This window comes from Equus asinus, chromosome 25, assembly GCF_041296235.1.
Source record: "Equus asinus isolate D_3611 breed Donkey chromosome 25, EquAss-T2T_v2, whole genome shotgun sequence".
Classification (NCBI taxonomy): Eukaryota; Metazoa; Chordata; class Mammalia; order Perissodactyla; family Equidae; genus Equus; species Equus asinus.
Genome location: NC_091814.1, coordinates 15,672,571 through 15,741,223, shown reverse-complemented (window position 1 = coordinate 15,741,223; position 68,653 = coordinate 15,672,571). Strand labels below are relative to the sequence as shown.

The 68,653-nt window shown below is 48.6% G+C and overlaps 5 protein-coding genes across 8 annotated transcripts in view; 2 read left to right on the top strand and 3 right to left on the bottom strand.

The window, feature by feature from the left end:
• The window catches only part of S100A12 (S100 calcium binding protein A12), a 1,637-nt gene extending 920 nt beyond the window's left edge, over window positions 1-717 (top strand). Inside the window, exon 3 of the mRNA XM_014864982.3 lies at window positions 461-717. Coding sequence (XP_014720468.1) covers window positions 461-601 — 141 coding nt within the window. The 3' untranslated portion in view covers window positions 602-717. The remainder of the gene's footprint in view (window positions 1-460) is intronic.
• A 10,060-nt stretch (window positions 718-10,777) lies between these two features.
• Window positions 10,778-13,757, bottom strand: S100A9 (S100 calcium binding protein A9). 2 transcript variants are annotated; one of them, XM_014864983.3, is made up of 3 exons: window positions 13,602-13,757; window positions 13,062-13,223; window positions 10,778-11,119 (listed from the first exon to the last, which is right to left on the bottom strand). In XM_014864983.3, exons 1-3 carry the CDS (start codon window positions 13,650-13,652, stop codon window positions 10,871-10,873), a joined length of 462 nt encoding a protein of 153 aa, XP_014720469.2. In that variant the 5' UTR covers window positions 13,653-13,757; the 3' UTR covers window positions 10,778-10,870. The 2 variants fall into 2 exon arrangements, with proteins under 2 accessions (XP_014720469.2, XP_044614010.2); XM_044758075.2 differs by having other exon boundaries at window positions 13,062-13,219; window positions 13,602-13,739.
• Window positions 13,758-30,858: 17,101 nt separating this feature from the next.
• Window positions 30,859-31,995, bottom strand: LOC106846208 (protein S100-A8-like). Its single transcript, XM_014864841.3, has 3 exons — window positions 31,865-31,995; window positions 31,209-31,371; window positions 30,859-31,058 (listed from the first exon to the last, which is right to left on the bottom strand). The coding sequence occupies exons 2-3, from the start codon at window positions 31,347-31,349 to the stop codon at window positions 30,930-30,932; spliced, it is 270 nt and encodes an 89-aa protein (XP_014720327.1). The 5' UTR covers window positions 31,350-31,371; window positions 31,865-31,995; the 3' UTR covers window positions 30,859-30,929.
• Window positions 31,996-40,604: 8,609 nt separating this feature from the next.
• LOC106846277 (protein S100-A9-like) lies at window positions 40,605-43,702 on the top strand. 3 transcript variants are annotated; one of them, XM_014864984.3, is made up of 3 exons: window positions 40,605-40,831; window positions 41,210-41,371; window positions 43,306-43,702. In XM_014864984.3, the coding sequence occupies exons 1-3, from the start codon at window positions 40,781-40,783 to the stop codon at window positions 43,603-43,605; spliced, it is 513 nt and encodes a 170-aa protein (XP_014720470.3). In that variant the 5' UTR covers window positions 40,605-40,780; the 3' UTR covers window positions 43,606-43,702. The 3 variants fall into 3 exon arrangements, with proteins under 3 accessions (XP_014720470.3, XP_070353690.1, XP_070353689.1); XM_070497589.1 differs by having other exon boundaries at window positions 40,675-40,831; window positions 41,214-41,371; XM_070497588.1 differs by having other exon boundaries at window positions 40,811-40,831; window positions 40,974-41,371.
• Window positions 43,703-55,795: 12,093 nt separating this feature from the next.
• Window positions 55,796-56,942, bottom strand: LOC123280814 (protein S100-A8-like). Its single transcript, XM_044758594.2, has 3 exons — window positions 56,816-56,942; window positions 56,147-56,309; window positions 55,796-55,996 (listed from the first exon to the last, which is right to left on the bottom strand). Exons 2-3 carry the CDS (start codon window positions 56,285-56,287, stop codon window positions 55,868-55,870), a joined length of 270 nt encoding a protein of 89 aa, XP_044614529.1. The 5' UTR covers window positions 56,288-56,309; window positions 56,816-56,942; the 3' UTR covers window positions 55,796-55,867.
• Between the last annotated feature and the right edge of the window lie 11,711 nt (window positions 56,943-68,653).

Below are 68,653 nucleotides of genomic sequence, written 5' to 3'. Positions count from 1 at the left end.
CCCCCTGCACCGAGATCAGTGTCAAGGCCTGAATGACGGTAGTGGGCCAAGGACTGGAGTGGGGCTATTCCCAGTTTGAGCTCCCAGGATGTTATCCCCCTGCTGTGGGACAGGGCCTCCGCCTCCCTCTCAACAACTCATTCTATCACCTTAGGCTCTGCTCACTTCCCCTCTTTGGAATTGCTCCCCATTTGTAGAGTGGCGAGAGGCGGGGCAGGGAGTTAAGGGACTGACCAGTGAGCTGTGGAGCACCTTCCGGGTCAAGACTTATATGATTCTAGGATGGCTCGTGACAGTTGCTTCTCTCCATCTTCTGTTTTGTCACATTGGATTCTCCAGCACAGTTTTGGATGAGTCAGTGTTCCTGGGCCCCCCTAAGCTGAGCTCTGAGGAATGAGAGCTCCAGAGAAAAGGGGAGGAAGAATCTGAGCTCACTGTCTGTGCTCTCCCCTTCTCCTAGAATACCAAAGATAAAGCTACCATTGACCAAATATTCCAAGATCTGGATGCAGATAAAGATGGCCAGGTCACCTTTAATGAATTCGTAGTCCTGGTGTGCAAGGTGCTGAAGACTGCCCACGAGGATATCCACAAGGAGTAAGAAGCTCTGAGAGGCTTTTTCCCAGAAATGTCCCCAAGAAGATGTTTCCTTCTCCTCATCAAAGCCCAGACTCACCTGAGGGACGTGAGCGTTAATAAATGTACTTTTGAAATGTTTTTTACAGGGTTTGTGCACTTTGTTCTTTCCATGCCCGTGGTCCCCAGCTTGATCGCACCTCCCTTGTGCTGTTCTGATGGGCCTCATTCAGACCCTTGGGACCCCCTGCTCTGTTTCTTCATTTGTTCACTAACTACTTATTAAATGTCCACTATTTGTTCATTTATTCATTCACTCAATAAATATTCACTGAGCATTGATGATAGCTGGAGACCAAAGACACAAAGTCCTTGTCCTTTGGGGCTTACGTTCTATTGGGGAGGGGATAGAAAATAAACAAATAGCAAACAAATAAAAATATATCATATGATACATGGTCGGTGACGATGAGTGATATGAAGACAGCTACAGTAGGGAATAAGGTTAGGGAAAGGGGAGGAGAAGGCTGCTGGTTTAAATGGGAGGAACATGGAATGCATTTGAGCAGAAATCTGAAAGAATTGAAGGAGAGCAGTTTGCAGAGCTCTAGGGACCAAGTTCCTGCAGAGAGAGGCTAAGGCCCTGTGGGGAGCACGTGTTTGACTTGCTCAAAGAGCAGCAGCAAAGGCCATGTTGGCAACTGAGATGCGGAGGGGTGGGAGCTGTGCGCCTGCAGGAAACAGGGGGCGGGGGGAGGGGCTTACAGACCTGGGGAGCACTTGGGACTTCATTCTAAATGTGCTAAGGAGCCACTGGGGGATTTTGAGCCAGGGAGCGAGATGATTTAATTTATGGTTCAAAAGGCTGTTTGTGGAGAAGAGATTGTAGGGGGCAGGGAAGAGAGGAAGCGAGGGGACTCCCCAGAGCAGTGCTGGCCAAGAGAAATACCACGTGGGCCACAGACATAATCTTACACTTACTTTCAGCCACATTAAAAAACATAAAATGAAGAGGAAATTATTTTTAACAATGTATTTTATAATCCCAATAGAAACAGCATCACTTCAACAATATAAAAATTATCATTGAGTTATTTTTTGCATTTCTTCTCCTTGTCCAAGCCTTTAAGAGCCAATGTGTATTTTACACTTACAGCATGCCTCACACTTATGGTCACATTCCCAGTGGCAATAGTCACAGGTGGCTCACAGTGATAGTACTCAAGTGTAGCCTGAGACCATCTGAGAGATGAGGGGGCTGTGCTAGCGTGGTCCTCATGGTGGTGGTGAGGGGCAGTCAGGCTCTGGATACATTTGAAGGTGGGAAATGAGAAATCAAGGATTATTCCAAAGGTTTTTCCTTAAGACACTGAGTTGGATGCTAAAGATACAGAAATGAAAAACCAAGTCCTTGCCTTAAGAAGATGCTCAGCTCCAGTGAGGAGAAGCTGGGTCAGCAGAAATCCCTGTACAGTGTCGTGCGTCTTTTGGCAGAAGTAAGCACAGGGTGTTGTGGAGAAGGGGAAAGTGGTCCAGCCTTGGGGGCTGGGGTCAGTTAGGTGTCTTGGAGGAGAAGACACTTGGTTATGAAATTTGGGTAGAACTTTGAAAGGGGGAAAATGATGCAGAATTTCCACTCCGTGGGCATGGGATGGTAAAGATTGCCTTTCTTTGGTTCTTTCAAGGTGGTGGGTGGGTAGGCACAGGAAGGAACTGGGAGGAACAGGGGAGACAGGAGGAGGGAGGAGAGTGCTGGCTCTGTGCAACACAGGTAAGGGGAGGGAAGACTTCTCTGGCCAGGCCTCCTCCCCACTCTGGTCTAGGCCAGGTTCTTTGGAAAACGTTCCCCTAGGACCACGCTGCTCTTCTTCCTGGCTCTTCTCTCCAGTTGTGAGTCTGTAGCCACTGATGTGATGTATGTGCAATGTCTCTCTCTGCCAGTGGACTAGGGAGTTCGAAAGCAGGTGCTGTGTCACTAGCATCAACACTGTGCTTGTCATGCGGTATGTTTTCGTAAATATCTGTTACATGAATGAACGTATGGAAATCAATATGGCTATTGGTTTGAGTTCCTGTAAATGGAGTGTGGCCTCCGAGGGTAGGAATAATCTTCCCAACGAACAGGTGTTGGGTCAGTGTGCCCTGGTGATGGGTGCATTCAGTCTGATTCAGCAGACGTCATCGGGGGCCTTCCTGCCCTCCAACCCCTGCCTGGTGCTGAGTCAGGTCTGGGATAGATGGGGTGACCATTTGGGGTCACACTCCATTTAGTTGGGATGTCAGTGTACCCATATGTTAAGGACTGAATGTTTGTGTTCCTCTCACTCATATGTTGAAGCCGTAGCCCCCTAATGTGGTGGTATTTGGAGATGAAGCCTTGGGAGATGATTACGTTTAGACTAGGTCATGAGAGTGGAACCCTTGTGATGGGATTAGTGCCCTTACAAGATGAAGAAGAAGAGAAAGATTTCTCCCTCTCCATGAACACACATTGAGAGAAGGACATGTGAGCACACAGCAAGAAGGTGCCATCCACAAGTCAGGAAGACCACCCTCACCAGAACCCTGACCGTGCTGGCGCCCTGATCTCACACTTACAGCCTCTAGAACAGTGAGAAATAAATGTCTGTTGTTTAAATCACCCAGTCTATGGCACTTTGTTATAGCAGCTGGAACCGACTAAGACACCGTGGAAGCAGCAGCCAGGGCACAACCCTCCAGTGGCTGCTCCCCCTGGCTCCTGTTCAGCTGGAAGAACAGGCCAGAAGGGCAGGTCTGTGACAAAATTTAAGAAAGATTAGGTAACTTGCTAGAGCCCAGGTATGACAGAAATGAGGAAAACTGAGAAGGGGAGCTCTATTTTGGGGAAGGGACTGGGTTTGTCTTTCATTTTATTGAGTGCAAAGCCCTATGGAGATGATGCGTGGGAGGCTGGAGTTCAGAACTGAGGACAGGATGTGACAAATCTTGAGCATGGAGGCCTGGGGAGGCAGGTCTGCTGGACCACCCACCCAAGGAAACTACTGCATCTGAGATGTGGATCCGAGACAAGGCCGAGGCAGGAGGGAAGTATGGAAAGTACAGGAGGAAGAGGAGCCTGTGGAGACCCCTCTCGTGGGGGTGGGGCCAGGTGGAAAGGCTGAAGATGTGGTGAAGTGGGATTGTTAGAAGATGAAGGAATTCAAGACCCAGAGAAGGTGATTTTGGAATAGCTCAAACCTGGAAGTGTTCCATCACCAAATGAGAATATGGTGGCATTCAGGGAAAGCCCTCACTTGCTGAGTGACTTTTGGCAAATCACTTTGCCTCTCTGGACCTCTGTCTTCTTCTTTTTTGAAGAGTTCAAAGGAATTCAAGAAATTCATTTTGAAGAGTTTAGAGTAGGTGAACACCCAGGTGTCATCAGTGTTAACATTCTTAGATACTTGGATGGGACACAGGAAAACTTTGAGTAGGATCTAGAAGGGTAGGAAGGAGGGTATTCCTGGGCTCTTAAAGAGTTGAGGCCAAGAGTATGAGGACAGAAGCTATATTTCTGGGTTCAGATCCTAGTTTTACCACTTTCTAATTGTGAGACCTTGATAAAGTTACTTAAATTCTCCAAGCCTCAGTTTCCCCATCAATAAAATGGGACAAGAGTAGCACCTCTCTCCTATAGTTGATGTGAAGATGAGATCATCTAACAGCACTTGGAAAGCACTTAGTACAGCACCTGATGCTGAATAAGCATTCGACAAGCATTAGCATTAAGAGGTAGACACTACTTTATGTAGGAGGCAATAGTGAGAGTGGGTCAGCTCTCTCTCTGCTGCAGCCACAACAGGGAAAAGTTATTTTAAACCAAAGCAAAGACTGAGGTTACTTTTAGGACTAACTTGGATGGTTAGAGCTGACCGGTGTTACACAAGTAACTCAGGGCCGTGAGCCTCTGTCGTCCTCTAAACACCTTTAAACTGGATCCAGTTGTTTCCTGCAAACTGGGTTCTTGCTTCATGCCTCACAGATATCTGTGACCCTGCTGATAGGTGTATAGTATTCCAGATGGTGAAAACCAACAACCAACCAACAAGAACAAGACCCAGAGTATTTGGGAAAACATTCACCAGCCACAATTTTGTTTCAAAATAGCCAAATGAACCACAAATTGAACTTAAATCATATTTAGAAAGATTGTAAGGGCCCCCAAACTTGGTCAAAATGTATCACTCAGAGGCACCTGAGGCCATGAAGAGAGTCCTCAGCTTGGAATCCACTGTGCTTGGCTAGACGCCCAGCTCACCTGCCTCACGGCTCAGAGAGCTGGAGCAGGTGCCCTCCCTGCTCTGCCCTCCTTCTCTCCATCTGTAAAGGGCATGTTTGGGCTATGTCACCTCTAGTCCCTCGGAGCCTTGTCCCTTGACCACGGCAGAACCATGAAACAAGGAGATGGACACAAGGACTGTAAGAAGCACAGGATCTCAGAGCCTGGACCTGTCCTCTCCAGCGTCTCCATCAGCCTCCTGTGCACCATGAGCCCTGGTCTCCAAGCATTCCAGAATGTGCTCCATTTTCCCCATGAAATTCCAGACTTCTCAGATGCTGCGCCTGCTGTCCCATTGTTCTCTTTGTCTGAAGTGCCCTCTCTTTCCTCATTCACGATCATTTCAGAAGTGTCTACTCTGCTGTAGCTGCCAGGCTGCTGGGCCCACCTTTAGCTCTAGGACTCCTGCTTGTCCACCAAGGCCCAACCCACAGGTCACATCCTCCAGGGATCTCACCCACCCACCATATTGCCACCTCCCATCCAGAGATTTCAACTTAAGGATGCTGGGGCTTACCTGCCCGTCACACTCTCGGGCTCCTGCAGGGACATTGGTCTGACAGAGCCCTCTGTGCAAGGGCATTATTCTGTGATAAGGGACAACAATGCCACTCTTGGCTGCTGTGTGTGCAACACCTTGCCCTTCAGGAAGACATTTTAGGCAGGCTGCTGGCAAGCTAAGATAACTTGCTTGTTGGGGCTTTGGAAGTCTGGTGAAGGATCTGGATTCAATGGGATGGCTACAAGAAGCCCCTGGGGCAAGAACGGCTAGGACTGGCCATTGTAACTTGGTCAACATAAGAAGCCTTCAAAGTTGAAGGAAAGCAACTGGACTGTGAAGGTCTGCAGGACAAGGCCCTGGTTTCCTCTGCTTCTCTGATTTCTCTCATTACCTACAACAGCGCTGGGCGTAGAGATGATCAACACTGGCCCTTTCAAAACTCAGTGCGGCATTAATCTGGGGACTTTCCTCAACCCTCCTTCCCTCCACCCCACCTCCACCCTAGCCATGAAGTAGGGGCAAAAGCACCCATCCTGCCCATGCTCCCAGGGCGTCTTGTGCTTGTCACCTACCACTGCCCACAACAAATTATAGAAAATATCTATTTAGCATCAGTTGTCCCTGTTAGACTGGTGGCTCCTTGAGGGCAGGGGACCTCGTGTTTGACATAAAGATCAGGCTCCATACATCCTGCAACAGCATCTTATTTGGTCCCCAAGCCTCTGCTCCAGATCCCCCAACTCCTGCTCCACACAGCAGCAGAATGATCCTCTCCAAACAGAAGTCATACCATTCTCACTTACTTGGCTAAAACGCCCCAGAAGTTTCCCAAGCTTCTTGTCCTCAACCTCATTTCCATTGGTACCTCCCGGGGAGGGCCTGTCTCGGTTCCCACCTCACCCAGCAGTCAGTCCACTTTCATTTTCTTAATGGAGCTCGTCACCATCTGAAATTATCTGTCTTGATTCCATGGCTTCTTTACTGCCCGACATTGCCCTAGATGTAAGCTCCCAGAGAGCAGGGAGTTGCCCTGTCTCGCTGGTCCAGCACCTGGGACAGTGCCCTGCGTGCACTTGGTCTTCCAGGAATATAAGCCGACTGAATGAGCACCTGCCCCATGTTGGTTTAATTGAACCGAGTTACTGTTTTCTCACTGAGGGAATGAACAGCTGATATAAAATGCAAGTGAGATGCTTGTGGGGTCGGGGGGGGGACCAGGCGGGAAGCAGATGAGCCCTCAGAGGGTTTGGGAGGCCCTGCTGTGGAGCAGACCCCTCTCCTCAGACCTCGGCAATATTTGAAGGCAGTTGTCATGACCTCCGGCCTCTGTTTTCCACACTTGATACCCTCGGCCCTTCTACTATTTTCCCCTTGGAATGTTCTCCTTCCATTGTGAACAGGTGCCTCGGAAGCTGAGCCAATTCTGATTTGGAAGAGGCATCTCTGGTCAGATGTGACCGGAGTTTCTTCTCAAAGGCATTTCCGTCCCTGGAAGGAGCCCAGCTACTTGGGACGGTGCCTCGCCACTGAGACCAGGAGGGCAGAAGGCAGCAAGTGAGGGAAAGGCTCAGAGAGAGAATGCAGGAAGGGCAGGGGAGAGAGGGGCGGATCATCAAGAAAAGGGAGAGAGCAGGGAGTGGAGAGGGAGGGAATACACTGCAACTGGGCTGGGCTGCCCCACGCCACGTGCCAGAGTCCTGCTACCCGACTGAGCCTGCTGCTGGGCCACCGTCCTCCTCGTCTCACCTCAGCTTGGCAACAACCCTTCCTCACTGTACAGTCAATTCTGGGCACATGGGCAAAAATGGGAGACCTCGCAGTAGAAAGGGACATCCTGGGGGTGCTCACAGAGAGAGGCCCCCCGGCCCACCCGGGTGCTCACTTTCCCCGTCTCTTGTGTGGTGGGATGTCTGAAGATGGGGGTTGGGTCCACACGGCCGTGGGGCTGACACGAGGCTTGGGGCAGAGAGGTTGGTTCAGGCCTGTTGTTTCAGGTCCAGAGGTAACAGGTTAAGCAACCAGTTGTTTCAGTCCCGTTGTCACTTTGGTAACTGAAATGTCAAAATCCATGACACAGAGCTTTCTAAAACATAAGTTTTCAACAACTTTTTAGGTGGAGGCAGCACATTGAGATTGGATTCTGAAGTTTACTTCAGAGCAGGCTTGTGTCAGGGTTGTGTAAGATTGCTTCACTGGGCTGGTGAAAGTTGAGGGCTTTCTTCCCGGCAAGGTCTTGTCAAATAACACAAATTCCCTCTCTCCTGTGGGGTTGCAGGACACGCCTGCCAGTTGAGATGGGCCTGGGGCACCTTGGGATCCGGCTGCATTCGGCTTCTCTGAGAAGCGCCGCCCCGGTCTCTCTCTGGCTCTCACTGGGACTGTGGTGGCAGCCCGCTGCAGGGCCTAGTGCCCGTGATCTCAGTCCCACCCTAAAGCCATCCCACAAACCACTGATGCAGAGACTTTCCTAAAATACAAGTGTGACTCTGTCATTGTCCTCCCTAAGAGCTCCAGTGCTCCTGCCCCCGTTCTCCTGTGGAAAGCGTAGGCTCTTGGCCTGGGGTCTGCCCTGCTCCCCTCTGTATCTCCCGCCTCCCCCTCAAACAGCCCCTGAGCTGCTCATCCTGCTCCAGCCCCACATCTGCCCCCCTCCAGGCCTTTACACACGTGCCCTCCTCTTTCTGAGGCGCCTGCATGTTGATGCTGTGGCACCAGCACCACCAGCCTTGATGGGGCTCGAATATTCGCCCCCTCAGGGAGGCAGCCCAACTCCAGGAGGGCCTTCCCACCTCACAGTCCCACCAAATGTGACCCCTCTCTGGCCTTTCACTTTCCACGTTGGAATCATCTGAGGAATGTGCTATCTACCCTGCAGGCCTGGGACTCCTTAATGACAGGGTGGGGCCTGACTTCTCCTGGGCACCCCTCACACGGCTCTGTGACACACCATATACAGTAAGTCCACAAGTAATGTCTGTTGAGTGAGTGGATGAGTGGACAAACAGGTGAATGACTAGAGAATTCCTCTCTCCCCCCAGTTCTGGAAGCATCTGGCAACACCCAGGCCCCAGAGCACAGTCAGAGCTTCGTGAGGTGTCTGGGCAGAGTCTGGCAGCTCTGGCTGCCGCTGTTCCTCCTCACCCCTCCCACAAAGGCATCCAGAGGTTCAGGCTCCACTGCCAAGCAGGACAACGCCCCTTAGAGGAACTGGGAAGCCGGCATGCACCACAGGCTCTCTGTCCCTTAGTCACCAGGATGCCGGGGAATCCCCCAAAGGTCTTCTTCCCAAAAGGACTCAAGAACCATAGGGGTGCTCAGCCATTCTCACCTGGAGTGAGAATCCGAACTGGACACCGACACTCTCCTTCCTCATCCCAGGGTGGAGCCGGCTCCCCTCTACTCAACAGAACCGGAGTTTTGGAATCAAAGGGGTTAATGGGATGGCAGTGGTTAAGTCAACTTGACCAGCTCTCTCGAACTATGTTTAAAGGGATCCCAGAGGCCCTGTGAGAGTGGCTTCTGGCCAGACCTTCCCCTGGGCTCTAGAACCACCTCCTACTCTGGGATTGAGCCAGCAGAGAGAGGAGGCAGATGGAGAGCTTGGCATCTCAGAAGCTCTGTGTCTGCCGTCCTGCTGCTCAGCTGCTCCACCCTCTCCCAGCCTCGAGGTGGCCAGGCTGAGGGCATCCTCCTAATGCCCAAACTGCCCCACCTCACACTCTCACCACACAGCCTCCAGCTCCATAGGCTCCTAGGACCACCCGACTTCACTTGCTCATCCAGAAAGCTCACTGAGAGCGTGTTCCACCCTGGCACCTGGGGATATGGGGCAGGTCAGCCACAATCCCTGCCTTCAGGGCCATCGTCAGACTTGCAGATAAGGGGTTACAATTCCACACTGGAAGTGCAATGGTAGGCGTGTCAGAGAGTTCTAGGGGCCTGGAGGAGGAGGATGACCCATGTACTTGAGGTGGTCAGGGCAGACTTCACGGAGGCAGTGCTGGGGAGAATCACTGAGTCATAGGGGTGGGACAGGCTGAGCTAAATCAAAGATATTCAAATGTTTTTCAAGACAAACCCTTTTCTTGGAATAGAAGCTTCTCTGTGCAACCGTGAAGGCCAGATGACTGAGTAAAGCCTGGGGGCTCTGGATTCCCAGCACCTCGCGGCCCCTCCTCCAGTTTGAGGTTCCGTGATGGTGCCCAGAAGCCTTCCATCTGCTGGTTTGAGCCCACCCTCTGCCTCCCTCCTTCTCCACACCTGCTCCTGACAATTGAGCATGGCGATGAGGGAGCTTCAGAACACCTGCACCAGCAATGCTGCTGAGAACCTGCCATTACCCGCCACTCCCCTAAGTGCTGGGAACAAAGCAAAGACAGATCCCACTTTGCCCTCATGGAGTTCCTGGTCTAGTGGGGAGGCAGAATCACGAACATTTAGGGCACGTTGTGATCAGTAGGCTGGCGGAGGCGGGGGGGGGAGGGGTGGGGACCTTCCCTCCCCACCCTACTGGAAGCATCTAGTCCTGGTGAGGCCACGGGAAGAACCCAGGCTCCCCTGTCTCTGGTCAGTTCTCTTTCCCCTGTACCAAGCTGCATTCAGAAGGGGTGACCACCCCGGGACATGAGGCTTGGGCACAGGGCTGTCAGAGTGAGTCTCTCCAGCGGTTGCATCCCCAAGTCAGACAGGGGAGGGCCCGGGGGCTTCTAAAGTCCGCTCCCCAAGCTCCCCACTTAGTGGTTCCTGGGAACACCCTCATGCCCTCGAGTCAGAGCCCTCAAATTGCTGCACCCCCAGCGGAGCCCTGCGCCCTCAGAACAGGGACCCCCTCGGTCCACGGTAGGCAGCCTGGGGCCCCGAATCGAGCCAGGCGGTGTGGGAGAGCCGAAATGGGCAGGCTGCTCCTTCCTTCACACTCAGCACTGGAGAAGGAGCTGGAGATCCAGCCCCAGGAGAAGGTGGATTCACGCCCTTTTCTCTCTGTGCCCTCTTGACCAGTTCTACCACTGTGGGCTCTCGACTAGTCACTTCTCCACTCCAGGCCTGCTTTCCTCATTTGGAACATAGGGGCTTGATGACTGGCAGTCTTTAGCTGCCCCAAACCGAGAGGAAAGGATACTCTCATTTTGCTTTCTATGATGACAGTGGGCATTTTGACAGGCTGGCCAGGTTGTCCTGAGCTGGGGCGGGGTGACTAGGACCTGAAGTCACAGCTGAGGAAACAGTCGGGGAGGTGAGCCCAAGGGGCTCAGGGCAGCCCCACATTGTCACTGCTCCTCATTTGTTATTACTGAAGGAAGGGCTTGAGCCCCAGTAAAGGGGCCGGGCTGTCTAAGTCCCAGACCTCTGCAGGGCCGGGTTGGGAAGGGGATGGTGGAAGAAGCCCACAGCACACTTGCTTGGAGGAAGACTTTATTTCATCCTTCAGCTAAGGTGTATGGCACGCAGCACTGTGCCCTAGTTGGGCAGGGCAGGGTGGCCTGGCCTCCAGATTAGTGGCTGTGGCCGTGGCCTCCGTGGCTGTGGCCATGGCCACCATGGCTGTGACCGTGGCCACTCTCCCCAAGGCCTGGCCCGTGGCAGTGGCCGTGGCCTTGGTCATGCTCGTGCATCTTCTCATGGGAGGCATGCGTCAGCCTGGCCACCAGGATGATGAACTCCTCGAAACTCAGCTGCTTGTCTTCATTGGTGTCCAGGTCCTCCATGATATGATTTATGGCTTTCTCATCCTTCTTCTTACTCTGTGGGAGGGGGAGACAGGACAGTCAGGGCACGATGTGGCCAGGGCTGGGGACAGGGAACACAAACGATGACCCAATGGCAAAGGCACAGGGACACCTGGCTCCTAGGCTTCAATGCCAAAGTTAAAACTGACCAGGGCTGAGCGCCCACAGCGTAGCAGACACTGAGCGTGTGCCAGACACTTTCCCGTTCATTTTGCAGACAACTCAGGCGCCGTGATTCTCTCTGTTTACAGAAGAGGAACTGAGGTCAAGCGCCTTGCCCGAGGTCACACAATCAGTAAGGATAGAAACGTCCCCTCATTTGGTCCTCATAACGACGTTAACAGAGACTTGGCATCTTCCTTAAGGAAGACGTGAGGAAACTGTCTTGGAAGGGTCATCAGCTTTTGCAGATTGACGAGGCTTGGGGGCAGAAGGTGGAAATGCACATTCTGATCCCACTCCGAGCCTGGTCAGGTCCCATTCCCCGCACTCCTGTCCACTTGGCTCCCTCCTCGTCCCCGCCCCTCCCTGCCCCCTTGGGGTCACTAATTAGTGACACATTTCAACCTTCACAGTGGGGAGCACCTGAGGAAAACAAGATGGTTCTGAACTTGTGTGGGGACAGAGAGCAGTGTGGGTGCTGCGTTGACCCCAAAGGCACTGATAAAGGATGCAAGGGGGCGCAAGTGAAGTGAAGGGTGCAGGCGTGGCAGAAGGGAGCTCCAGTTGGTTCCAAGTCTGCCACCTACTGGCAGGTAACACTCAGCTAAGGCCCCTCCCCAGAACCTGGGGTGCCAGCTCATCGCGCAGCCCTTCCCCCTCCTGCCGCGCTTCAACATGCTCTGCTTTCCTGCACTTTAGCCATGGCTGCAAGGAAGACTATCACTCCTAAGCCGCCCATGGGCCAGGTCCCAGCTTCCCCTCCGGGCCTGTCACTCTGCTTCTGGCAGAGGATGTCGGGGGATGGGGCGGGTGAAGGGGTCACAGGGCAGAAAGCCATGCCCACACAACCTCTTGGCTGTACCCTCTCTTGTCTGCCCTGAGCCAGTGTCCTGCTCTCTGAGCTCCCCCTCATAGGAGCTGTCAGCATCCCCAAGACCTCCTACTGCTGCATTCTCCACCTTTCCAAGGTGGGGAGGGGCTCCAGGGAAAGCTGGCCTGCTCCAGGATCTGAACTGAGCCTGGGACCCAATGTCCCATCCTTCTTAGTCCAGGCCTCAGTTTCCCCAAAGTGCCCACATTTATAAAGAAGACTACAAGATCCAGTGGAACTAATCCTCCTTTGTCCTACAACTGCTTAACCATTTTCAGACCAGGGAAATAAACTCACGTGGTACTGAGTGCTTTGTACATGCAGTGCTGGGCTGGGTCCTTCCCCCAGCGTGTGATTCCCACGAGACCCTTGGGATGAGAAAGCCCTCTCAGGTCTTCTCCTCAGGTCCCTACTGAGGCTTAGCATCTCCTCGGCTTCTGCCAAGGGTCGTCCTCAGCTGCTTCCCTCCTCAGCATTCCCCTCTCAGCTCAAATGTCGCCTCCTCAGCAGGGCCCTTCTTGTCCACCTAACGAGTCACCTCTCCCCATCCAGCCCCAATCACCCACAGCGCCCTCGCTTGTTTTCTTTCAGGCACTTGTGGGCACCGGGTTTATCTGTGCTCTGCATTGGTCATCATCTCTGCTGTGTGTCTCTCCCATCAGCACAGTGGTTTTCTGTTCGCCACTATGTGCCTCTGCCCAGGACAAGACCTAGCACTGAGCACATGCTCAGTCAGTCAGTCTTTCCTGACCCTCTCGGGAGTCTAACTTCCAGCATTTCCAGTGACAGGGCCCCCGCTGCCTCTGGAGGTGGGGTGGAAGGAGCTGGAATTTTCTCTTTGATAGTTGCAGATGCACCCCATCCTCCATGCTCAGCCCAGACTCTCGCCAGGCCGGGTCAGACCTGCCAGGAGTCCAGCCCTACCTTGAGGAAGTTTGCCAGCTCTTTTTGAACCAGCTGTTTGAATTCCTTCCGGTTCAGGGTGTCCGGGTGCCCCAGCCGCACAGAGTACTGGTGGAAGACATTGATGATGGTCTCTATGTCGCGCTCCATCTGGGACAGTTCCGCCATCTTTCTGCACTCTGTCTGAGGATGGACAAGCAAGGGTTCAGCTTCTTAGAAGAAAAGGCTGTCAAGCTTCCTGGACACCTCCTACTGGCTGCTCCAGGAAATGAAGGGGGAAACACAGAAAAAAAGAAAATGTGCGCCACAACTGAGCTTGGAGATGACCCTGTCCACACACGGAGAAACGGTGTTTAGAATATCTGGAGAATGCCAAGAAGCAGAGCATTTGAGGACAGAACGATTCAGCAGAACAGGACCTAAGAAAACGTGAAGGAGGCTTTAGAGTGTGCAGGTCAATCAAGGAGGGCTTCCTGGCAGAGGGTTTGAAAGGAAGATGGGGGAGGAGTAAGGAAAGTAGGCAGGCCGCCTCCTGCCCAAGGTCGCTGGCAGCTCACTTACCCAAGCCAAGAGCCACACAGAGGGTTGGACTGCGCGGTGCGGGCCCTGCATTTATAGGCCGCCCCTGGCTTGGATACTCAGCCCTCTTACAGGAAGATTGCTTCATAGGTGAGCAGTGTGGTAACCTTGAGCTCTCTGTCACTGGCAGGAAGAGGACTGGGTCAGGGCAGGAAATGTTCACATAGCTCCTTTTGCCTTTTTGTGAAATTCCTGGCCTGGCCTGGAGCTGGTTTGGGAGGAAGCTGGTTGGTTAGTTCACCTCCCCTCCACTAGAACCCTGCCCTCCCTGGGCAAGCCAGCCAGCTGCCTCTCCTCTGGCACCCGCTCTGCCTGCCTGCTTTGAGGTTGTGCCTTCCCACCTGTGGTCTCCTGGGGCTGGCGGTGGGTTGTGGACTCCTGGGGTGCCCGACCCACTCTGCCTCCCCCTTGGGCAGCCCGACAAGGATGGCTGAGCCTTTCTGAGCCTGCCTGGCTCCGTGATAAGTGCTCTTCAGAGGGCGAGGGGTTGGTTTGGGTTCTCAGATTCATAGGATATCAGTTGGGGTTAGAAGGGCCCTCGCAGGTGGTCGACCCCCTTGTATTGCAGATGTGAAACTGATGCCCAGAGAGGGACCTGAGCAAGGTTGATGATATAGCAGGAATAGGGCTGAGTATCCTGGTTCCTCGTTAAGGGCCATCCGGATTACCCCTCCCTCATGCATCTGGGCAGAGATCCCCAGGGCAAATGTGTTTCTAGAGGTTCTGAGTGTTACTGTTCTATATCCTGCTCCCAACACGGCACACATGCCCTTGAGGAAGGTACAACCTAAAAGACAACTCTCTTTCTGTAGCTTCTTGGTGAGCAAGACCTGGCCTTCTCCAGGGGAGAAACCTGAGGTGCTTTGCACAGTCTACAAGCCTCTGGGAATGCCCCTCTCCGCTCAGTTGGGCTCCCCTCCAGCCCTCCGTCCTGGGGGCACACAGGGCCACCTGCCACCGTGCATTTCCAGCTCTGTCTATGGTGCTCTCCCCCCAGGAGTGCCTTCCCCCACCCTAGGGTGCAGTCCTGCCCACCCTTTATGGCTCAGTTTGAATGTTACTTCTTCCAGGAAGCCTGCGGTGTTCTTCCCAATTGGAAACAATCTCTTCCTCCTGGACAATTGCTCCCGCACGACCACATCCCTTGGAGTGAAGTTATTGACCTATTTTGCTTTTGTCTGATAATTGCCTGTAGATCCTCAAGGGGAGTTCTTATTTACGTTCATATCCTCCCCAGCACACAGCCCTGGGCTTGGCCCATGGGAGACCTCACATTTGCTGGAGGATCAGCTCCTCACTGGCACCCTGCCCTCAACCCAGGAAGTGTGTATTAGGACCTACTATGGGCACCTTCCCTTAACCTCTTGCTTCCTCCTGCCTCTCCCCTTCCGTCAGGGAAGATGTTCTCCTCTTCCACCTCTACTGGTCTTTTTCTCCAAGTCTTCATGAAGCCTTTCCTCGCTGCCCCAGCGACTCCTGACTGCTCTGCCCTCTGGCAGCCCCTCTGTGTGCTACACCTTGGCCCTGAAAAAGTCCTGCCTTGCATTGTGAGATGGCACATGGAAGAGGTTAAGAGTCAGACTGCCTTTGTGACCTTAGGCAATTTACTTATCCTCTCCGTGCCTCACTTTCTTTATCAATAAAATAAAAGGACCTACCTTGAGAATTGAGACGTGTGAAGCTGGAAGAACTCAGTAAATAAGAGGTATTATTTTTAGTTATCTTTTCATTCGTTTACACAAGTCTCGGTGAGCAGCTTCCATGTGCCAGACACTCATGCCAGATGCTGGGGGAGCTTGGTGAGAGAGTCGCAATACATGGGGGAGACACAATCTTATAACCCGAATTTCAAATCCCACGTAAACTCTGGGGAGCTGAGGACGAGACCTGCACAGTGCCAACACACAGCAGGTATTGAAGAAATGCTTGCTGAAGCCATGCTGGAATGAAAGAGGGAATCATCTGTGAATGAATGAGCAGTGCAGGCACAGCCCAGGAATACCTGAAAGGAAACTTCAGGTGCATTCCCTGAGGGGTCAGCCCTCCATCATTTGAGCTAATTAATGGAGGAAGTGCGGACAAAGGCAAGCAGCTGATCCTGAGTGCCCCCTCCTCAGGCTGTTAGGAGATCTCTGTGGTTTTAGGCAGTCCTGGCAGATGCCTGGGGCGCCTCTCCTGGGTGCTCCCACAGTGCCCTCTGCTGCCTCTATCGAAGCGCGTTTCACTGTGGACCAAGGAACTCAGAGGCAACCGCGCAGGATTAAGGCGCCTGGAGAAAACTGGTGAAGCTGGCTGGGCCCGAGAACAAGGGCAGCACCAGGAGGGTGACTTGTGGCAACTGATGTGGGGCCTTGGGTTGGGGACACTAGGGAGTGGTGGAGGCTGTGGGGAGTGGGAGTGGTCCTAACTTGAAAGGACAGCCGACAGTCAGCCTCAAGAGAAGGTGGGAGCGCGTGAAAGTGGACCAGGAGCTGCCGGACCTCGTGAAGGTCCAGGAAATCTAAATTTTTAGGTGAAAAGTCCCACTTATAAATTTGTCAAGTAATTTTAAAGGAAAATCAAAACATTGACAATGAAGCCTTGTGTGTGCCGAGCGAAGTGTGATGAAGGCCGATGGTGTGTAACCTCTGCTCAGCCCGGAGTTGTTGACTTTGCGGGGTGAATCCTCTGCTCTGCTGTGGCTCCTCCAGGCAGGGACGCTGCTTGACTCGGCTCTGCAGTCCTAGGACGGAGCCAGGGCCTGGCTCGGTGGGCATTGGACGGACATTTGTTGAATGAATAAATGCAGGAGTGCCCTTCCGGCAGAGCCATTGGCTGTGAGCATATAGCGTGGACTCAGGATGAAAGTAAAAAGGGAGGCGGGGCAGAAGAGGATCAGCCGTTGGCAGGAGTGAGCAGCTAGACAGCTGCCTACAACTCCAATTTCATTTCAGAGATACATGGTAGACAAGTAAAGAACCCTGGTTGACAGATTCTGGTGAGAGCTCCCTACCCCCTTCTCCATCACCAACAACACCACTGTGATGGTGAGGGTGACAGAAAATCCCAAGGCCCAGCGTGCTGTCAAAAGTGACTATAGAGGAGCCTTTCCAGAGAAACTGCTTTGCTGTCCTGAACCTTGGACCGGGCCAACTTGGACTGGGCCAAAATGGCACTTGTTTTTACAGGCAATTGTTTGAGAAGTCAGCAGGGGAACGGACATCCTGATCACCAAGACCGAGACTTGTGGCCTTTCTGAAGATAGAACCAACAGTCGATCAATGTTTAGCCAAAACTAGCTCTCTGCCACCAACTGCAATGACAAGTCTTTCTAATATAACCTCCCTTCTTTACCTTTAGTATTCTTAATTATTTTATTTTAATTTTATTTATTTTTTTAAACTTTGTTTTACTGAGGTCACTTTGGTGTATAACCTTACATAAATTTCAGGTGTACACATTATATTTTGACTTTTGTATAGACTGCATCGTGCTCACCACCAAAAGTCTACTTTCCATCTGTCACTGTACATGTGTGGCCCTTTACCCCTTTTACCCTTCCCTATGCCCTTCCTTTCTGGTACCCACCACACTGTTCTTCATATCTACGTGTTTGTTTGTTTATCTTCCATGTATGAATGAAGTCAGATGGTAATTGTCTTTTCTCCATCTGACTTATTTTGCTTGGCATAACACCCTCAAGGTCCATCCATGTTGTTGTTGCAAATGGCACGATTTCATCATTTTTTATGGCTGAGGGATACTCCCTGGTATATATATGGGCCCATCTTCTTTACCCATTCATCCATTGATGGGCACTTAGGTTGCTTCCAAGAGTTGGCTATGGTGAATAATGCTGCAATGAACATAATTTACCAATTAGTGTTTTCATGTTCTTTGGATAAATATTTGGAAGTGGAATAGCTGAATTGTATGGTATTTCTATTTTTAATTTTTTTTCGGAAATCTGCATACCGTTTTCCAGAGTGGCTGCACCAATTTACATTCCCACCAGCGGTGCATGGGGGTTCCTTTTTCTCCACATCCTCTCAAATGCTTGTTATTTCTAATCTTTAATAATAGCCATTCTGATGGGTGTGAAGAGGTATCTCATGGTAGTTTTGGTTTGCATTTCTCTGATAATTAGTGATGTTGAACATCTTTTCGTGTGCCTGTTGGTCATCTGTATATCTTCTTTGGAAAAATGTTGATATCCTCTGCCAATTTTTCGATTGTGTTGTTTGTTTTTTTGTTGTTAAGGTGTATGAGTTCTTTATATATTTTGGATATGAACCCATTATTGGATATATGAGTTGCAAATATTTTCTCCAAGTTGGTGGGTTGTCTTTTCATTTTGTTCATGGTTTCCTTTGCCATGCAGATGCTTTCTAGTTTGACGTAGTCCCAGTTGTTTATTTTTTCTTTTGTTCCCCTTGCCTGAGGAGACATGATATTCAAAAAGATACTGCTAAGACCAATGTCAAAGAGAGTCCTGCCTATGTTTTCTTCTAGGAGTTTTATAGTTTTAGGTCTCACGTTCAAGTCTTTAATCCATTTTGAGTTAACTTTTGCATATGGTATAAAGATAATAGTCTACTTTCATTCTTTTGCATGTGGCTGTCCAGTTTTCCCAATACCATTTATTGAAGAGACTTTCCTTTCTCCATTGTATGTTCTTGGCTCCTTTGTTGAAAATTAGCTGTCCATAAGATGTGTGATCTTATTTCTGCTCCATTGATCTGTGTGTCGGTTTTTCTGCCAGTCCCATGCTGTTTTGATTACTATAGCTTTGTAGTATATCTTGAAATCAGGTAGTATGATAGCTCCAACTTTGTTCTTTTTTCTCAGGATTGCTTTGGCTGTTTGGGATCTTTTGTTGTTCCACAAAAATTTTGGATTTTTTGTTCTATTTCTATGAAAAATGTCATTGGGATTCTGATTGGGATTGCATTGAATCCATAGATTGCTTTAGGTAATATGAACATTTTAACTATGTTTATTCTTCCAATCCATGAGCATGGAATATCTTTCCATTTATTTATGTTTTCTTCAATTTCTAACAATAATGTTTTACTGTTTTCAGTGTATGGTTCTTTTCTCTCCTTGGTTAAATTTATTTCTAGGTATTTTATTCTTTTTGTTTCCATTGTAAAAGGGATTGTATTCTTGATTTCTCTTTCTGCTGGTTCATTGTTAGTGTGTAGATATGCAACTGATTTTTGTCTGTTGATGTCATACCTTGCAACTTTACTGTATTCATTAATTATTTCTAATAGTTCTTTTGTGGATTCTTTAGGGTTTTCTATACATAGAATCATGTCATCCTGAAATAGTGACAGTTTTACTTTTCCTTTCCAATTTGAATCCCTTTCATTTCTTTTTCATGCCTGATTACTCTGGCTAGGGCTTCCAATACTATGTTGAATAAGAGTAGCAAGAGTCGGCATGCTTGTCTTGTTCCTGTTCTTAGATGAATAGATTTCAGTTTTTCACAGTTGAGTATGACGTTGTCAGTGGGTTCGTCATATATGGCCTTTATCATGTTGAGGTAGTTTCCTTCTATACCCATTTTATTGAGTTTTTTTTTAAATCATAAATGGATGTGGACTCTTGTCAAATAATTTCTCTGCATCTATTGAGATGATCATGTGATTTTTATTCTTCATTTTGTTAATGTGGTATATCACATTGATTTGCGATGTTGAACCTTACCTGCATCCTTTGAATAAATCCCACTCGATCATGGTGTATGGTCTTTTTAATGTATTGCTGTATTGAATTTGCTAATATTTTGTTGAAGGTTTTTTTTTTCTTCTTCTCCCAAAGCCCCCTGGTACATAGTCATATATTCTAGCTGCAGGTCCTTCTAGTTCTGCTACGTGCCATGCCACTTCAGCATGGCTTGATGAGTATTGCTAGGTCCACACCCAGGATCTGAACTGGTAAAACCCTGGGCTGCCGAAGCAGAGTGTGTGAACTTAACCACTTGGCTATAGGGCTGGCACCCTTGTTGAAAGTTTTTGCATGTATGTTTAAGACTGATATTGGCTATAATTTTCCTCTTTTGTGTTGTCCTAGTCTGGTTTTGGTATCAGTGTAATGTAGGCCTCATAAAATGAGTTAGGAACAGACCCATCTTCTTCAAAATTTTGGAAGGGTTTGAGGAAGATGGGTGTTTTACATCTTTGAATGTTTGGTAGAATTCACCAGAGAAGCTGTCTGGTCCTGGACTTTTGTTTTATGGGAGGTTTTTGCTTACTGTTTCAATCTCTTTAATTGTTAGTGGTACATTCAGATTCTCTATTTCTTCTTGATTCAGTTTTTGGAGGTTGTATGATTCTAAGAATTTATTCATTTCTTCTAGGTTATCCAATTTGTTTTCATATAGCTTTTCATAGTATTGTCTTATAGTTCTTTGTATTTCTATGGTATCCTTTGTAATTTCTCCTCTTTCATTCTGATTTTATTTATTTGAGTCTCCTCTCTCTTTTTTCTTAGTGAGTCTGGCTAAGGGTTTGTCAATTTGGTTTATCTTTTCAAAGAACCAGCTCTTAGTTTTATTGATCCTTTCTATTGTATGTTTAGTCTCTATTTCATTTATTTCTGCTCTGACTTTTATTATTTTTTTCTTCTACTGACTTTGGGCTTTGTTTGTTCTTATTTTTCTAGTCCTTTCAGGTACAGTGTTAGGGTTTATTTGAGATTTCTGTTGTTTGTTGTGGTAGGACTGTATTGCTATGAACTTCTCTCTTAGTACTGCTTTTGCTGCATCCCATAAGTTTTGGCACATTGTATTTTCATTTTCATTGGTCTCCTAGTGTTTTTTGATTTCTCCTTTGATTTCTTCATTGATCCAATAATTGTTCAGTAAGATGTTGTTTAGTTTCCACATATTTGTGACTTTTCCAGCCTTCTTCTTGTAATTTATTTCTAGTTTCATGCCATTGTGGTCAGAAAAGGTGCTTAATCTGATTTATATCATCTTATATTTATTGAGGATTGTTGTGTTTCCCAGCATATGGTCTATATTTGAGAATGATTCACAAAATTCTTGAATATTGTGTTTCTGCTGCTTTTGGATGGAATGTTCTGTATATCCATTAAGTCCATATGGTCTAGTGTTTCATTTAAGGCCAGTGTTCTGCATTGACTTTCTGTCTGGATGATCTATCCACTGATGTAGGTGGGTTATTAAAGTCCCTTGCTATTATCGTGTTGCTGTCAATTTCTCCTTTTAGGTCTGTTAATAGTTGCTTTATAAACTTTGATGCTTCTATGTTGGGTGCATATATGTTAATGTGTTATGTCTTCTTGGTGGAATGTCCCTTTTATCATTATGTAATGTCCGTCTTTGTCTGTGGTTATCTTTTTTGGCTTGAACTCTATTTTGTTTGAGTATGTAGCCATAAGTACAGCTACAACCACTTTCTTTTGGTTTTCATTTGCTTGGAGTATTATCTTCCATCCCTTCACTCTGAGCCTATGCTTGTCTTTAGAGCTGAGATGGATTTCCTGGAGGCAGCATATTGTTTAGTCTTGTTTGTTAAGCCATCCAGTCACTCTATGTCTTTTGATTGGTGAATTCAATCCACTTGTCTTTAGAGTGGTTATTGATATAAGAGGGCTCAGTTCTGCCATTTTATCTTTTGTTTTCTGGTTGTTCTGTGTTTCCATTTTTTCCCCCTTTTATGTCTGTCTGCCATTTCAGTTTGGTGGTTTTCTGTGATGTTTTTCTCAGTTTCCTCTTTATTTATGACTTGCAACCCTGCTCTGATTTGTTTGTTTTGTGGTTACCATGTGTTATGTATAAAAGATCGCATAGATGAGATAGTCCTTTTTCTGCTGATAGCTTCTTATCTCCATTAGCCGATGCAAGTTCATCTTTCTCTTTACCTCCTATTTTTTGTTGTCACAGATTATTCTTTTTTGTGTTGTGAGTTTTGACCAAATTTCCTTGGTTATAGTTACTTTTGCTGTTTTCCTTCCCTTTATCCTTTATGTTATAATTGTTCACTAACCTATTCTGATATAGAGTTGCAATTTTCTGATTCTTTCTGTCTATTTATGACCTTGTGCAAAGCTTTGTAAACCTTTGCCTTTTCGTTTCAGTAGGAGGGCTCCTTTCGACATTTTGTAAGGCAGGTCTAGTGGTGATGAACTCCCTCAGCTCTTGTTTGTGTTGGAAAGTCTTCATATCTAAAGGATAACTGCCCGGATAGAGTATTTTTGGCTGATAGTTTTTGTCTTTCAACATTTTGAATATATCATTCCACTTATTTCTAACCTGTAGAGTTTTTGCTGAGAAATGTGCTGATGGCCTGATGGGGGTTCATTTGTACAGTATCTTCTTCTCTCTGGCTGCCCTTATTATTCTTTCCTTGTCATTGACGTTTGACAGTTTTCATGTAATGTGCCTTGGAGAAGGTCTTTTTGCATTGATGTAATTAGGAGTTCTATTAGCTTCACATGCTTGCATTCCACTTCCTTCCCCGGGTTTGGGAAGTTCTCAGCCATTAATTCTTTGACTAAGTTCTCTGGTCTTTTCTCTCTCTCTTCTCCTTCTGGGATACCAATTATTCTTATGTGGCTTTTCCTAATTGAGTTGGATATTTCTCATAGAACTTATTCATTTTAAAAAAAATCTTAGCTCTCTCTCTTCTTCCACCTGAATCATTTCAGATTTATATCTTTGACCTTGCTAATTCTCTCTTCCCTATAGTCTGCTCTATTTCCAATGCTTTCTACTTTGTTTTCCTCTCATTAATTATGTTCTTCTTCTCCAGGATTTCTGGGTTTTTTTTTTTTAGAGTTTCAACCTCTTTGGTGAAGTACTCGTGTTCATGAATTTTATTCATGAGGTCATTGAACTGTCTTTCTGAGTTCTCTTGTAACTTGTTGAGCTCCTTCATGACAGCCAGTTTGGAATTCTCTGTCAGTTAGATCTCAATCTTCTGTGACTTCAAGTTTGGTTTCTGGAGAGTTGTCATTTTCTTTCTGTTCTACTGTTTTATTCTAGTTCTTCATAGTGCTTGATGAATTTATCCTCTGCTGACACATTTGTGGCAGTAACCACCTTTGTTATTTTGGTAAGACTTTGGTTACTTTGATTTTGAGCTGCTTCTGGTTGTAATTTGAGAGCTGCACCTTCTACCCTCCAGTGCCTCTGCTAGAGGCATTGTCAGTGCCCTCCTTGTGCTGCTTGTGACCCTGTGGTTGCTGGTGCCTTGGTGCTTACCATGTCACTGCAGTCACGGGTGTGGCCAGGCGGATCACAAGGCTGCGAGCTCCTCTGCTTCTTCTGGGGTCACCTGGGTCTTGTGTTCTGCCACTGGCTCTCCATGGGCTCTCCATAGGCTCAGGTGCTGCTACCACATGTACCACCTGAACTGCTGCCTCTGGGTTATCTGGGGGTGCTTACAGCACTGCTGCTGGAGGAGCTGGGTTCATGGATGTGGCTACTGCTGTCTGGGGCCCAGGGTCTTGTATGCTGCTCTTGCTGCTAGCAGGGCTAGTGTCAAGCATGCCACCACTGGGTGCTGGGTCATGGGTATTGCTGTGGCTTCCGAAGTCCAGCATGTAGATGCCACCTGTCACTTCTGGGGAAGGGGTTGGGGCTGAGCTGTGAGTGCTGCTTCTATTCTTGCAGTCTCTGGTCTCCAGAACCAGTGTACTTTTTGAAACCTCAGTTCAGGGCACCAGTGCCACTCCTGGGGCATCTATGTTTTGGATCACCACTGCTGGGGGAGGGGAGGCGGCTGTTGTGCCAGCACCACTGTATTTCCTGAAGCTTCAGGTCATGGGCACCACTTTCCACCACTGCTGAGGGAGGGGGAGTGGCTAAACAGTGAGTACTTTTGCTGCTCTTGCAACCTCTGGTCTCCAGCACTAGTACAGTTTTTGAAACATCAGGTCATGGCACCACCGCCACTGTTGGGAGTATGTGCATTTTGGATTGCTGCCACTGGGGGAGGGAGAGGGGACTATTCCCCTAGTTCCACTGCCTCTTGGAGGTCCAGTCCACCCATCTTCAGATTTATAGATGTATGGATCTCTGAGGCATTGTGGTACACTGTGCAGGGGGTCCTTTGTCAGTCAATGGATGTCTTACCTGTTGTAACTTAGAGGGGAGAGACAAAGGGAACAACTCACTCTGCCATGATGCTGACATCGCTCCTCGTCTATGCCTTTAAAAACCCTTGACTTTTTTTTTGGTGAGGAAGATAGACCCTGAGCCAATCTTCTGCTTTTTTCTTGAGGTAGATTGTCACTGAGCTAACATCTGTACCAACAGTCCTCTATTTTATGTGGGATGCTGCCACAGTGTGACTTGATGAGTGGTGCTGGGTCTGTTCCTGGGATCTGAACCTGTGAACCCTGGGCTGCTGAAGTGGAGCATGTGAACTTAAACCACTATACCACTGGGCCAGACCCAAAAACCCTTGACTTTTACTCACTAACAGGACACTCTTTGGGTTTCTACCCGAATCTGTTCTCCCAAAATTGCCATTCTTTGATCCCTAATAAATGCTTTGCTTCTTAAAGTGGTTTCTGTTTCTGCAGGTTGACATATGGCATCAAAAAGGGAGACCACTTAGGTCTCCCTTTCATGGATTGGCATCCCCAGGAAACAGGTTTGGTACCAAGAAGAGCCCCCTGTGTGCCCAGCTGCTTCCATGGACAGCCAGCAGCTCCTCTAAGTTCAGACATCCCTCCCTTTTGGTTGAAGTCATTGCCTTTCTTTGGGATTCTGGGGGCAACAGCCCAATCTGAGGTCGATCAACCAGGAATCAATTGTCTTTGAGCCTGTTCATACTTATTGCCATCTGGAAGAGTTTCCCTGTTTGGGCCACCTTATGGCGGCTCATGGCTATTGCCATTTGGAAGGGCTTTTCTGTTGAGCTGGTCATTGCTGCTGCTGTTTGAGGGTTTATTCCCCATCTGGTGAGTACTCAAATTCTGTCTTTGTGTTGTTTGTCCAAACAGCTGTAGCCAGTGGGTCAGATGCACAGGTAAGAACCTGGAGCTTGCTCTGGTGTCTCTTTGTCTGGGCATGCTTTAACATGGGAATTTCATCTTGTAAAACTTCTAAAAGTTCCCCAGAAATTCCTCCCTTGGGAATGCCAGCTTGGTTTATATTTAAGAACCACAGTCCTTCCTCTTGTAAATTTTTGTCCCAGTGGACTGATAATTCTAAAGATGATTTAAAATTACAGTGGTCACTCTGGGGCTCTTTTGAGCTTCCAAAACTTTTCTTTCTTGCACACTAAATTTGAGAACTGCAGATTTAAGACCATAAATAAGATCTTTAATTTCTAAAGAATGAAGTGTGACACCTTCCAGCATACCTGCTTAAAAACTATAGTCCCAGAAGCTGTAAATGTATACAAAGAACAGAAAAATCTTATTAAAGTTTTTTCATATCCTGAGAGTTTGGCTTGGTAGCCATCAAGTTGGGGGCCCCAAAATATGGCCGGACAGATATGTGGGCTGCACCCCATTTGTGGCCAGACATGGCTGGGCAGAAATGGGCGTTAATCTTCATTTGTGGCTAGGACCCTAAAAAACTGACCATTAGATGACCATGACCATGACCATTAGAAAGAATGTTCCAATTAGAAAAGAATCATTTAAGAAGTGCACTTAAAATCAAAGACTGCAAAATTCCAAAATAGCCTTATTGAAAATTTTGTTGCAAAAAACTAATGACAATTTAAGATGTAAGAGGTACCTAAAAGAAAAGAGTATACAAAAGTCCATTATGTTAAGCCTTTACAGAGACACCCCATATCTACCTTCAAAGGAGAGCCTGTGTGGGCCTCTCTGGGAGTTAACAAGACTCTGAGAGATTTTCTTGTAAACTACTATGTTATTCTGTTTTGTTTTGTTTTGTTTTTGAGGAAGATTAGCCCTGAGTTAACTGCTGCCAGTCCTACTCTTTTTGTTGAGGAAGATTGGCCCTGAGCTAACATCCATGCCCATCTTCCTCTACTTTACATGTGGGATGCCTACCACGGCATGGCTTGCCAAGTGGTGCCATGTCTGCACCTGGATCCGAACCGGCAAACCCCGGGCCACCAAAGTGGGATGTGCGAACTTAACTGCTGCACCACTGGGCCGGCCCCTACATTATTCTCTTAAACAATCAAGGGGAAACTAAAATTAAAAGTTAATGGAGTTGTTTACTATTGCCAGAAATATTTACTGTTTGTCCCAGCTGAGACTTGATAAGATATTTGAAGTGATTTAGTAACTTATGATCAGAAATTTGGCCAAATTGGATGCTGACATTCAGAGCCTGCTAGGATTTTTTCCCTAGGTTTTCCTTCCTAAGCTAAAATAAACCTATGTACCCAGAGGGAAAGAAACAAATTAAGGATAACGTAATTGGATGGGTATTTCAGTCCTTTGATAAGCAACTAACCTCTCTTGTTTGTCTTAAAAAGCTTGTAATCTCTCTGGGAACTGTTATCTAGACCATCCCTGATTCCTAAGACTGAAGGGAAAACAAGGGAGGAAAAATGCTTTTGGAGATGCAGACTGCTATGGAAGCACCCCAGCCCAAAAAATCTAAGGAAAATTTTAAAAAAGAGGCTGTAAGGTCTCTGTTTCATCTGTCTGTGTGCTTATGTGTGTCTATATATGCATGTATTTTCTACCTCTGGATAGTATTATCAAGTCTAGTTTATTAGAGCTTTATTTAATTGGCTTAAAAACAAATGAGTGTTATATAAATTGAGGGTACTCTCAAAAACAAATATGACAGAACCTAAGACAAATATTTTTCAAGTTAATGTGATATAGAATAATCCTTGGTAAATAAAAGCTTGAGTTTGTTGGTTTGATTGAAATAGGCACATTTCCAGAGTTATTAGTATTGGATATGATGCAGACATACAGCCTTTATTCTACCTGAATTTATTAGTCAAATAAGCTCATGTTATCTCTGTTAAAAAATTTGTCAGCTATAAAAATAACAACTTAGAATGATAGCTGATTTTGTCTAATGCCTCATGAAGTTTTTGTAGGCCATCTAAACGTACTTATTGAGAACAAGGAAACTAAATCGAGGAAAGTAAGCTAAATTTTTTTGGTGAACTTTTAAACAATAATTATGTGTTATACTATATGTACTTAAAAATAACTTTGAAACCTATTGGTAACTTGAAATCTTAGAGTTTTGTTAAGTTAAGTAAAAGGATAAAAATTTATTGAATATCTAGATTATTTCCAAAGAGGATAAGAATTTAGACATTAATCACTAAACATAGGTTTATCTACCTTTGGCTTCTTATTACACAGAAACAAAGGATGCTTGGGTGTATAGTAAACACGTGCCACATTAAAAAAATTATGCTATGAGAAAATGTATGTTTTCAGTAAAGAAGGTATAATGAATGGAGATTTTTTGTTTGGCTTGTTAAGAAAGTAAATTTGTCCCAATGTAAAACTGGTTATAGGAAAGAGGAAAGGACAAATTCTGAATGTGAAAAGAAGTTATAGAAGATTTGTGGAAGAGGAACCCTGAGAAAAGACTTTTGTGAATGACAAAGTTGGCTAAGGTTGAAATGAATTTAATTAAATAAATGAGTTTTAATATCAAAAGTAAGCTGGTGCAAAATTAGAATTTGTTTCTTCTCTCTTAAAGGACAGTTTCCTTGGATTTGTAGTCTGCTCTTGATAGAGAAATTATGAAAAGTTTTTCTTGACTTTTGATTAAGTCTACCTAAAAGGTAAAAGTTTTATGTTTTGTCAAAATAATTTCCTATTTTCAAAAAGCTGAAGTATCTCTATTAAGAAAGCTAAGGTTTTTAAAAACTGCTTAGGGGCAAGCCTGGTGACGCAGAGGTTAGGTGTCCATGTTCTGCTTCTTGGCAGCCTGGCGTTCGCCAGTTCAGATCCTGGGTTTGGACATGGCACCGCTTGTCAAAAGCCATGCTGTGGTAGGCGTCCCACGTATAAAGTAGAGGAAGATGGGCATGGATGTTAGCTCAGGGCCAGTCTTCCTCAGCAAAAAGAGGAGGATTGGCAGTAGTTAGCTCAGAGCTAATCTTCCTCAAAAAAATAAAAAAATAAATAAAAACTGCTTAACTCTGTGTTTGTCTTTAAAATCTTCTGTTGTCACTTTGGTTAAATGGATAGCTAAGCATTGTTTCACAGTGAACTTTGATCCTATTTGACCAAGTGTTTTAAAACCTTTTGATATTTTTGACAAAATTCCCAAAATTCAATTTCAAAAATAAAGGTCTTTTTTTGACCCAAAGGTAACTTTGAGAATTTCCAGTGAGTCCCTGAGACTTCTCAAAGAATTTGTTCTCTCCTCTGATAAAAAGGGAGATATTAAACTAATTAGGCTTATTTGGGATGTTAGATTGCATGGGAAGCATTGTCACATAAGTGATGCTAAGCTTCCTTTATGGATATCTTTGTATGCATGTATGTTATTAATTAAGCATTCTGAAAATGATATGAAATTCCTAAAAATCTGATATGTCCCCATATAATGTTATCAGTCATAATTCTAGTTATTATCTTAAGATGTTGTATGTTACAGAAATAACCAAATTTCCTTGTCAATTGCATTGTCATCCCCAATTTTTAACCATGCCATTTTAATTTTTTTTTTAAGATTTTATTTTTTAAGTTTTTCTCCCCAAAGCCCCCCAGTACATAGCTGTATATTCCCCGTTGTGGGTCCTTCTAGTTGTGGCATGTGGGATGCTGCCTCAGCGTGGCTTGATGAGCGGTGCCATGTCCGCGCCCAGGATTCGAACCGACGAAACACTGGGCCGCGTGCATCAGAGCACGCGAACTTAACCACTCGGCCGCAGGGCCAGCCCCTAACCATGCCATTTTAAATCTTCTGTCATTTACAAACAATTATTGTTTTACTCTGCTGCCTTCGCAAGTATGTTTTATCTTCAGAGAGAATCATGGAAAGGACTCTGACTCTTACTTTGGAATCCAGATTTCTGATGTGCTTTTAGATCATAAAACTGAACTGGGTAAGAAATTATGGAACCCTTACAGAGAGACTGGTGGCTTCGTAAATCTGCTAACAAAATATCAAGAAGAAATATGAATTACATGGGGCTATATGAACTGAGGAGGATGCTTTAATGTTTTCGTTTGCAGATTTAAAGCGATCATCCCTATTAAGCTATCAACAATTTGGTAAGATATACCTTTGTGAATAAAGATGAAACATTTACTTTTTCTTTCTACCTGATGCCTCTAGAATTCAGAAACCCTCAGGAAGGGCCTCCTAGTTCACATCTGTTCTCCAGTTTAGAGTTAGAATTTTGTTTATTATTATAGGAATTCTTGCTGTTACGAAACATTTGTCTCTTTTGCAGAGCTCAATGTTATAAAAACACCACTAGGATAATGGTCACTCAGTGCTTTGAAATGATTGCTAAGGCTTATGAGCCTTCACTTGAGAAACTTTTAGGAACTACAGACAATGCTTGCCCTTAAAGGAGGTTGATGTAAGACTTTTTTCTCTGCTCTGGCACTCTTGTTGTTGAAATGTGGCCTAAGGCTCCCAAGGAAACCACTTTTCCTCCTACACGAGATACATGACATGCCAAGAATGAGCCTTCCTGGCAATAAGGGACAAACAATGCTTTCATGGCTGATCAGCAATGCTTTAAAATGATTGATCAGTGATGTTTTCAGAGAAAAATCTTGGTCAAAGGGTAAAATGTCACAATTGAGTATAGTGGAGCCGTTTTAAAATGGAGTCAGAATTGCCGCTCCAGGGGCTGGCCCTGTGGCCAAGTGGTTAAGTTCGTGTGCTCTGCTTCGGCAGCCCAGGGTTTCACTGGTTCAAATCCTGGGCGCGGACATGGCGCTGCTTGTCAGGCGACGTTGAGGCAGCATCCCACATGCCACAACTAGAAGGACCTACAGCTAAAATATACAACTATGTATTGGGGGGATTAGAGGAGAAAAAGCAGAAAAAAAAAAGATTGGCAACAGTTGTTAGCTCAGGTGCCAATCTTAAAAAAAAATTAAAAAATAAATAAAATAAAATATCCTTAAATATTGAAAAAAAAAAAAAAGAAGAGGAATTACCTCTCCAGAGGAACTGCTTTGCTGTCCTGAACCTTGGACTGGGTCAAATATTTGGACTGGAGCAAAATGGCAATTGTTTTACGTGTCAGTAGGAGAACGAACATCCTGATCACAAAGACTGAGGACTGTGGACTTGCTGAAGATGGAGTCAATAGTCAATCAATGTTTAGCCAAAACTGGGTCTCTGCCTCCAGATTTAATTAAAATTCTTTGTAAGACAACCTTCCTCCTTTGCCTTAAAAGCCTCTGACTTTTAGTCCCAAGTGGGACACTATTTGGGTTTCTGTCTGAATCTGTGCTGCCCTAATTGCAATTCTTAGATCCCAGATAATGGTTTCCCTCTTAAATTGGTTTTTGTTTTCACTGGTTGACAATGGACCCTCAGTTTGAGGGTTGGGTTCTGGTGAGAGGCGCCAGTTTTCTTCTGGCCTCCCCATTTTACCAGGCCCTTGGACAATCCAGAGTAATGAAGGGAAGGCTATTTTAGATGATTCACTAATCACCAGAGCATTTAACCTGCTGGGCAGCATTTGAATACCCTATTCTTTGAGCTGAGTTTTATCGATTTATTGGCTGATCTGCCCATTCCTTTATTTAATGAAGTTAGGAGGTTGAGAGTGGAGAGGGAAAGAAAACTTCCAAAATCTCTAAGGAGAAATTACAGGTGTGGGGTGAGGGGGCTATCAGTGTAGTTAATGTAGGACTCTCAACATCCACCTATAGTCACACCACACACACAATCAGTCTCTCTCTCTCTGTGTTTCTCTCTCTCACACACACACAGAACCTTCTACGTAGTTATCTCCCTAATTTCCCAAGAGTGGCATCTAAGACATTTAGCTGGAAATTAAAGTTGATTTCACAGAACACTATGAATTTCCCTACATGACCCTGTTCCCATATAACCCATTTGGGACATGTTGGAAAATCATCAGCTATAGTGTCTTGGACGTTTCAGAATTCTTAAGTCCTGGAACCAATGACTCAGGACCGTGGGGCTGGAAGAGACTCGGGAATAGTTTGGGGAGAACACGGGGAGGAAACATACAGTGGTGGGCACTGAAGGTTCCCAGAGATGGGGAGTGGGAGACGACAGAGGCCTGTTTTTCTTTCCAGGGTTTTCCAATTCTCCCTCCACCCGCCGGGAACGTCATTCCGCCAGAGAAAAGCAGGAGACCAAGAGAGGCCTGAGGCATCAACTACTTTATTGTTCTGCAGGGACAAGTCCAAGGGCCAGCCCCACGGGTCATAGCGCTGCTACTCCTGGTGGCTTGCTTTATGGGCTACCAGGGCCACCTTGATCACCATGACAAGGAACTCCTCGAAGTTAATGGCACCATCCGCAGTGAAGTCCAACTCTTTGAACCAGGCGTCTGCATTCTTCTCCTGTCAAGATTGAGGAGAAAGAGGCCAGTGTCTGAAGATCTCAGGGAGAGCTGAGGCCTGGCTGTCTCCACAGAGCAGCACAGGGGAGCAGTGACTCAGGGCCTCCTCAGAGCCTGGCAGAGAACCCCAACCACACCATCCCCTCCTCACCTTCGTGTACTGGGGACACTCTGTCTCTAACAATTTCTTCAAGTCGTCCTTATAGACGGCGTGGTAATTCCCTTTAACCAGGGAGTACTTGTGGTAGACATCAATGAGGGAGTCCATGGCTTTCTCCAGGTCTGTCAGCATGGTGCCCAAGGATTTGCCCTGCCTGTAAGAGGGAGTACATGGGGATTCCAGGGTGGGGATGGTGCCTCTGCCCACAGCAGACTGAAGACTAGGGGCATACTCAGAAGGTTCATATCCCAAGTCATGGCTTTGTCCTGGCCTGTACCACCTAACAACTAAAACCCAGTGATGGCTACGGCTATGATGGGAATGGGAGGGACCACATGGATACATGGTTGGGAGGGCTTAGGGTCACACACACACACACACTCTCAAAGTGCCTGCTAACTCTCCCTATGCGCTCTCCCTCTGCCCAAGAAGGGCCTAGCTTGAGAAATGAATATGCCCTCACCTGAAAATGCTAGGGGATTCGGCTTTTTCTCTGTCCCTATCTCACTCTCCTCCTCCAGGAGCTCTGGATTTTGGTCCAGACCTCCCTGAGCTTTCTCTCCCCCTCTCAGAAAAGGCTGCTCCACTCCCTGGCCCTCCCTAAAGGAAGGCCAAAGTGTGGGGCAGACAGGGACGATCGCACTCACCTGGTCTCCCTGAAACAGAGTTGACAGAGGATATGCAGGGCTGAGTGCTGGCTCCCTTTTATAGCAGCCGGGCTTGGCCAGCTGCCCGGGGCCTCAGGCCAGCCGGAGCAGCTGCTCACTTCCAGAACGGCTACGCCTCTGGTTTCCCAACCAGGTGAATGGGGCAATCACTGCGCAGAAGGAAAATTTCTGATGGGGCGGAGGTTAGCGTGGTGAGTGGAAGACAGAAGGCGTTTTCCAGGCAGCAGTGCTCTGCAGGAGAATCTACGAGGAGGCCATGGAGAGGACTCCTTTTGTGGGCCGCTGGCATCCCCTGGCCTGGCCAAGCAGGATGCCCACTCCTGAGTCCTCCCTCCTGATGATGATTCTAATCCCATTCACTGTGTCCTGTCTGTGCATCTCTGAAATGGAATTGAAGTTGAATGCATCATTTTGAATGTATGTGTTTACACACTAAGACCCCTAAAAAGTTAGGAAGACTTCTAGTTGCCGTATTTTTGTAAGGAAAGGGGGAGTATGTCTGTTCTTGTTGTTTTGTATGTGGTTGAACTCTGTGGGGACGTGTGCTGCTTAAGGACTAAATCAGTTTCTCTCTTGCTGTCCACATCTCTTCCCAACCCTCCTTTGTGTGAAGGTGGGGGTGCACTGTGCCCCTGGACATGGAGGCTGGCCTGAGGCCCCTCTGCATGTGTGAGGCACAAGCCACTGCATCAACACAGCAGGGGCTTCCAGCCCTCTCTGGGATGATTGCATTCTCCACCCTAGGCTCCTGACTAGATCCAAGTTCCTCATGCTCGTGACAAAAGTCCTAAATGGTGTGGTGGGGTCTGGAACTGGGCACTTGGTGTCTTAGCAGCTGAACAAAAGAGCTTATGCCATTGGAAAAGACTTCCTCATACTTGCCTCCACTTGGGATCCAGAACCATTCTACTTAAGTACCAGCCTATCTTCTGGCCTCCTAACCTGGGAGTTCAGCCTAAATTCAACGGGGCTGACAAGGGGAGAGATAGCTACAAACACTTATTGGGCTCCGGCTGGAAGGAAAAAACCATCTCCAACCTGGAAAAACGTAAAATGGTGATGGCTTAAATCTTTCATCTCACACTAGACTCTCTCTGAATAGAAGCAAGTCCTTGCTCCTTGTTAACCTTCCATCACCTGACAGTTTTGGAATATGGAATATGGGCAGCACAGTGTATTTGATTAACAAATCACAATGGATAAAGAAGTAGTTTATATCTGCTTGATGGGGTAATATGATTTCATAGCAGCCTGTAGAGATGTTAAACTCCTACCTGTTATGGTTTTTATTGCCCTGTCGAAAGTTAAAAGAGTCTTATCTCTAACTTAAGAATTTTACTTTGGCATTCCTTTCCTGATTATCTTTCCATATTCTCAAATATTCTTCAAACCATTTTTCAAAAAACTTCTTGCTGATTCTTTCATTAATAAATGAAAACAGGAATTTTGACATGGGCCCACTGTTTGTTGATCATTTTGCTTTTTGGCACGAGACTTTGGGATAGCTTGTTTTATTTATTTCTCGTAACAACCCGCTGAGATAGGTAATCACTATTTCGGTTGCATATGAGGAGGTTCAGAGAAGTTAAGAAGCTGGACCAAGTTTACTCATGTGGCAAGTGGCAGAGCTGGGATTAGATGCCCCACTGTCTCCAGGTAAGAAACTCTGGTTCCGACGCAAAGTGCTCTCCTCCAGCCAGCTTCTGTCCTGTGCGCCGAGGCCCCGGCTTCCTTCGCAGCCCTTCTGGCCTCTTCGTCCTCACCGCCTGCAGGGTCTCTGCCATCCACAGGTGAGGAGCAAGGCACAGCAGGTGTCAGCAGGAACTTCCCTCTAGGGTCCTCTCCTCTGTCCAGGACTTCACCAGGCACGCCCCAATTACTGTGGGTTTTTTTCCTGGTGTGAGCAATCCTCCAGTCAACAATCATAGAACAGGAAGGTTGGCATTCTGATTTCCCTAAGGTTTTAGGTGTTGTCTCAGTAACAATTTCCCCTCCCTTCCCCAATGGGGAGACTTCCTTCTGGTCTTAGGAGCTGTAGAAATTCTTAAGCGGCCAATTCTGTGATTTGCTCAATCACCGTCTGAGCTGGCTGCTAAGGTCAGGGCACAGGCCTTTAGCAACTCCTTCAAATGATCTGGACCCATCCCTCTTTCAGTGGACTGGAGCCTCCTCCTCTCTCTCCCGAGTCAGCCTATTCAGCAGCAGAAAGCATGGAGCTATCCTGCAGCCAAAGCACATGCAGAGGCTCTTCATGGACCCAGCCCAGCAAAGGCTCCACCCAGGGCAGCTTGCTCAGTACCCTGTTTTACTGTGGCCCATTTTCCCCAGTGCTGTCTAGAGCAAAATATCTAATCAAAATGGGATGCTCTGGATTTCTTTCCTGCTTTGGTTCTAGAACCCTCCAGGATAAAGTGTATCTTCTAAGATCTAATCATAAATATCGTACTTAATGGAGAAATGTTGGACATTTCTCTTTAACGACTGGAAGAATACAAGATGCCCCTGACACAGAGGGGGCAATTTCCCCCCTACTCCTCTTGAGTTCTTTTGGTTGGTCTAATAATTAAATCCACACAAGGTAGGTTAACAAGAGATAAAAACACAAATCCAATTTGTGTGTATAAAGTTTCCATAAAAATGGGATCTAAGAAGTGACCAAGGCAAGCAGCTTTTATACTTTTTAGACAAAGAACAATACAATTGAGAAGGATTGAGAAGACAAAGAACTCAGGCTTGGGTGCTTAATTAGCAAGGAATCTAAGCAGAGCTTGTCATCACAGCCTCCTTGGCCCTGAATTCCCCATCTCTGGCGCTCAGGGTGTCTCTCTTCCTCCGGGTGCAGGGAGGGCGTGTTTTCATGTGGGAGACTAACTACTGCTTTCCGGAAGGGGGGGGGTGGGGTGGGCAGAGGAGGTCAGAGCGCCCTTTCTGCACTGGCTGTTTCTCAAGTAGCTTTAATTCCAAAGAATCAATATGCCATGTGGCAAAATCTTGGGGCAGCCTGCCCTGAGCCCCAACACCTTTATTACCATTTCTATTTAACAGTTGTATTGGAGTCCCTAGTCAGTGTTATAAGACAAGAAAAAATAAATGATGAGTAATGGGAGCTCTGGAGGCATTAGACATGTGAAGTAAATTAATTCCCTACTGGGCACTCCTGTTTCTGCATTTCATTGCCTCCTTCATTTCTCTTTCTGAATAATTGCTACTTTTGCAGACTTTTTAGAAATGTGCTCCAGCCAAGTTGGACTTAGTTCTTTCCATGAGTTTGTTAATGTCTTTATTGGAAAACACATTTACTTGCTGGTAACTCTCAGTTTTCTCCATAGGCTGAATTGCGTTCTCCACAGCCTGCATCTGGAACACCAGGCTTGGGGCAGGATAGATGGTACCTTACGCGAGGACTCTGGAGACATCAGCTACTCTGAGTCCCCTCTTCTAGGACAAGGTTCAGAGATTTAGAAATTTACAGTCTGAGTTAGAGACCTCAAAAATAATTTCTGATGCACTTTCCTCTTCTGTTATCTGTTCTGGGTCTCACAGAGAAATAACTTTTCAACAAATTCAAAAACCACTTTATTTGCCTTCATTTTCCTCCAGAATATTCTGCCAACTGCTCTGTGCTGTCCAAGAGTTTGAAGGTATCCTGTAGGAATCCTTCAAGCTCAGCCCATCCCAGCACTGACATTTGATGGTCAACATCACATCCAGCCCTATCAACCAAACTTGTGACACCATTATAGCTAGTGTCTCAAAAAGCAGCTGGCTCCAACTCTGGGGGAGCCAACTGATCTGTGAGACAAATGGGATTCTTCCTCAGAACCCGGAAATGCAATAGGTATGGTTTGGTTAATCACTTATAGTTGTGTGCTTCTTATTTTCCCAGTTAGTTGCTCATGCTCCCACATCTCCTTCTTGAGCCAAGGGCTCCCTCAGGCAAGTGGGGGTCTTGGGATCAATTCTGCTCTCATGAACTAGGGGATAGACAGCAGCAGCCTCTTGTGGTGGCTTCTATTTGCTATGGGACTGATGTTGGAGGCCATTTTTACAATTCCATAGAGGATGTTTGTCCGTCAAGCTGCTGAGATGCCCTCTATAAAGCCCAGGCTCAGCAGTGCTCTGTGGTGGGAAACAAGTTCTGCTATTTCAGTTCCTGTTCTGATGCTCTGGGTGTTCTTACCCAAAGCCCTCAGGAAGGCTGGGTTTGGGAGAGTTTCCATCAGCAGCTCCTACTGTTCCTGTGTCTCTTCTGTCACTGGCGTGGTCTCCCAATTCCCTCACGGTAATTTGACTTCAGGAAACATTTCCTGCCCATGGGTCCAGGTGGTCCAATATGTCTCTCCTACCTCATCTCTCCAGGAGATGTCTTTCCCCCAAATTGGCCATCTACACTAGCTAACTGTGCACTGGGAGTCAGAGGGCAGGCATCTCAAGACCACCGCCCAACAGAGAAACACAACCAATTCAAGATAGCTCTTGATGCGTCTATTCCGAACAACCGGCTGCAATTCCCTCACCCTCAAAATCATTCCCAGCTGGTCAAGCATCTGCCAGTAGAGGGTCTCTGTTATAAACACTCCTCACTCCAAAAATATCTATGGAGTCCTTTAAAAAAAAGAAAGAAAAAGCCAAAAAAAAATAGCTTTATTGAGATCTAGTTCACATACCACACAACTCACCCATTTAAAGTGTAAGCAGTTGTTTTAAGAGGATGGTCAGCTCTTAATAAAGCCTGTTGTGCAAGAGCAAGGAAAGGGGTGCCTTCCTGGAAAGCAGCTCACTGAGGGGGTGGATCCTCGGGGGCACCCTGTATTCCCAGGTATACGGGGAACCCGGATGGGGAGTGGATTTCCTGCCATCTCCTTCAGGCCAGTAATTGCTTACATTGATACACCAACCCCAACAGCTGCCACTTCAGAGCCGGGGCCTGGGCTCTGGCTGGGCTCCCACTCAGTCAAGTGGTGTCTCCGACGGTCCCGGCTGCCCTGGGGGTGAACAGCTCCTGTTTTCAGCTTTAGGCCAGTGGTGTGGTGATTTGGTTTGGACAGTGTGGGCTGATCCCCAGACCAAGTCCTCACCCACGCCTTCTCATCTGCAGGGTCATGGGCTTCTCCAGTTCTGGGGTCCCGGAGGCTGGGAAGGGGCGGCCCTTGTTCTCTATGGAGGAAACCCTCTCCCTCTCGTTCTCTGTGGCGGGATGCAGGCTAGGGGAGCAGAGACCTCCACTGACTTCCGTTTGGATGCCCATGGAGGAGGTGTCTCACTGCCTCTCCCCTCCCTGAGTTTTCACCACCTTCCCCTAGTGTCTCTGCAGCTGGAGCAGGCGGAGGCCCTTGTATTAACTAAGCTGAATACTTGTGGGTCAGGGAGCTCCATGCTCTCAACTCCTGTGGGCATTAGCCTTAGTCTCTGGAATGCTGATGGCAGATTCACAGAATGGGGTCAAGTCACCAGAAAATGGTCGTCTTTCCCATCGGCAAAGTGAAAGAATGGCCATTTTTGTTTTTTTCAAGGCTCTTAGAAACAGCCACTTCCTAGACCTGAGCTCTAGAAGTTCCCACTGGACTGACGTTCTGAGTGGAACTCAAAGTCCCGGTTGGTGCCTTGGGCTGTACAGGGCCCTTAGCTGCCTTCTCCAATAAGCTGCATCCCTCTCTCTCTTCCCTCTTGATATGGAGCAGAGCTTTCTTGTCCCTTCTGGAATCAGCCTCGGTGACTCTAGCAGAGCTGGAAGCCCTCAGCACCGAGCCCTTTGTTCAGGGGTCTCTGCCATGACTCGGCCTGCCTGGTGCCCTGTTGGGCCCTAGTGCCTTCTCCAGGAGCTTTCTGGAGCGCAGAATCTGTCATCATCGGTCATCTTCCCAGGGTTCTAGGGAATCCTACCGGCACCATAACTGTTCAGAGCTCCAAGCTCACATTGCATGGCCTCTGCTTCTCCACCACGGTTGGAGGCTTTCTCTCCCCTTAGCCCTTGCAGTCCTGCCGGGCATCTCAGGGCCTCCTTCAGCTGTGCTTTCTCTGATGCCTGCCACTCTTACAATTTTCAGCCAGGTTCCCAGTCCTGCCTGGAATGCCTGCTCCCCTGAGGCTGTCCCTGTCAAATCCTGTCATCCACACCTCTCCTGGTACCTCACTGGCCACACTGTCTCCCCAGGGGGTTGGTTCTGAGCCACTGAGTGTCCTCATTCCCAGCACACTCCAGGCCCAGGCAGTGAGGCAGCCCCTTCTTGTCCAGGAAGAGCTTCAGCATCTGAAGAAACTCAGAGTCTGAGTGAGAGATGCTAACAAGTCATTTTGGAAGCATGCCTGACCCCTCTTCCTGTTTGCCTGGGTGCTCTCAAGAATTAGACATTTTAGCAAACAGAAAATGTTTTATTTTCCTTCTGTGCTTGCCAGAATATTTTGGCAATCACCTGGTATCTGTCCAGGGGACTAAAAGCATCCTGCAGATTCACAGGTGTCTGTTGTTCTGTCTTGTCTTGTAATGCACTTACGTGCTCCGCAGAGTCTCCTGTATTCTCAAATGCATATGGAATGCCATAGTAAAGGGAGGGAGAGAAAGCAGACAAAACTGAGCATCCCGCAGGCTTCCTCTGGTGCTGTCTCATCCCCTTTGAGGGGACCCTCAGAGCAGGCGGTGCTACTCCTGTTCAGCGGGTAGAAAGGTACAGGTACAGCACCAGAGGCAGAAGGCCTAGGGGTCTGCTGGTCGACATGGTGCCTCTGGCTCCCAGTACAGTAGCGCGCCCCTAAACCCGCGTGAAGAGGGTGGGTCTAATGTTGAGTGTTCCTACCGCCCAACACAGACACACAAACCAGAGCTCTCCGGAGACTTTGGGGGTGAGGGGTGTGTTTATAACCTCGACTGTGGGGACGGGATCACAGGTGTTCGCATATGTGCCAACTCATCAAATGGCACACAATAAATATGTGCAGTGTTTTGTATATCAATTATATTCCAATAAGCTGAAAACAAAATAGAGTTAATTTCACCTGAAAAATAAAAAAGGACACAGTGACCTTGGACACTCACCACCACAGCCAGTTTCCTAGTAGGATCACAGCCTTGTGTCAACATCAGTTATTGAAATCTGGGTAAGCAGTGCAGCCCATGGTGCTGAGTAAGCGGGAGGGGCGTCCAAAATGTAGTTGCAACATAATTCATGTGCTCAGAATAAAACCACCATTACACGCGTCTTGTTTTCCCCATCAATTGCTCATGCCCCTACCTGTCCAGTCTCTCCTCTTGCAGCCTCCCCAACCTGAACTATTCAAACACCCCAGGAGCTTTGTTCCTCCATTGCTGGGACCTGTTCTGCTTCCACATACCAAGGGGCAGGGAACTGGGATCTGACTCAGTTGTCCCCTAGAGCAGTTCCTTCTCATGGCATAAGGCGTGGCTGCTGAAGCCTGGTTGTGTGCTTTCAGGGAGGAACCTAGCCCACTGCTGCAGGGGTGCGCTGCAGGGTGGCCCGGGGCCATGCCCAGGCCTCGGTGGTGCCCCCGTGTGGCCCTGAGGCTCTGCTCCTCTCAGTTTGCATTGCTGTGGTAACTGGGCTAACACAAGGCACGCTGAGGGGAGTCTGTGGTGTTGAATGGAGGTCACCAGGCAAGACTCAGGAAGATTTTATGTCAGAGGCTTTGATAACCTCTTCGCACCTGGAGCTTTGATAGTGGTCATCTGCGTCCAACACGATAACTCCTTCTACTGCCGGGTTTGGGGGTTGGGAGGGGAAAGCAGGGGAAGGCGCAGAGGGAATGGTGTCTCCCTTTCTGAAAACCCTGGGATCCTTTTTGGGAATCGATCGAGTGATAGCTTCGCGGCCCAGAACAACTTAGGGAGATGCCTCCCTCCCCTTAGCCTCCCTCCTCCCAAAGGCATAAAGAGCTTCTTTAAGTGGACACTCCACTCGCCCTCACCGGGATAAGCTGGGAACTTGTTAGTTCAAACCATAGGAAGCAAAGTCTCTGCTTCCTGACCCTCCTACCTCTGTTCCCGCCTCACCAGGGAGCCTGTTCAGACTCTGTCTCCCCCCAACTGTGAGCTCAGCGAGGGGGGCCTGTGTCTGTCCTGCTCATGGCTGCTTCCCCCGCTGCCTGGCCAGCCAGTGACCAGCAGAGATGAGGGTCCCGGAAGTGTCTGTCAGAGGAAAGAGCCCCGACTCCCCTCTCTCCTCACCCGGGCTCAGAGGTTAGAGGCGATCAGAGACTCTCTCTGCATCTCCAGGGACGGAATCCCTGTAGACTCAGCATCTCCCATCTTTTGAAGCAAGGTCACCCTCCTCCTTGCTAACTTGGGCGCAAGTCTGGCTAGGTCACCAACCTTGCTCAGGTCCCTCTCTGGGCGTCATTTTCTGCACCTGCGATACAAGGTGCTGGACCAACTCCGAGGGCCCTTCTAACTCCGACCTACCCCTGTGAGTCTAGGAACCCACACCAACCCCTTGTTCTCTGAAGAGCACTTATCACAGAGTCAGGCAGGCTCAGAGGCGCAGCCATCCTCATTGGGCTGCCCACATGGGGGAGGCAGAGTGGGTCGGGCACCCCAGGTGTGCACAGCCCGCCGCCAGCCCCGGGCTAGCACAGGTGGGAAGGCACAGCCTCAAAGGGGGCAGGCAGAGCGGGTGCCAGAGGAGAGGCAGCTGGCTGGCTTGCCCAGGGAGGGCAGGGTTCGGGTGGAGGGGAGGTGAACTAACCAACCAGCTTCCTCCCAAACCAGCTCCAGGCGAGGGCCAAGAATTTCACAGAAAGGCAAAAGGAGCTATGTGAACATTACCTGCCCCACCCCGGCCCCTTTCTGGCAGTGACAGCCCAGCGCAAGGTTACCACCCTGCTCACCTGTGAAGCAATCTTCCCGCGAGAGGACTGCGTGTCCCGGCCCGGAGTGGCCTATAAATGCAGGGCCCGCACCACACAGTCCAACCCTCTGTGTGGCTCTCGGCTTGGGTAAGTGAGCTGCCAGCGACCTTGGGCAGGAGCCGGCCTGCCTACTTTCCTTACTCCTCCCCCATCTTCCTTTCAAACCGTCCACCAGGAAGCCCTCCTTGATTGACCTGCACATTCTAAAGCCTCCTTCATGTTTTCTTAGGTCCTGTTCTGCTGGATCGTTCTGTCCTCAAATGCTCTGCTTCTTGGCATTCTCCAGATATTCTAAACACCATTTCTCCATGTGTGGACAGGGTCGTCTCCCAACTCAGTTGCAGTCCACGTTTTCTTTTCTTCTGTGTTTCCCCCTTCATTTCCTGGAGCAGCCGGTAGGGGGTGTCCAGGAAGCTTGACAGCCTTTTCTTCTAAGAAGCTGAACCCTTGCTTGTCCATCCTCAGACAGAGTGCAGAAAAATGGCGGAACTGTCCCAGATGGAGCGCGACCTAGAGACCATCATCAATGTCTTCCACCAGTACTCTGTGCGGCTGGGGCACCCAGACACCCTGAACCAGAAGGAATTCAAACAGCTGGTTCAAAAAGAGCTGGCGAACTTCCTCCAGGTAGGGCTGGACTCCTGGCAGGTCTGACCCGGCCTGGTGAGAGTCTGGGCTGAGCATGGAGGATGGGGTACATCTGCAACTATCAAAGAGAAAATTCCAGCTCCTTCCACCCCTCCTCCAGAGGCAGCGGGGGCCCTGTCACTGGAAGTGCTGGAAGTTAGACGGCCCGAGAGGGTCAGGAAAGACTGACTGAGTGAACGTGTCCTGTGTGCCAGGTCCTGTCTTCGGCAGGGGCACGTAGTGGCGAACAGAGACCCACTGTCCTGATGGAAGAGATACACAGCAGAGATGCTGACCAATGCCTAGCACAGATAAATCCGGTGCCCACAAGTGCCTGAAAGAAAACATGCGAGGGCGCTGTGGTGATTGGGGCTGGATGGGGAGAGGTGACTCGTTAGGTGGACAAGAAGGGCCCTGCTGAGGAGGCGACATTTGAGCTGAGAGGGGAATGCTGAGGAGGGAAGCAGCTGAGGACGACCCTTGGCAGAAGGCGAGGAGACGCTAAGCCTCGGTAGGGACCTGAGGAGAAGACCTGAGAGGGCTTCTCATCCCAAGGGTCTCGTGGGAATCACACGCTGGGGGAAGGACCCAGCCCAGCACTGCATGTACAAAGCACTCAGTACCACGTGAGTTTATTTCCCTGGTCTGAAAATGGTTAAGCAGTTGTAGGACAAAGGAGGATTAGTTCCACTGGATCTTGTAGTCTTCTTTATAAATGTGGGCACTTTGGGGAAACTGAGGCCTGGACTAAGAAGGATGGGACATTGGGTCCCAGGCTCAGTTCGGATCCTGGAGCAGGCCAGCTTTCCCTGGAGCCCCTCCCCACCTTGGAAAGGTGGAGAATGCAGCAGTAGGAGGTCTTGGGGATGCTGACAGCTCCTATGAGGGGGAGCTCAGAGAGCAGGACGCTGGCTCAGGGCAGACAAGAGAGGGCACAGCCAAGAGGTTGTGTGGGCATGGCTTTCTGCCCTGTGACCCCTTCACCCGCCCCATCCCCCGACATCCTCTGCCAGAAGCAGAGTGACAGGCCCGGAGGGGAAGCTGGGACCTGGCCCATGGGAGGCTCAGGAGTGATGCTCTTCCTTGCAGCCATGGCTAAAGTGCAGGAAAGCAGAGCGTGTTGAAGCTCGGCAGGAGCAGGAAGGGCTGCGCATTGAGCTGGCACCCCAGGTTCTGGGGAGGGGCCTTAGCTGAGGGGTACCTGCCAGTGGGTGGCAGTCTTGTAACCAACTCCCTTCTGCCACGCCTTGACCCTTCACCTCACCTCGCGCCCCCTTGTGTGCCTTATCAGCCTTTGGGGGCAACGCAGCACCCACATTGCTCTCTGTCCCCACACAAGTTCGGAACCATCTTGTTTTACTCAGGTGCTCCCCACTGTGCAGGTTGAAATGAGTGTCACTAATTAGTGACCCTGAGGGGGCAGGGAGGGGCAGGGACCAGGAGGGAGCCAAGTGGACAGGAGTGCGGGGAATGGGACCAGACCAGGCTCGGAGTGGGATCAGAATGTGCATTTCCACCTTCTGCCCCCAAGCCTCGTCAATCTGCAAAAGCTGATGACCCTTCCAAGACAGTTTCCTCACGTCTTCCTCAAGGAAGATACCAAGTCTCTGTTAACATCTTTATGAGGACCAAATGAGGGGACGTTTCTCTCCTTACTGATTTGTGACCTCAGGCAAGGTGCTGGACCTCAGTTCCTCTTCTGTAAACAGAGAGAATCATGGCGCCTGAGTTGTCTGCGGAACGAGCGGGAAAGTGTCCAGCACACGCTCAGTGTCTCCTATGCTGTGGGCGCTCAGCCGTGGTCAGTTTTAATTTTTGAATAGAGTCCCAGGAGCCAGGTGTCCCTGTGCCTTTGCCATTGGTCATTTGCTGTGCTCCCTGTCCCCAGCCCTGGCCACATCCTGCCCTGACCATCCTGTGTCCTCCTCCCACAGAATGAGCAGAAGGATGAAGGAGCCATAAATCATATCCTGGAGGACCTGGACACCAATGAGGACAAGCAGCTCAGCTTCGAGGAGTTCATCATGCTGGTGATCAGGCTGACGCTCGCCTCTCACCAGAAGATGCACGAGAATGCCCCGAAACTACCAGGCCACCACCATGGAGGAGGCCTCGGGGAAGGTGGCTCCCAACATGAAGACAGCCACGAGGGCGATGGCCACAGCCACGAGGGCCATGGCCACAGCCATGGAGGCCATGGCCACAGCCACGGAGGCCACGGCCACAGCCACTAATCCGGAGGCCAGGCCACCCTGCCCTGCCCAACTAGGGCACAGTGCTGCGTGCCATACACCTTAGCTGAAGGATGAAATAAAGTCTTCCTCCAAGCAAGTGTGCTGTGTGCTTCTCCCACCATCCCCTTCCCAACCCGGCCCTGCAGAGGTCTGGGACTTAGACTGCCCAGCCTCTTTACTGGGGCTCAAGCCCTTCCTTCAGTAATAACAAATGAGGAGCAGTGACAATGTGGGGCTGTCCTGAGCTCCTTGGGCTCACCTCCCCGACTGTTTCCTTAGCTGTGACTTCAGGTCCTAGTCACCCCGTCCCAGCTCAGGACAACCTGGCCAGCCTGTCAAAATGCTCACTGTCATCATAGAAAGCAAAATGCGAGTATCCCTTCCTCTTGGTTTGGGGCAGCTAAAGACTGCCAGTCATCAAGCCCCTATGTTCCAAATGAGGAAAGCAGGCCTGGAGTGGAGAAGTGACCAGTCAAGAGCCCACAGTGGTAGAGCTGGTCAAGATGGCACAGAGAGAAAAGGGCGTGAATCCACCTTCTCCTGGGGCTGGATCTCCAGCTCCTTCTCCGGTGCTGAGTGTGAAGGAAGGAGCAGCCGGCCCTTTTGGCTCTCCCACGCCACCTGGTTTGATCGGGGCCCCAGGCTGCCTACCGTGGACTGAGGGGGTCCCTGTTCTGAGGGCGCAGGGCTCCGCTGGGGGTGCAGCAATTTGAGGGCTCTGACTCGAGGGCATGAGGGTGTTTCCGGGAACCACTAAGTGGGGAGCTTGGGGAGCGGACTTTAGAAGCCCCAGGCCCTCCCCTGTCTGACTTGGGGATGCAACCGCTGGAGAGACTCACTCTGACAGCCCTGTGCCCAAGCCTCATGTCCCGGGGTGGCCACCCCTTCTGCATGCAGCTTGGTACAGGGGAAAGAGAACTGACCAGAGACGGGGGGAGCCTGGGTTCTTCCCGTGGCCTCACCAGGACTAGATGCTTCCAGTAGGGTGGGGAGGGAAGGCTCCCCTCCTCGACTGCATCTGACAGCCTACTTATCACAATGTGCCCTAAATGTTCGTGACTCTGCCTCCCCTCTAGACCGAGAACTCCGTGAGGGCAAAGTGGGATCTGTCTTTGCTTTGTTCCCAGCACCTAGGGGAGGGGCTGGTAATGGCAGGTTCTCAGCAGCATTGCCGGTGCAGGTGTTCTGAAGCTCCCTCATCGCCGTGCTCAATTGTCAGGAGCAGGTGTGGAGAAGGAGGGAGGCAGAGGGTGGGCTCAAACCAGCAGATGGAAGGCTTCTGGGCACCATCACGGAACCTCAAACTGGAGGAGGGGCCGCGAGGTGCTGGGAATCCAGAGCCCCCAGGCTTTACTCAGTCATCTGGCCTTCACGGTTGCACAGAGAAGCTTCTATTCCAAGAAAAGGGTTTGTCTTGAAAAAGATTTGAATATCGTTGATTTAGTTCAGCCTGTCCCACCCCTATGACTGAGTGATTCTCCCCAGCACCCCTGCCACGTGTCTGGCCCAGCCCTTCCTGAACTCCTGCAGGAAAGGGAGCTTCCTCCTTGGCCCCGACACTGACGAAGTGTTTCGTTACATGGGCCACAGTCTGTCTCCTTGTGTCTGCCGAGCATTAACCCTGGTTTCCTTCCACATCCTTGGACACAGTATGAGTCTCCCCTTCCCTTCACGTGGCCAGCCACCCATTCTTAGAACATTTCCCCAAATCACATCCAGGCTGTCCCCAGCCTCTGCCTTCGCACCAGGAATGCTGTCCCCACCCTGGGGTCTCCGGTAAGTTCCTTAGGACCCACGAAGGCCCAGAACCATTGTCACTGCCTCCATGATGTCTGCCTTGACCACCTCAGGTATATGCATCTTCATCCTCCTCCAGGCCCCTAGAACTCTCTGACACTCCTACCATTGCACTTCCAGTGCAGAATTATAAGCCCTTATCTGCAAGTCTGACAATGGTCCTGAAGGCAGGGATTGTGGCTGACCTGCCCCATATCCCCAGGTGCCAGCGTGGAACACGCTCTCAGTGAGCTTTCTGGATGAGCGAGTGAAGGTGGGTGGTCCTAGGGCCCTACGGAGCTGGAGGCTGTGTGGTGAGAGTGTGAGGTGGGGCAGTTTGGGCATTAGGAGGATGCCCTCAGCCTGGCCACCTCGAGGCTGGGAGAGGGTGGAGCAGCTGAGCAGCAGGACGACAGGCACAGAGCTTCTGAGATGCCAAGCTCTCCATCTGCCTCCTCTCTCTGCTGGCTCAGTCCCAGTGTAGGAGGTGGTTCTAGAGCCCAGGGGAAGGTCTGGCCAGAAGCCACTCTCACAGGGCCTCTGGGATCCCTTTAAACATAGTTCGAGAGAGCTGGTCAAGTTGACTTAACCACTGCCATCCCATTAGCCCTTCTGTTCCAAAACTCCGGTTCTGTTGAGTAGAGGGGAGCCGGCTCCACCCTGGGATGAGGAAGGAGAGTGTCGGTGTCCAGTTCGGATTCTCACTCCAGGTGAGAATGGGTGAGCACCCCTATGGTTCTTGAGTCCTTTTGGGAAGAAGACCTTTGGGGGATTCCCCGGCATCCAGGTGACTAAGGGACAGAGAGCCTGTGGTGCATGCCGGCTTCCCAGTTCCTCTAAGGGGCGTTGTCCTGCTTGGCAGTGGAGCCTGAACCTCTGGATGCCTTTGTGGGAGGGGTGAGGAGGAACAGCGGCAGCCAGAGCTGCCAGACTCTGCCCAGACACCTCACGAACCTCTGACTGTGCTCTGGGGCCTGGGTGTTGCGAGATGCTTCCAGAACTGAGGGGAGAGAGGAATTCTCTAGTCATTCACCTGTTTGTCCACTCATCCACTCACTCAACAGACATTACTTGTGGACTTACTGTATGTGGGGTGTCACAGAGCCCTGTGAGGGGCGCCCAGGAGAAGTCAGGCCCCACCCTGTCATTAAGGAGTCCCAGGCCTGCAGGGCAGACAGCACATTCCTCAGATGACTCCAACGTGGAAAGTGAAAGGCCAGAGAGGGGTCACGTTTGGTGGGACTGTGAGGTGGGAAGGCCGTCCTGGAGTTGGCTGCCTCCCTGAGGGGGCAAATATTCGAGCCCCATCAAGGCTGGTGGTGCTGGTGCCACAGCATCAACATGCAGGCGCCTCAGAAAGAGGAGGGCACGTGTGTAAAGGCCTGGAGGGGGGCAGATGTGGGGCTGGAGCAGGACGAGGAGCCCAGGGGCTGTTTGAGGGGGAGGCAGGAGATACAGAGGGGAGCTGGGCAGACCCCAGGCCAAGAGCCTACGCTTTCCGCAGGAGAACGGGGGCAGGAGCACTGGGGCTTTTAGGGAGGACAATGACAGAGTCACACTTGTATTTTAGGAAAGTCTCTGCATCAGTGGTTTGTGGGATGGCTTTAGGGTGGGACTGAGATCACGGGCACTAGGCCCTGCAGCGGGCTGCCACCACAGTCCCAGTGAGAGCCAGAGAGAGACCGGGGTGGCGCTTCTCAGAGAAGCCGAATGCAGCCGGATCCCAAGGTGCCCCAGGCCCATCTCAACTGGCAGGCGCGTCCTGCAACCCCACAGGAGAGAGAGAGCTTGTGCTGTTTCCCTGAGAAAGGCCTCAGGGTTCATCAGTCCAGTGAGGCAATCTTGGCACAAGCCCTGCTCTGAAGTAAACTCCAGAATCCTCCCTCGACGCCCTGCCTTCCCTCCCTGCAGTTGTTGAAAGCATATTTCGGAAAGCCCTGTGTTGTGGATTATGACTTTCCAGTTACCAAAGCGACCGAAACTGACTGACAACAGGACTGAAACAACTGGTTGCTTAACCTGTTGCCTCTGGGCCTGAAACAACAGGCCTGGACCAACCCCTCTCCCGCAAGTCTTGGGTCAGCCCCAAGGCCGTGTGGACCCAACCCCCATCTTCAGAGATCCCACCACAGGAGAGACGGGGAGAGTGAGCACCCGGAGGGCCGCAGGGCCTCTTTCTGTGAGTACCCGCAGGATATCCCTTTCCACCGTGAGGTCTCCCATTTTTGCCCGTGTCCCCAGAACTGACTGTACAGTGAGGAGGGGTTGTTGCCAAGCTGAGGTGAGACGAGGAGGACGGTGGCCCAGCAGCAGGCTCAGTCGGGTAGCAGGACTCTGGCACGTGGCGTGGGGCAGCCCAGCGCAGTTCCAGTGTATTCCCTCCCTCTCCACCCCCTGCTCTCTCCCTTTTCTTGATGATCCGCCCCTCTCTCCCCTGCCCTTCCTGCATTCTCTCTCTGAGCCTTTCCCTCACTTGCTGCCTTCCGCCCTCCTGGTCTTGGTGGTGAGGTGCCGTCCCAAGTAGCTGGGCTCCTTCCAGGGACGGAAATGCCTTTGAGAGGGAACTAGGTCACATCTGACCAGGGATGACTCTTACAAATCAAAATTGCCTCAGCTTCCGAGGCACCTGTTCACAATGGAAGGAGAACATTCCAAGGGGAAAATAGTAGAAGGACCGAGGGTGTTGAGTTTGGAAAAGTGAGGACGGAGGTCATGACAACCGCCTTCAAATATTGCCGAGGTCTGAGGAGAGGGGTCTGCTCCACAGCAGGGCCTCCCAAACCCTCTGTGAGGGCTCATCTGCTTCCCACCTGGTCCTCCCCCGACCCCACAAGCAGCTCACTTGCATTTTGTATCAGCTGTTCATTCCCTCAGTGAGAAAACAGTAACTCGGTTCAATTAAACCAACATGGGGCAGGTGCTCATTCAGTCGGCTTATATTCCTGGAGGACCAAGTGCACGCAGGGCACTGTCCCAGGTGCTGGACCAGCGAGACAGGGCAACTCCCTGCTCTCTGAGAGCTTACCTCTAGGGCAATGTCGGGCAGTAAAGAAGCCATGGAATCAAGACAGATAATTTCAGATGGTGACGACTTCCATTAAGAAAATGAAAGAGAAGACACGATAAAGGGACTGTTGGGTGAGGTGGGGCCTCCCCGGGAGATATCAATGGAAATGAGGCTTGAAGGACAAGTTCTTTGGGAAACTTCTGGGGGGTTTAGCCAGGTAAGTGAGAATGGTATGACTTCTGTTTGGCGAGGATCATTCTGCTGCTGTGTGGAGGAGTTGGGGGATCTGGAGCAGAGGCTTGGGGACCAAATAAGATGCTGTTGAAGGGTTTATGGAGCCTGATCCTCAAGTCAAACATGAGCTCCCCTGCCCTCAAGGAGCCCCCAGTCTAACAGGAACAACTGATGCCAAATAGATATTTTCTATACTATCTTGTAGGTAGAGGTGTGTGACAAGCACAAGACGCCCTGGGAGCATGGGGCGGACGGGTGCTTTTTCCCCTTCTTTGTGGCTAGGGTGGAGGCAGGGTGGAGGGAAGGAGGGTTGAAGAAACTCCCCAGATTAATGCTGTGCTGAGCTTTGAAAGGGTCAGGGTTGACCATCTCTACGCCCAGCGCTGTTGTAGGTAATGAGAGAAATCAGAGAAGCAGAGAAGCCAGGGCCTCGTCCTGCAGATCTTCACAATCCAGTTGCTTTCCTTCAACTTTGAAGGCTTCTTATGTTGGCCAAGTTACAATGGCCAGTCCTAGTCATTCTTGTCCCAGGGGCTTCTGGTAGCCATCCATTGAATCCAGATCCTTCACCAGACTTCCAAAGCACCAACACACCAGTTGTCTTGGTTTGCCAGCAGCCTGCCTGAAATGTCTTCCTGAAGGGCAAGTGGTTGCACACACAGCACCCAAGAGTGGCATAGGTTTCCCTTATCACAGAATAATGCCCTTGCCCAGAGGGCTCTGTCAGACCAATGGCCCTGCAGGAGCCCAAGAGTGTGACAGGCAGGTAAGCCCCAGAGTCCTTACATTGAAATCTCTGGATGGGAGGTGGCAATATGGTGGGTGGGTGAGATCCCTGGAGGATGTGACCTGTGGGTTGGGCCTTGGTGGACAAGCAGGAGTCCTAGAGCTAAAGGTGGGCCCACCAGCCTGGTGCCTATAGCAGAATAGGCACTTCTGAAATGTTTGTGAATGAGGGAAGAGAGGGCACTTCAGACAAAGAGAGCAATGGGACAGTAGGTGCGGCACCCGAGAAGTCTGGAATTTCATGGGGAAAATGGAGCACATTCTGGAGACCAGGGCAAGAGGCTGATGGAGATGCTGGAGAGGACAGGTCCAGGCTCTGAGGTCCCGTGTTTCTTACAGTCCTCATGTCCATCTCCTTGTTTCGTGGTTCTGTCATAGTCAGGGGGCAAGGCTTTGCATTTTCATGGAGGGACTAGAGGTGACGTAGCCCAAACATGCCCTTTACAGATGGAGAGATGGAGGGCAGAGCAGGGAGGGCACCTGCTCCAACTCTCTGAGCTGTGAGGTTGGTGTGCTGGGCGTCTAGTCAAGTGCACTGGATTCCAGGTTGAGGGCTCCCTTATGATCCTCAGGTGCCTCTCCCAATGTATTTTGATCAAGCTTTGGGGCCCTTACAGTCTTTCTAAATATGATTTAAGTTCAATTTGTGGTTCAGTTGGCTGTTTGAACAAAATTGTGGCTGGTGAATGTTTTCCCAAATACTCTAGGTCTTGTTCTTGTTGGCTGGTTGTTGGTTTTCACCATCTGGAATACTATACACCTATCAGCAGGGTCACAGATATCTGTGAGGCATGAAGCAAGGACCAAGTTTGCAGAAAACAGCTGGGTCCAGTTTAAAGGCATTTACAGGATGACAGAGGCTCCCGGCCCTTGGGTACTTGTGTGACACTGGTCAGCTTTAACTATCCAACTTAGCCCTAAAAGTAACCTCAGTCTTTGCTTTTACCTAAAACTCCCTTCCCCAGTTGTGGCTGTGGTAGAGAGAGAGCTGACCCACTCTCACTATTGCCTCCTACATAAAGTAGTGTCTACCTCTTAGTGCTAATGTCTGTTGAGTGCTTACTCAGCATCAGGTGCTGTACTAACTGCTTTCCAAGTGCTGTCAGATGACCTCATCCTCACATCAACTCTGGGAGAGAGGTGCTACTCTTGTCCCCATTTTATCGATGGGAAAACTGAGGCTTGGAGATTTTAAGTAACTTGTCAAGGTCTCACAATTAGGAAGTGGTAAAACTAGGATCTGAACCCAGAAATATAACTTCCTCCTCATACTCTTGGCCAGGACCCTTTAGGTGCCCAAGAGGACCCTTCTACCAACCCTTCTACAACTTATTCCATGTTCTCCTCCATCCCATGGAAGGATCTCAGAACGTTAACACTGATGACACCTGGGTGTCCACCTACTCTAAACTCTTCTAAGTGAATTTTGTGAATTCCTTTGGATTCTTCAAAAAGGAAGAAAACAGAGGTCCAGAGAGGCAAAGTGATTTGCCCAAGATCACTTAGCAAGTGAGGGCTTTCCCTGAGTGCTCCCCCGTTCTCATCTGCTGATGGAAGCCTTCTAGGCTTGGGCCATTCCAGGACCACTTTCTCTGGGTCCTGAATTTATTTGTCCTCTGCCTATTTCACTTCAGCCCATCTTCAGCCTTTGCAACCATCCCCATGCCCTGGAGAGGGGTCTCCACAGGCTCCTCTTCCTCCCGTACTTTCCATACTTCCCTTCTGACTTGGCTTTGCCTCAGATCCACATCTCATAGATCAGTAGTTTCCTTGGATCGGTGGTCCAGCAGACCTCCATCCCCAGGCCTCTGTCATCAGGATTTCCTTTCCCATCCACCTACCCAACCCCTGGACCTGCATCCTTGGCAGAAGACGCCTCCAGCTTCCCTTAACACTGTGCACCTCCTTCTGTTAAGCCAGACTGCCTAGCACCTGCTTTATGATAGTTGATGTCTCTGCATCTCCTCCAGATTATGATCTCCTTGAGGCCAGGGCTTTATTCATGGCTCTACCTTCCATGCTTAGCATGTTGCCTGGTCCACAGTTTATGCTGAGTGAATAAATGCTAAATAAATAAAAGCATGAATGAGTGAATGAACAAATGAATGAACATCAGGTCTGTTCACCATTGCCCTGTGGTTTTGCTTGGAGCCACTGACTGTGATTACATGTAATCACATAATATATAGTATATGATTGTATGTAATCACATTATACATATCATTACACATTATATATATTATATATGATGTATTTGATTCAGGTGGAAAATAAAATAGAGGGAGGAGAGGGAAGGGAAGAAGGATCGGGAGAAGCCTGGAAAGAGGAGGTGGACTGAAGCCAGGGACTCCACATTTACTGTGTGCCATCCACAGAGAGGAGTCCTCACTGCAGAATCCCACGTCATTGGTGGGTCCCTTGTCTCTAAGCCCGTGGCAGGCAGATGGTTATTCCAACCTCTGCAGGGCTGAGGGACTCAAAGTTCTCACCCTTAGCCTGACACACGGGAGCCCCTGTCCCCGACTGGGTTTCTCACTGTAACCAAGGTCCTCAGTTAAGAGTGAGGGGACACAAAGGGTAGGTTCTTCTCCTCAAGGGTGCTATTCATCAAAGAGGGAGGCAATTCTGCTGGTGCCTAAATAGAGGCAACTGTCCTGACTGTGTTTTTAGTCACTGGGAAGGAGCCATGGCAGTTTCTTCACATGGCTATTCAAACACAAAACAAAACAAAGCAGAACAGAGGCTTATTTGCACCCGGTCAAACCAGCACTCCTTTCCCATCCCCAGGACAGACAGCCTATGTCCTCACATCCCGCTGATGCCTTTGGAGCTTTTCTCCTTCTAGAGAGCAGTCAAGGCCCGTGCAACTTGATTTTGCCCTCCCCCATCAGTGGTGACTGTTGTTCCATCTGATACCCAGTGACAAATTGAAATGGCAAGCAACAGGATATATTGGAGTATATGAGGAAGCCATTTGGTATAAACCTAATTCGGCCTGACTTTGTTTTTTTTCCAAAAGGGCCTGACTGTGGCTGTTGAGCACGCATTGCATATCTACTTTAAAACATTTCCTATGGCAAGAACGAATGGCCTTAAGATAAAGGTGCAACTTCCCCCCACATTGGCATTTCCTTAAGGATAAGCATCTTTCCTTGGCTAGGAACTGATTGCTGTGCTCACCTTTGACCACCCAGCTCACCTATGACCACCCAGCTCGAGACAGCAGACCTGCCACCCTGCTGTGTTCACCCAGACAGCAGACCTACCTGCTGTTTCCGTCAATCGCTGTGCCGACAGAGCAGTCTCGTGACTATTGCAAAAGGGACATTTCAATCCTAGGTGAAATATCCTCTCTGGGGGTATATAACCACTCTGTGCACCCCACTTCTTTGGTGCCCTTTCTTCCTTCAGGAAGAAAGGCCCCGGACCATGGTCTTCAAATTTTAGCTCAGAATAAACTCTCCCAAATTTTCATTTATAGATTGGTTATGGATTATTTTCGTCGACACCAGAGTGACGGTTCCAAGTTCTCTTCCTCCAGCTCTGAAGGACCAGAGTCCCCTGTGCTCACAGAATGTGGTGGTGAGACTTCCTCTGTGGTTTGGAGAAAGCCTTCCCCTCTCTGGGCTTTAGTATTCTTCTGTTTAAAATGAGGAGTTTGGACCACTTCTAGAGCTGAGTAGAGTTTTCAGTTTACTTCACCTCTCTGTGCCTCACTTTCCTTATTAGTAAAATTGGACAATAACAGGACCTACCTTGAGAATCGAGACTGGACGTGTAAAGCTGGAAGAACTCAGTAAATAAGAGGTATTATTTTTAGTTATCTTTTCATTCGTTTACACAAGTCTCGGTGAGCAGCTTCCATGTGCCAGACACTCATGCCAGATGCTGGGGGAGCTTGGTGAGAGAGTCGCAATACATGGGGGAGACACAATCTTATAACCCGAATTTCAAATCCCACGTAAACTCTGGGGAGCTGAGGACGAGACCTGCACAGTGCCAACACACAGCAGGTATTGAAGAAATGCTTGCTGAAGCCATGCTGGAATGAAAGAGGGAATCATCTGTGAATGAATGAGCAGTGCAGGCACAGCCCAGGAATACCTGAAAGGAAACTTCAGGTGCATTCCCTGAGGGGTCAGCCCTCCATCATTTGAGCTAATTAATGGAGGAAGTGCGGACAAAGGCAAGCAGCTGATCCTGAGTGCCCCCTCCTCAGGCTGTTAGGAGATCTCTGTGGTTTTAGGCAGTCCTGGCAGATGCCTGGGGCGCCTCTCCTGGGTGCTCCCACAGTGCCCTCTGCTGCCTCTATCGAAGCGCGTTTCACTGTGGACCAAGGAACTCAGAGGCAACCGCGCAGGATTAAGGCGCCTGGAGAAAACTGGTGAAGCTGGCTGGGCCCGAGAACAAGGGCAGCACCAGGAGGGTGACTTGTGGCAACTGATGTGGGGCCTTGGGTTGGGGACACTAGGGAGTGGTGGAGGCTGTGGGGAGTGGGAGTGGTCCTAACTTGAAAGGACAGCCGACAGTCAGCCTCAAGAGAAGGTGGGAGCGCGTGAAAGTGGACCAGGAGCTGCCGGACCTCGTGAAGGTCCAGGAAATCTAAATTTTTAGGTGAAAAGTCCCACTTATAAATTTGTCAAGTAATTTTAAAGGAAAATCAAAACATTGACAATGAAGCCTTGTGTGTGCCGAGCGAAGTGTGATGAAGGCTGATGGTGTGTAACCTCTGCTCAGCCTGGAGTTGTTGACTTTGCGGGGTGAATCCTCTGCTCTGCTGTGGCTCCTCCAGGCAGGGACGCTGCTTGACTCGGCTCTGCAGTCCTAGGACGGAGCCAGGGCCTGGCTCGGTGGGCATTGGACGGACATTTGTTGAATGAATAAATGCAGGAGTGCCCTTTCGGCAGAGCCATCGGCTGTGAGCATATAGTGTGGACTCAGGATGAAAGTAAAAAGGGAGGCGGGGCAGAAGAGGATCAGCGGTTGGCAGGAGTGAGCAGCTAGACAGCTGCCTACAACTCCAATTTCATTTCAGAGATACATGGTAGACAAGTAAAGAACCCTGGTTGACAGATTCTGGTGAGAGCTCCCTACCCCCTTCTCCATCACTAACACCACTGTGATGGTGAGGGTGACAGAAAATCCCAAGGCCCAGCGTGCTGTCTAAAGTGACTATAGAGGAGCCATTTTAAAATGGTGTCAGAGCTGCCTTTCCAGAGAAACGACTTTGCTGTCCTGAACCTTGGACTGGGCCAATTTAGACCGGGCCAAAGTGACAATGGTTTTATGTGTCAGCAGGAGAACGAACATCCTGATCACAAAGACTGAGGACTGTGGCCTTGCTCAAGATAGAGTCAATAGTCATTCAATGTTTAGCCAAAACTAGGTCTCTGCCTCCACATTTAATTAAAATTCTTTGTAACACAACCTTCCTTCTTTGCCTTAAAAGCCTCTGACTTTTAGTCCCAGGTGGGACACTATTTGGGTTTCTGTCTGAATCTGTGCTGCCCTAATTGCAATTCTTAGATCCCAGATAATGGTTTCCCTCTTAAATTGGTTTTTGTTTTCACTGGTTGACAATGGACCCTCAGTTTGAGGGTTGGGTTCTGGTGAGAGGCGCCAGTTTTCTTCTGGCCTCCCCATTTTACCAGGCCCTTGGACAATCCAGAGTAAGGAACGGGAGGCTATTTTAGATGATTCACTAATCATCAGAGCATTTAGCCCACTGGGCAGCATTTGAATACCCTATTCTTTGAGTTGAGTTTTATTAATGTCTTTGCTGATCTGCCCATTCCTTTATTTAATGAAGTTAGGAGGTTGAGAGTGGAGAAGGAAAGAAAACTTCCAAAATCTCTAAGGAGAAATTATATTGTGGGGCCAGGGGGCTATCAGTGTAATTAATGTAGGACTCTCAACATCCACCTATAGTCACACCACACACACAATCAGTCTCTCTCTGTGTTTCTCTCTCTCTCACACACACAGAACCTTCTACGTAGTTATCTCTCTAATTTCCCAAGAGCGGCATCTAAGACATTTAGCTGGAAATTAAAGTTTATTTTAAAGAACACTATGAAATTCCCTATGTGACCCTGTTCCCATATCATCCATTTGGGACAAGCTGGAAAATCATCAGCTATAGTGTCTTGGACTTTTCAGAATTCTTAAGTCCTGGAACCAATGACTCAGGACCGTGAGGCTGGAAGAGACTCGGGAACAGTTTGGGGAGAACACGGGGAGGAAACATACAGTGGTGGGGACTGAAGGTTCCCAGAGATGCGGAGTGGGAGACGACACAGGCCTATTTTTCTTCCTTTGGGTTTTCCAGTTCTCCCTCCACCCGCCGGGAACGTCATTCCGCCAGAGAAAAGCAGGAGACCAAGAGAGTCCTGAGGCATCAGCTACTTTATTGTTGTGCAGGGACAAGTCCAAGGGCCAGCCCCACGGGTCATAGCTCTGCTACTCCTGGTGGCTTGCTTCGTGGGCTGCCAGGGCCACCTTGATCACCAGGATGAGGAACTCCTCGAAGTTAATGGCACCATCCGCAGTGAAGTCCAACTCTTTGAACCAGGCGTCTGCATTCTTTTCCTGTCAAGATTGAGGAGAAAGAGGCCAGTGTCTGAAGATCTCAGGGAGAGCTGAGGCCTGGCTGTCTCCACAGAGCAGCACAGGGGAGCAGTGACTCAGGGCCTCCTCAGAGCCTGGCAGAGAACCCCAACCACACCATCCCCTCCTCACCTTCGTGTACTGGGGACACTCTGTCTCTAACAATTTCTTCAAGTCGTCCTTATAGACGGCGTGGTAATTCCCTTTAACCAGGGAGTACTTGTGGTAGACATCAATGAGGGAGTCCATGGCTTTCTCCAGGTCTGTCAGCATGGTGCCCAGGGATTTGCCCCACCTGGAAGAGAAAGCTCATGGGGATCTCAGAGTGGGGATGGTGCCTCTGCCCACAGCAGACTGAAGACTAGGGGCATACTCAGAAGGTTCATATCCCAAGTCATGGCTTTGTCCTGGCCTGTACCACCTAATAACTAAAACCAGCGATGGCTACGGCTATGATGGGAATGGGAGGGACCACATGGATACATGGTTGGGAGGGCTTAGGGTCACACACACACACACACACACACACACACACTCTCAAAGTGCCTGCTAACTCTCCCTATGCCCTCTCCCTCTGCCCAAAAAGGGCCTAACTTGGGAAACGAATATGCCCTCACCTGAAAATGCTAGAGGATTCGGCTTTTTCTCTGTCCCTGTCTCACTCTCCTCCTCCAGGAGCTCTGGATTTTGGTCCAGACCTCCCTGAGCTTTCTCTCCCCCTCTCAGAAAAGGCTGCTCCACTCCCTGGCCCTCCCTAAAGGAAGGCCAAAGTGTGGGGCAGACAGGGACGATCGCACTCACCTGGTCTCCCTGAAACAGAGTTGACAGAGGATATGCAGGGCTGAGTGTCAGCTCCCTTTATAGCAGCTGGGCTTGGCCAGCTGCCCGGGGCCTCAGGCCAGCCAGAGCAGCTGCTCACTTCCAGAACGGCTACGCCTCTGGTTTCCCAACCAGGTGAATGGGGCAATCACTGCGCAGAAGGAAAATTTCTGATGGGGCGGAGGTTAGCGTGGTGAGTGGAAGACAGAAGGCGTTTTCCAGGCAGCAGTGCTCTGCAGGAGAATCTACGAGGAGGCCATGGAGAGGACTCCTTTTGTGGGCCGCTGGCATCCCCTGGCCTGGCCAAGCAGGATGCCCACTCCTGAGTCCTCCCTCCTGATGATGATTCTAATCCCATTCACTGTGTCCTGTCTGTGCATCTCTGAAATGGAATTGAAGTTGAATGCAACATTTTGAGTGTACGCCTTTATACACGAAGACGCCTAAAAGATTAGGAACACTTGTTCTAGCTGCTGGGTTTTTGTAAAGAAAAGGAGAGTATGTCTGTTATTGTTGTTGTTTTTGTGTGGTTGTGTAATGGCCAAAGGGGGTCGTCTATTTGTCACAAGACACGCCAACAGTTAAGAGGCAAGGTGGTAGGAGAGAAAGGGTCTTTAATTACAGCTTGTTAGCAAGGAGGAAGATGGAAGACTGGTGTCCAAGAACCATCTTAAAACTCCAAAATTCTGAAGCAGTTATATAGGACAAACGGGCTGAAGGGAGGGGGTCTCAGAATGTTGACCTTCTGGCTTTGTAGTCCTTGAGACTACAGAGCATCCCTTTTTTTGGTCATTGGTGACAGATGCCAGCAGAGGGCTTTTCCCTGAAGGTTGTTACATCCCTGGAAAAGCTGAAAGAACAAAGTTATTGCCCTCTTGGAACAGGGAGGTCTATGTGTAAGCCAAGGTTACGAAAAGAGCAGACCGTGCATATTTCTCCCAAGCAGGTGTGGACTTCTCTAAGCTACATGAAAACGAAAGCTTTGCTAACAAGGCAAAGGGGGTGTTTGTGGATCAGGGTCATTGATAGTCCTAACATGGTTCCCCTCTATAAGATGGCTTCCCTTATGCTAACCTATGTTAACCATTGGCTGTACTTTCTTAGCTATTTAGGTGGCGCTAAGTTTCCCGCGTCAGTTGTATCCCTCAGCATTATCATATGCTGGTGTAGGGAATACGCCGTTGTGTCCAGTCTGGCTCTTCCTGCTGAAGTTGGGTGCCCTGAGGGGACCACGGCATGGACGAGATTTACTCTCTTTTTAAAACGAGCCCGGGGTGCCTAAGGGTGAACTGCTGGGCTATTGACCTGGAAGCCTTGGTGGTTAAGATGGATATACATTTTATTTCAATTTTAATGGCTAAATATATTAGCAAACCTTTCAACATCGATTTTAGGCCACCTTTTATCGTACCCACAAGAATGGATTGAATTCCTGCCGGTATCCAGGAGAAAAGGTTAGTAAACCAATCACCTGTTTCTGACAGGAAAGGGGTCCTCTGGTTTTAGGTCATTTGTATCCAGGTGGCTTGTTCTCTTATTTTATTAACACTGGCTTCTACTTGGGAAGAAGTATTGATACAAGCGCGGCCGGTGGTGTTAGCAACTGTATACACGCCACCTTGTTCTGCAAGGACGTCATCCAGAGCTGTCCTGTCATCCAAGACGACTTTGGCTCACGAGTCAAGAGAGGCTTGTAAATTAGTGAGAGAGTTAGTGGTTTCATTAGCTGTAATTTCAAGAGTACGAGCTAAGGTCCGAAGGACACATTGGTGGGCTGCAATTGCCCACCAAGCTAACAGACTAGACCCAAAGAAGTAAGCATCCCCATCAGGAATTCCACCGGGCAAACCTGGGCTGACTCTAGTGAGCAGGTTTAGGGAGTTTGTCCTTTGTTTAGCTTCTTCATTAGAACATAAGTAAAGAGGTATTGCAAGGGTGTCCAACAGGCATTGTCCTGAGTCTGCTGGACTCCACAGACAGTTGTGTGCCCAGCGTATTCTGCTATGACTGCATATGAATATATATCCTTCAGGGGGACAATACACATGGTCAATGTCTATGCTGATGGCCAGTGCAGGCTTTTCCACTCAATTGTGACCTGGAAAATCTGAGTCTGTGGGTTCTCCAGGGGTGATTTGGATTACAGACAAGGATGGTTTGGTGTTTATAAGGAGTTGTGTACCTATGCCAGATTTAATCAGAATATCTGGGTTGCCTTTTTGAAACTTGCACAGAAATAAAATCCAGCATCCAGGGAGGTGTCATTGTTAATACAATTTAAAAGTCTAAATTATTTCTTTTCGTGGTTCTGCAACAGTTGTGATCTGAGGGAAATGGTGCCCATTAAAAAGAAAGAACAGTTCTCAGCTCACTTCAATTTCTCTCAACCAGGTAACGGAGCCCATTGGGGAGGTAGACGATAAGGCACAGTGTAGGGTAACATGGTTGCCAGGTGTTACATTGAGCGTCCTTTTTAGTTGAACTATCTGGGAAGCCTTAGTGTCTGATACTTGAGTCCATGGGTGAGAGCTCTTGTTTGAAAATAACTGTAAGGAATTTCTTAATTCTTACTGCCTAAATCCATATGTGGGGATTTCAATTGGGGAAGTTGTACACATGCGCAACGTATTGGTTTCTGGAGAAGGCATAACATATTTGTGCCGTTTTCTCTTTAAGGCAGGTAAGAGTGCCCTGTCTTTCAGCTAAGAATTGGGTTATTCTAACCCGGTATACAACTCTTTTTGTTATGGGCCTTTTGGTCCAACCTGAATGAACCTGGGAAAAATGATATATGGGGCAGAGCAACAGATCCCCATTTTCAAAAATGGAAGAGGGCTGGGATGGCAAATCCAACAGTTAGTGACATTAGCAGAGGAGGCAATAGCCTGAGTGATCTGGACTGGGGCATTGTTTTTCCAGGCTATGGTAATATCAAGAAGAGAAAACAAATATAAACAGCTAAGGTTTGTTCTTGAATACGTATTTTAACTCTTTAAGGGGCTTGACTTGCCAAGTATCCCTTTTATTGCAAGGTGTAAATCCCTGTGAAGTTGGAGCCGCTGTTATCTGGGAGGGACGTTACCATGGTTTTATTCCAGTGGGTTTGACAGATGAGTGTGCGGTCAGCAGTATGTCAAAAGGGCCCGTCCATCTAGCAGCTGGTTGATTTTCAGGTCCTTGTTCCCTCCAAGTCTTCAGCGGTACTCTGTCACCAGGACGGAAAAGATGGAGGGGCACAACAGACGGGTAAGCTGACCTGTTAGAGGCAAACTCACGAATACAAGTCACTATAGCACTGAAAGATTGGACATAAGCTGCTAATGCGACGTCCTTTAGAACCCCTGGTGATTCGCCTGGAAAAGAAGAAACCTGAGAAGGACGGCCATATAAAATTTCAAAAGGGCTCAGTTTAAGCCCACTTCAGGGAGCCACTCTCATCGACAGCAGAGCAATAGGCAATGCTTTGTCCCAGGTGAGGTGAGTTCCTTGACAAAGTTTAGCAAGGTTCTTTTTTAGGGTATGATTCACCTTTTCCATTTTTTCGGTGGGTTGGGGTCTTCAAGCTGAATGTAGTGTCCATTTAAAATTTAATGCCTTGGAAACCTGCTGAGTGAATTGAGAAGCGAAAGCAAGTCCATTGTCACCCTGTAACATATTAGGCAGGCCAAATCCCAGAATGACTTCCTTTAATAGAACCCTGACAACTTTCAGCAGCCCTCTCCAATTGGGTGGGGAGAAAGTCTCTACCCACCCAGAAAAGGTATCCACCAATACCAGGAGATATCGGGGATTTCCAGCAGCATAGGGCATTTAGGCAAAGTCCATCTGCCACTCTTCTGTTGGCCATTCCCCTAACTGTGGAGGCCCTGGAGCAGTTTGGGGATTATTTTTTGCACAACTCACGCAACTTTTAATTACTTGTTGCACAGCCTTTTTAAAATTAGATCCGCCATATATTTTTGAACCCAATATAAAGTATTGTCTCTCCCATAATGGGTATAAATATTCACCTTTTTCCCTGAGGCAGGTGTAAGCCTCAGGTTAGGGCTGTGATTTCTGTCTTCTGAGCTGAGGTTTTGGGAGGCAGGGCTTTGGCTTCTAAATTCTCATGTAAGGTCACACCTGAATATCTGGTGCATCTCTTACCTTGATCCATGAAGCTGCTGCCGTCTGTGAACAGTTCCAGTTCAGGGTCCTCAAATGGTTCCTCTTTCAGGTCTGGTTGGCTGGAATAAGCCATTTCTATAACTTGCAAACAGCTATGGTCTGTTGCTTGTGAAGTTTCATCGGGGAGCAAGGTGGCTGGATTCTAGGTTGAAGAGACTTGCAACCTGACATTTGGGTTATCTAGCAGGATGGCCTGCTGCCTGTTCATTCTGCCTGAGGTGAGCCGGAATCCTCCCTTCTGTTCCAGTAAGGGGAGGACATGGTGGAGTATATAGACAGTGGTGGGTTTGCCTAGAGTGAATTTCTCAGCCTCTTGTAGGATGTCACAAGTAGCAGCCATGGCTCTGAGACAGGGAGGCCAGCCTTTCACCATTGGATCGAATTGTTTGGAGAAATAGGCCACAGGTCTCGGAAGAGTCCCTAGCTATTGGGTTAGCACCCCTAGGCTTATGCCCAGCCTCTCATGCCCGTAAAGATTGTAAGGCTTTTCTAGGTCTGGCAGACCTAAAGCTGGGGCTGTTGCCGTTTTAGTTTTGATGGTATCAAATGCCACTTGACATTCTTTCGTCTACTCCAGGGGTTCTGAGTCTAAACCTTTTAAGGCCTCATATAGAGGTTTTACGCTAAGTGCATAATTAGGGACCCACACCTGACAGAAGCCGGCTGTTCCCAGAAACCCTTGCAATTGTTGGCGGGTTTTGGGAGGGCCCAGGCAGGTGATTGCTTTTTAGTCAGGCAATAATTCCCTTTGTACCTTAGAAATAATGAATGTCAGATAAATGACTTGTTTGCTGATTTGAGCTTTCTTTTGAGAAACTTTGTATCTGCATTTGGCCAGGTGATTTAGAATTTTGATGGCATTGGTTAAACATAGTTCATAAGAGGGGCTCGCTACTAATGGGTCATCCACATATTGTAACAGTCTTCGGTCCTTTAGTTTTAAATGACTTAAATCTTTAGCCAGGGTTTCCCTGAATAAAGTGGGGGATTTTCTTTTTTTGAGGAAGATTAGCCCTGAGCTAACTACTGCCAATCCTCCTCTTTTTTGCTGAGGAAGACTGGCCCTGAGCTAACATCAATGCCCATCTTCCTCTGCTTTATACATAGGATGCCTACCACAGCATGGCTTTTTGCCAAGCGGTGCCATTTCTGCACCTGGGATCTGAACCGGCAAACCCCGGGCCGCTGAGAAGTGGAACGTGCGAACTTAACTGCTGCGCCACTGGACCAGCCCCCGGTGGGGGAATTTTTAAAGCCCCTGGGGGAGGACAGTCCAAGAATATTATTGTGTTGTCTTAGTGTTTGGATCACGTCATTCAAAAGCAAACAGCTGTTGGGCTTCCTCAGTCAATGGTACACAGAAGAATGCATCCTTTAAGTTTAAAACTGAAAACCCACCATATTCTCCCAGTGTGTTTGTCAATATATTATAGGGGCTAGGTACCACAGGGTGTAAGTCCTGAACCACTTCACTTATGGCACCTGGGTCTTCGACAAAGCGGTACTCATTGGAGTTAGGCTTTTTCACCTGGGGACAGATGTGTTGTATGAGACTGACAAGGCCTAGTCAGCCCTGCCTCCAGGAATTTCTTAAAAATGCGTTGTATGCCTCGTTGGGCTTCTTGTTTGAGCAGACACTGTTTTAAGTTAGGCTTGACTGTCCTTTCCTTTAATGGTATCTGTATTGGCTGGGCAATCTTTGCTTTACCCGAGGTCCTGTCTGCCCATACATTGGGCCTACCTTCTTGTAGATTTCAGGTGGTAACAGTTTTGGCTCCGACTCTGAGATTCCCAGTAAGGCCAACTGTAATCTTGCGGTTTGTTTCAATCTTACAGATTGTTCAGGAGGGACTTGTATGTCTAGGTGTCATGGAGCAAAGGTTACTTCTGTGTTTAGTTTGCAAAGAAGATCTGGGCCCAAAAGTGGGATGGGGCGTTCTGGCATGTACAGGAAACTATGTTTTAGAATTTGGTCTCCCACTTGGCATTCTAATGGCTGTAAAAATGACTGATCTTGGACTTCACCAGAAACCCCAGTTACTAGAGTTGACCTGGTTGATTTTTGGGTCAGTTTTGTATTTAAAACAGAATAGTTTGTGCCAGTGTCTACTAGAAAATCAATCAGTTTGTCCACCACTGACAATTTTACTTGGGGCTCCTGGGGGAGAAACATGAATAGGTTGTTTTAGGTTCAAAGGATCCCCAGGACCTCTACAATCTCCAACAGAACAAAGATTCTTTTCCACCATCAAGGGGGCTTTCCCTTAGTTTTCTCACCTGGTGAGTAGGTTTTGTTTCTCTTAGGACACTCTTTTCCACTGTCCTTCCTCCTTACAATGGGCAGATTGGTTTCTCCTGAGGGGGCCCTATTGTCCTCCTGTTGTCCCAGGTTTTTCTTCCCCTAGTTCATATTCTTTCTGCTTAAGGCAGCATCCAGGAGGGTGGCACTTCATCTGGCATTCTCTTGTTTGAGTCGGCGTTCTTGGCTGTTATAGACCTTAATAAAGCAATATCTACAAGCTGAGAAGGGTTCATTCCTAAAACCCCATTCAATTTTTGCAGTTTTCTCCTGATGTCTGGGGCTCTTTGCCCTGTGAAAGTCATGTTGACCATGCTGAGGTCTTCAGGGGCCTCTGGATTGGTGTCGGTGTAATGCCTGTAGGCCTGGTAACCTCGTTCCGGAAATTCGGAGGGGTTCTCATCAGGTTTCTGTTGGAGGCCCTGAATCTTATTTAGACTCTTTTCTTTGGGAACCCCATTTTTGAGGCCTACCAGAATACACCACCTACAGTGTCCCAGCTGCTGCCCCTAGCTTTGTTGGGGTTCCAATCTGGTTCTACTAATGGGACAGCCATATTATTTTCAAAGGTGTTATTGGGGTCTTCCACATGGAGCCTAGTGGCTTCTTCTCTAGCTTTCTCTAATACCAATCTCCTTTCATCCCCGGTTAACAGCACATTTATCAGAACATGAATGTCTGCCTAGGATGGATAGGTGGCAAAAATGGAAGAGAACAAGTCAGTCATCTTCTTGGGGTCCTCCTGGTAGGGTAGTTTGTTATTTTTCCAGTTGAACAGATGAGAGGTGGAGAAGGGGTTATGCATCCATATGAAACTGGCAGGTTATCCTTCACCATTAACTCCGATGGGATATTGCCTTAAGGGAAATTAGCTAGCTCCGGGGGTTTTAGGAATGAGCCCCCTGGCCAAATTGTGTTCCTTGTTTAGTCTTGGGGGGCAGGGGGCGCGGTGAAACCCAGCCAACTGGCCTTGTGTCCTTTTCAGGATTTCCCTCGTAAGATGTTGGGGCCTCAGCTCCCATGGCTAAAGGAGCTTCGGGGGGCTGAGGAGCAGGAGGGGCAGTGGCAGCTGTTTGTGCTCATGCTGCTGGGGGAGGGTTGAGGGTTTGCATGATTGACATATCTTCCTCATCCTCTTGAGTCCCCTATAACACTGGTCTCTTTTCTCCTTTGTTCTTTGTACCATAAGGAAATCTTTTCCCTCCCTTTTCTTCTCCTGATGTAACAGCATAAAGGCCTGGACACATGGGATCCCAACATCTTTATCAGCTCGCTTACAGAACAATTCTAGCTGTAAAGACGGCGTAACAATTCAGTGAGTCATGAATCGGCCAGTTCTCACCTGACCCTGGGGAATATTGTGTCCAGGCAGTGTTGTAATAAAAAATCATCATCTTCTTAGTCATTGGCTCATAGCTATAATCAGACAAATTATTCAAAATTTTCCCCAAGGGGCTTTTTTTGGGAACCGATGGTGAACCTCTTATTGTTATTACACAAAGTTGAGTCATCCCACACATACATACAGACACAGAAACACAAACACGCACAGATAAACCAGACACCAGTGCGCTAGTTCCTAGATTTCAGGTACAGTCCCACAACTATTCCCACTCTGATAGTGCGCCCAGATGGCCCTCCCATAAATGGCAGGACCCCAGGTGGAGGGGAAGGGAGTTCTCAGACGTCTCCGAGGCCACTTACCCTATTCCTGATTGAGCCTGAAACTCGCCAGATGTAGCAGTCTCTCTCTTCACCACAGTCAGCCTAAGGAGGCAGCCAGCATCAGTATGGGAAAGCAGGAAAGGCAAATCCCTGAGACAAAAGGGGCCTTGGCAGCTGCTAGGGACTTACCCATCAGGCTGCCTGTCCTAGGTTGACTAGCTGTGAGCAGGACTTATAGCCCCCACAGAGCCAAATTTGTAACTGCCAGAGGGGGTCTTCTACTAGCCACAAGATAAGCCAGCAGTCAAGAGGCAAGGTGGTAGGAGAGAAAGAGTCTTTAATTAGAGCTTGTTAGTAAGAGGGAAGATGGAAGACTGGTGTCATAAGAACCATCTTAAAACCCCAAAATTTTGAAGCAGTTATATAGGACAAACGGGCTGAAGGGAAGGGGTCTCAGAATGTTGACCTTCTGGCTTTGTAGTCCTTGAGACTACAGAGCATCCCTTTTTTTGGTCACTGGTGACAGATGCCAGCAGAGGGCTTTTCCCTGAAGGTCATTACATCCCTGGAAAAGCTGAAAGAACAAAGTTATTGCCCTCTTGGAATAGGGAGGTCTATGTGTAAGCCAAGGCTATGAAAAGAGCAGACCATGCATATTTCTCCCAAGCAGGTGTGGACTTCTCTAAGCTACATGCAAACGAAAGCTTTGCTAACAAGGCAAAGGGGGCGTTTGTGGATCAGGGTCATTGATAGTTCCCCTCTATAAGATGGCTTCCCTTATGCTAACCTATGTTAACCATTGGCTATATTTACCTTAGCTATTTAGGTGGCACAAACAGTTGGACCCTGTGAGGACGCGTGTTGCTTAAGGCGTAAATCAATTTCTCTCTTGCTGCGCACATCCCTTCCCAACTCTCCTGCTCTGTGAAGCTGGGGGTGCACTGTGCCCCTGCAGATGGAGGTTGGCTTGCATGTATGAGGGACTGAGCCACTGCATCAACACAGCACGGACCCTCTGGGATGATTGCATTCTCCATCCTAGGCTCCTGACTTGAGCCAGGTTCCTCATGGTTGTGACAAAAGTCTTAAATGGCCTGGTGAGGATCTAGAACTGGGACATTGGTGTCTAGCAGCTGAACAAAAGGCTCATGCCAGTGGAAAAGACTTCCTGGCACATCCCTCCAGCTGGGAGCCAGAACCATTCTACTTGGGTCCAGACACCAGCCTATCTTCTGACCTCCTGACTTGGGAATTCAGCCTAAATTCAGATGGGCTGAAGAAGGGAGGGAAAGGTACAAACACTTATTGGGCTCCTGCTGGGTGTCAGTGTGAAGGGAAAAAGCATCGCAAACCTGGAAAAACACAAAATAGTGATGGCTTAAATCTTTCATCTCATGCTAGGATCTCTCTGAACAGAAGCAAGTCCTTGTTCCTTGTTAATCTTCCATCACCTGACAGTTTTGGGATATGGAATATGGTCGACACAGTATATTTGATTAACAAGTGACGAGGGATAAAGAAGTAGGCAGTTTCTATCTGCTTGATAGGGTAATATGATTTCACAGTCTATAGAGATACTAAACCCCTAAGTATTACAGTTTTTATCAATCTGTTGAAAGTCAAAAGACTCTTATATCTAACTTTTTACTTTGGCATTCCTTTCCTGATTATCTTTCTATATGCTCACATATTCTTGAAACCAGTTTTTAAAAATCTTCTTGCTGATTCTTTCATTAACAAATTAAAACAAGAATTTTGACATGGGCCAACTGTTTGTTGATCATTTTGCTTTTTGGTTGGCACGAGACTTCAGGATAGCTTGTCTCATTTATTTCTCATAACAACCCACTGAGACAGGTAATCACTATTTCCGTTGCATATGAGGAGGTTCAGAGAGGTTAAGAACCTTGACCGAGTTTACTCATGTGGCAAGTGGCAGAGCTGGGATTAGATGCCCCACTGTCTCCAGGAAAGAAACTCTGGTTCCCACGCCAAGTGCTTTCCTCCAGCCAGCTTCTGTCCTGTGCTCAGAGCACCCGCCCTTCCTCTGCAGCGCTTCTGGCCTCTTCGTCCTCACCGCCTGCAGGGTCTCTGCCATCCATGGGTGAGGAGGAAGGCATGGCAGGTGTCAGCAGGAACTTCCCTCTAGGGTCCTCTCCTCTGTCCAGGACTTCACCAGGCACGTCCCCATTACTATGGGTTTTTTTCCTGGTGTGAGCAATCTTCCAGTCAATGATCATAGAACAGGAAGGTTGGCATTCTGAATTCCCCAAGGTCTTAGGTGTTGTCTCAGGAACAATTTCCCCTCCCTTCCTCAGTGGGGAGACTTCCTTCCAGTCTTAGGGACTGTAGAAATTCTTAAGCGAACAATTCTGTGATTTGCACAATCACGGTCTGAGCTGGCTGCTAAGGTCAGGGCACAGGCCTTTAGCAACTCTTTGAAATGATCTGGACCCATTCCTCTTTCAGTGGACTGGAGCCTCCTCCTCTCTCTCCCGAGTCAGCCTATTCAGCAGCAGAAAGCATGGAGCTATCCTGCAGCCAAAGCACATGCAGAGGCTCTTCATGGACCCAGCCCAGCAAAGGCTCCACCCAGGGCAGCTTGCTCAGTACCCTGTTTTACTGTGGCCCATTTTCCCCCAGTGCTTTCTAGAGCAAAATATCTAATCAAAATGGGATGCTCTGGATTTTTCTTTCCTCCAGGATAAAGTGTATCTACTAAGACCTAATCCTAAGTATCATATTTAACAGAGAAACCTTGGACATTTCTTTTTAGCGACAAGAAGATGATAGGATGCCCCTGACACAGAGGGAGCAATTTCCCCCCTACTCCTCTTGAGTTCTTTTGGTTGGTCTAATAATTAAATCCACACAAGACAGACTAACAGGAGATAATAACACAAATTCAATTTGTGTGTGTAAAGTGTCCATAAAAATGGGATCTAAGGAGTGACCAAGGCAAGCAGCTTTTATACTTTTCAGACAAAGAACAATACCTTTGTGAAGAATGGAGAAGACAAAGAACTCAGGCTTGGGTGCTTAATTAGCGAGGAATCTAAGCAGAGCTTGTCATCACAGCCTCCTTGGCCCTGAATTCCCCATCTCTGGAGCTCAGAGTGTCTCTCTCCCTCCGGGTGCAGGGAGGGCGTGTTTTCACGTGGGAGACTTACGACTGCTTTCAGGGGGACGGAGGAGGTCAGAGCGCCCTTTCTGCACTGGCTGTTTCTCAAGTAACTTTAATTCCAAAGAATCAATATGCCACTGAGGCACATGTTGGGGCAGCCTACCCTGAGCCCCAACTGTCCCATTGCTAATTCTATTTAACATTTATGTTGGAGGCCCCAGCCAGTGTTATAAGACAGGAAAAATAAATGAGCAGTAATGGGAACTCTGGAGACATTGGACGCGTGAAGTAAGTGAATACCCAGCGTGGCACTCCTGTGTCTGCCTTTCATTGCCTCTTTCATTTCTCTTTCTGAATAACTGCTACTTTTGCAGATTTTTTAGGAATGTGCCACGGCCAAGTTGGACTTAGTTCTTCCCATGAATCTATCAATCTATCAATGAATCTTTACTGGAAAATGCATTTAATTGTTGGTAACTCAGTTATCTCCATAGACTCAATTGCCGTTTCCATAACCTGCCTCTGGAACACCAGGCTTGGAGCAGGATAGATGGTACTGTAACTT

Bases quoted from the DNA above. Each gene is read 5' to 3' on its own strand.
- LOC106846208 (XM_014864841.3), bottom strand. From the start codon at position 31,349: ATGCTGACAGACCTGGAGAAAGCCATGGACTCCCTCATTGATGTCTAC. The intron at 31,059-31,208 runs GTGAGGAGGGGA...CAATCTTGACAG, and splicing joins AGTGTCCCCAGTACACGAAG to GAGAAGAATGCAGACGCCTG.
- LOC106846277 (XM_014864984.3), top strand. From the start codon at position 40,781: ATGCAGGGCCCGCACCACACAGTCCAACCCTCTGTGTGGCTCTCGGCT. The intron at 40,832-41,209 runs GTAAGTGAGCTG...GTCCATCCTCAG, and splicing joins CTGTGTGGCTCTCGGCTTGG to ACAGAGTGCAGAAAAATGGC. The intron at 41,372-43,305 runs GTAGGGCTGGAC...CTCCTCCCACAG, and splicing joins AGCTGGCGAACTTCCTCCAG to AATGAGCAGAAGGATGAAGG.
- S100A9 (XM_044758075.2), bottom strand. From the start codon at position 13,707: ATGAAGCAATCTTCCTGTAAGAGGGCTGAGTATCCAAGCCAGGGGCGG. The intron at 13,220-13,601 runs GTAAGTGAGCTG...ATCCTCAGACAG, and splicing joins CTGTGTGGCTCTTGGCTTGG to AGTGCAGAAAGATGGCGGAA. The intron at 11,120-13,061 runs GTAGGGCTGGAC...CCCCTCCCACAG, and splicing joins AGCTGGCAAACTTCCTCAAG to AGTAAGAAGAAGGATGAGAA.
- LOC123280814 (XM_044758594.2), bottom strand. From the start codon at position 56,287: ATGCTGACAGACCTGGAGAAAGCCATGGACTCCCTCATTGATGTCTAC. The intron at 55,997-56,146 runs GTGAGGAGGGGA...CAATCTTGACAG, and splicing joins AGTGTCCCCAGTACACGAAG to GAAAAGAATGCAGACGCCTG.